The sequence below is a fragment of the Lolium rigidum genome, chromosome 2 (assembly GCF_022539505.1).
Source record: "Lolium rigidum isolate FL_2022 chromosome 2, APGP_CSIRO_Lrig_0.1, whole genome shotgun sequence".
NCBI lineage: Eukaryota > Viridiplantae > Streptophyta > Magnoliopsida > Poales > Poaceae > Lolium > Lolium rigidum.
Genome location: NC_061509.1, coordinates 27,272,098 through 27,344,186, shown reverse-complemented (window position 1 = coordinate 27,344,186; position 72,089 = coordinate 27,272,098). Strand labels below are relative to the sequence as shown.

At 43.2% G+C, this 72,089-nt stretch overlaps 3 non-coding genes across 3 annotated transcripts; 2 read left to right on the top strand and 1 right to left on the bottom strand.

Moving 5' to 3' along the window:
- Positions 1 to 36,191: 36,191 nt before the first annotated feature.
- On the top strand, positions 36,192 to 36,300 carry LOC124693800. Its single transcript, XR_007000258.1, has one exon. It is a non-coding gene; the product is annotated as a small nucleolar RNA Z118/Z121/Z120 (small nucleolar RNA).
- Positions 36,301 to 36,403: 103 nt separating this feature from the next.
- On the top strand, positions 36,404 to 36,511 carry LOC124693799. The gene has a single exon (XR_007000257.1). It is a non-coding gene; the product is annotated as a small nucleolar RNA Z118/Z121/Z120 (small nucleolar RNA).
- A 4,645-nt stretch (positions 36,512 to 41,156) lies between these two features.
- TRNAM-CAU lies at positions 41,157 to 41,228 on the bottom strand. Its single transcript has one exon. It is a non-coding gene; the product is annotated as a tRNA-Met (tRNA).
- Positions 41,229 to 72,089: the final 30,861 nt, after the last annotated feature.

Genomic DNA, 72,089 nt, shown 5'->3' with positions numbered 1-72,089 from the left:
AACGTTCGGTGGTCAGCAGTGGCGCGCGTACGCGTCGTGGGCACGTGGCGGACGTCGTCGTCCTCCTCGACGGCGACGGGCCGGGAGGCTCGTGGTGGTGTACGGCGGTGTCTGGGCGGCGAGTCGTCTGCGGCGGTGGTGGCGAGGACGGGCGGGTGACGGCGCGCGCTGCGCGTCCGGGCTGGCGTCATGCGCGTCTGGAGCGTGTGTGTGCACGCAGGCGTGTCGGCACGTCGCGCCGCGTGTGCACGCGTCGGGGTGACCATGGGAAGGCACGGGCAGGTTCGGGGAGTGCGGGGAGCGTCCGGGACATGGTGGTGCATCTCGAGGTGAGAGGTGAGAGATAGGGCATGGGATGGCCATGCCATGCCACGGCATGGTCATGCCCTTGTCACTTTGGGCAAGTGGAGGCGATGGCAAGTGGTGACAGCTGACGCTGGGATGTGTGATGAAGTTCCGGAGGCTGCAGAGAGGTCAAGGTTGGACCAAGTCCAAGTAGAAAATGAGGTATGGGCTCGGATATTTACCCCTGCCGCAATGTGTTCGACGAGAATGCCCGCAAGAAAATTATTTTCGAATTTTGAAATTCTTTTTGGTGGGTTGAAATCATATATTAAGTGGAGCATTTTGGTGTTGGTGGTGGTCAAAATGGATTTGATATGCAAAATCACATTTTGCATATGATCTTAAATCTGTGAGAAAGTTCCAACTTTGCTTGCTTGCCATTTGAAATTGGTGAAGATTTTGGGGTGATGGTTTTGGGCAAAGTTGTAGTGCTTGATGTTGTCTTGGATGAGGTGAAAAGAGTTGACAAAGTTTAGAAGTGGAAAGAGGAAAGCCAGGGGCTCAAAGTGGCCATCGGAGTTAAAAATGACACAAGTGACCATATTGCATGTATGTTGGAATTTGAATTTGATTTTGGTTTTGGTTGAGTTTCTTCACTTCCAAAAGTATTTAAAAGTGTTTAGTAACCATCTTCAACCAATGGGGCAAGCCAAAGTGGTCTAGGTTAAGATTTGCAAAAATGGCATAGGCCTTATGTGAGAGTAAAAAGGATTTTTGGAATTTTTTTATATTTCAGTTTTATTTGGCTAGGGGTGATCAAGAGATCATTGCTAGGGTTTTAGAATGAGAGTAACACACATAAACAAGCATCATGGCAAAAGCACACTCAAATAAATTAATAAGGTGATCTACATGCATAAACCTATATGATGAGAAAAAGTTTTTGTTGGCTTAAATTTTTGGGTTCTTGAATTCTCATTCTTGTTCATTTCATTGAAAGTTGGGATGTTACACACGTCCCCCTCTCTGGTTCCTGGCCGTTGTAATCGTGGTACAGGAGATGTGGTGCTGGTAGTGGTGTGATTGACAGCGTGGTCGTGCTGGTGGTGGTTGATGTACTGGTGGGCGGTGTGACGATGTGGTGACTACTTCCTCCTCGACGCCGGCTGGTCGGTGCCGCGGACACAACCCCGGCGTCGCCTACCTCGCTACCTCCTGTACGGCACTGTGAGCTATCTCCTTCCTTACTCCTCTGCCTATGGTCATAGTGCTATTTGTTGCAATATTGTTGAGTATACACTGCTCTCCGGTGATGTTGTACTGGAGCTAATTTAGCCTGTCCGATTCAATTGACTACTAGCTTGTGGTTGTACTCGGTTCATTCAATTGACTATTGAAAGACTGTGGTTATGAGGTGATATTGGTGATATATATGTGTGTAATGCTGCCAGATGTTCCAGTACCTTGTGCTTGATTCAATGCCTCAATATGACTCATCCCGACATGTGTTATAGCTTTCTGTGAGGTGTGGTTCGGGGCTGATCATGCTCTGATTTAATTGCTCACTGGCTTGTGCTATATGTGGCTTAATCTTTAACTTGAGATTGATGTGATAGTGTGGTACCCTATTTAACTCATATATGAGTGCGGACAATAAGATACAGATATTGTTGCTACAAAAGGACAATTTACTTGATGATTGGCCTGGTAGTTTGATTTTGAGCTCATATGCATGCTTACAGTGCTATGCTGCCATTATGGTACTACTTGGTTGGCCTGGGATTGTTTTCCTGGACAGAATTGTGCCAGTAGTGCACAAGTCATGCTTTATTATCTTCTTGGACAGATATGTCGCTTATAATGGGATACTTTATATGATGATTAGCTTGTGGCTTTGCTTGCTTTATCGGCTCTACTTAGTTGGCCTAGGAAGAATTCTTGGACCCTAAGTAGTTCCCTGTAACATGTGAATTATTACCGGTTGCTTATGGTGGTGATTAAAGCCTCGTGCATATATGATCTTGAACAGTAGTGTTGTGGGAAAACCCAAAGTGATCTTTGAGTTTCTAGTATATGATCTAGTTGCAAAGTAGCAACTAGAGATGATTTGTTTTACAAGGTTGGTTTTTATTGGTGGATTTGGCTGTCCCTTGTTTGATAGTTTCAACTGATAAGAACAGATATATGTTTGGTTTTCTTGGCCCTTCCAATGATGCAAAAAGGCTGAGGCTCAATATTGGATAAGAACAGATATTATGGCATAGCTCTTATTTCTCTGTGATGATCTTGAATAGCATTTCTATTCAAAACTGAGAGAAAAATCTATCTCAGAACTCAACCGATGATTTTATAGTTTATGATTGATTCCTTTTTATTTGGCTTGCATAAACACATGTGCCATCTCGCTAGATCGTAGTTTCTCTCGTGGTGCCTCATGCGAGTGTGCACAGAGTGACAACATGCATAGCATGATTTGGTTTCCCATGTGTTTGTGTGGTGATTTAAATAGGATCTGAACATAGCTATGGTCAGATGATGTTAAAAACTGCCGCAAACAAGCTCCTTTTGATGTTTTATTAAAGAGATTGCTGATTCAACTCGCTAGTGCGAGAAGCTTGACCTTCGGATTATTGAAATAAAGCATCTCCTTGTGGCTTGACTTGCTTCCCGATGGTGAATCTTGATCAGCTGTTACTTGTGGTTGTTGGCATGTTCCTCTTCCCACTTCTTGATCTATTCAAGTTGATCTTGCTTCCCTTCCGGAAGTCCTCCTCTTCCTTGCTGTTGTCTTGACCAGAACTATATCTATCTAAACATAATGGTTGTGTAATTTTTTGTGAGGAACTGTGGATGAACCGATGGTGTTCTTGGATGAACTGGGAATAGTCGATGGATTGATCTTGTGCTTGAACTAAGCAGCTGTGTGCTGCAAGGAAATCCTCTTTATATGGTCTCTCGAGTGTGTGCTTGGCCGATGCCTATGTGCATGCATGTGTCTTGTAAGCTGCCTCGCTCGTAGGGTGCAAGTTTCAACCTGGTACATCACCCCTTGTGGATGTGCTCGGGCTGGGAAAAGATCTTCTCATTCTTTCCATTTCTCTTTATTATTTTTAACATAGCCACTTGGCTTTACTTCTTTATGTTTTCTTTGTTTGTTTTGCGGTGTACAAGACAAAAGAAGAACATAAGATATTTAGATAGGATTGGCTTAGTTTTCCTTTACGTATTTTATTCTTGTAATATTTGTAAGTTGTATTAATATTGGATATTGTAATGACTTTGTAAATGTGTATTCAATTAATAAAATGTAATTTCCCTATTCTTAATTCAACATTGTTTGAATTATAATTGGAAAGTTATAATCTGAATTCAAATTTGAATTCAAATACTTATTTGAATTTATTTTTTATATTTTATTGTATATGATTGTTTGGAACCCAAATTCCAATTATTGTTGGCATAGTTGTCATTCATATTTGAGTCAAGTTTCACTTGCCTTTCTCACAACTTCTGAAATCAACAAAGGTCATGTCAAAGTTTATCGCACTCGTGTCGCCGACCTTAGTCAATTCCCATCAACACAAGCGAAACCTTGATCTCTTTGTGTTTTAAATAAAAGCGCGAAAATTCCCGGATTTTCTATGCATGAATGCAATGCACACATCTCGTTTCCTCTCTTTTGTAACCCCCAATCCTGGGATATTATAGTCTCTCCCCCTTAAACTAAACTTCGTCCTCGAAGTTTGAACTCTCTCACGTTTCCGGAGTGTGGATCTGACTTATGCAGACTACGACTTCTCTCGAACTCCGTGGTGATCTCACTAGATATAATTGAGTATATCCCTTGTCCAGATTCTTCCTGGAATCCATTAGGTTTTGTCTTACTTGAGCTTTCATACTTCTGAGTAAATATTACTCACTTTCTCAAGTTATAGTCCACTTCTTACTTCCTCGAGGTATAAACCTCGGCTTCTGGTCTGACATCCTTCTGAAAGTAGTATTCGATACTCTTATGAAAATAAGATCGAACTTTCTCTCAGTTCAGACCTTCATCAACTATCTTGCTCAAAGTATTGATTCATATTGGATCCAACTGATCCCTCGCTCTCCCCCTTAGGGTTGTCCTAATGGTTGTTAAGCTCATCTTCCCCAACCAACTAGCTCCTTGGTTAGGCTATATGTCTTTTCCTTGGCTTTCTATTGTACTTTTCTAGGGTATCCTATTTGGATTGGTTGTGTACCCACATGGCTGTGAATACCGATACGATATGTTAGTTGGTTATGCAACTATGGTTATTCCAACTTTACACAGGACAAGTGTGTTGCCCATGAAAGCTTGAGCAATTTAAAGATATTATTCCGCAACTAATATTGTGCTAAATGAAGAAGTTGTGTTCAACATACTGATTGGGTCAGAATAAGTATGGTCAAAGTCCTATGCATCCGTCCTTGTGCTCCATCCACTTCCTTGTTCGAACTTCTTAGATGATGAGCTCCCCCGGTGGTTTGAAAATTGGTTCATTGCTTCATTTGATCTTCGTACCGCATATGGATCCGGGCATTCTGATTTCATATGACCTAGTTGTCCACATCCAAAACAGGTAATATCCCGTTGCGTGCAATCCTTGGCATAGTGACCTTTTCTTGCACGGTTATGGCATCGAACTCGACTATAAAATGGTGTGATTGTCTCATCTCTAGTTTGAAAATTCATCTCCGATCGAGTTTGTTGTATCTGAATTGGTTGTGGTTCCAACCTGGCCTTCCGTTTTCTTTCATTCCGCACTTCTTCATAATCATTCTCCAAAGTAATTGCAGTATCCACTAGCTCGTGGAACCTTGTGCATTTGGTTAGATTCAACTCGCATTTTCAGGAATGGATTCATCCCTTTTAAGAACCTTTTTATCCTTTTCTCCTCTGTGTTCACATCCTCTCGCTGCATAACGTGATAAACGATCAAACTCTACTAGATATTTCCATACCGACAAGTCATTCTGCTTCAAGGTCTCGAACTCTCTTCTCTTTAGTTCCATGATACTTTCAGGAACCTGGGCTTCTCGGAACTTCTTCTTAAACTCGTCCCACGTGAAAACATGTCCCGAAGGTTGAATTAGAATCACGTTATCCCACCATGATGCTGCTAGTCCTGATAGTAGATAGGTGGCATATCTAACCTTCTCTTCATCATTACACCGAACTTGTCTTTAATTTCCGCTCAGTGTCCCTCAACCAATCATCCGCATCCATAGGTTCGGAGCGGTAGCAAAAGTCATTGGATTGGTTTGTAGGAATTCCATAAGACTCACTCCTTTTGGCCCTCCATTTCTGATACCTCCATTATTCTCACGTATCAAACGACTGAAAAATTCATTTTGTTGTGCTAAGTTTGCTGCTCTATCCTCAGCCATCCTTTCCATGTGCTCAAAGAATTCTTGCCCAAGCAGGACAGGGGTTGATGTTGACGATCTAGTGGCGGAGAATGCCTCTTCCATCCGCTTAGCTTCTCTTTCCTGACCTTCTTTTGCCTCCTCTCTTCATGAGTCGTTACTATTTCCTCAGTTGGTTGGTAACTCGTCTCTCCCTCACGCGATCCCATTTACCCTCTAGACCTGTAACATCAAGAAAGAACTCAATGATGCAACATGCATTTGCACACCAAGGTCAAACTTCATGCACAGATCTAGTCAATCAATGAAAATCCAATAAAATCCAAGAAGATTCAGCTTTGTGCTCATAATACACATCATTATATGCCTGAATGTAGTAGTTGGGTAAGACATCCCTAAACATCAGGATCCGATGTGTAGTATATAACACCACATAATATAGGTTTACATCGTGATACTTAGCACGTATATATGGGATTCTACTATTTGTCTCAACCCTTACCTTAATTGCACATTTGCAATGAGATAAACTTGAAACAAAGTAGTCTAGGATAGTTAAAGTTAACCTAATTTCCTTTGGAAGTATTAACTTAACTTCTATTTTATTGAGGACTACCTCACATGATGTATTTTGGTTCTAACCTGGCTACTCCAAACACATAGCTATTGGAATATAGCTCCTATACTTTCAAGTTTTTCTACCATAAACCTATGGTCATGATGTGCTTGGCACATGGTTTTGGAACACAACTCTTGCACTATTGGTGAACACCTGACTTCTTATTGTACTTCTCCTAAATATTTATGATGATCTAGTTCATCACATAATGACTCTCAGGTGAATCATATATGATTACTATCACTACTATGTCAGTAGACATATTTTATTTCTGTCACTCCTCCTTACATCCCATGATTGACTCACCATGGTCTATACTACCTTATATAACTTATGATTATCACTTACTATCCGTTGTTTCACAAGTCTGGATAGTTTTCTTACTCATTACTTGTATTGGTTTACACCTTCTAATAGGATATCTTTCTTTTACATGTATCTTCATTACTTGATATTACTCAATTATGAGTTTGAATAACTCTTACTTAATCATAACATGTGTTGGTACACATCTTCCAATAGGATATCTTCCTTATGGTTGTATCCTCTCTTTGGACTACCATGTATTGTATACCAACTGTGATCTACTCATCTATTGTTTTAAGAACTTAATTGTACACTACATGTTTGGGATTAGCTAACTTTACTTAGGAAAGATAGGTAGGAAATGTTGACTCAAGTGTGTCAGGATTATTCTCAAGTGAATATCCTTCTCAAGACATAAGAATATTTGGTTTACCTAGGACAACTTCCTATAGACACTACCAATCCTATAGGTCTCCTTTAAAGGGTTTTAATCCTAGGGTCAAAGCATTTGCTCTGATACCAACTGTGGTGACCCGGCATACCACTGCATGCATGGTGTAGTATGCAAGTCTGATATAACACCAATGAAACACCGTTCCACTCGTATTATATCGCTCGAGTGGTACAACAGAAACATATGCGGGTCCAAGGCATGTCTATAGAATTACAACACAGACTCTTTACAAAAGATCCACACAGCATCCTACTTTACAATGAGGTAAAACTGCAAATAAACTCCAGAAGAACGACTCGTGGTCTAATCTTATCACAGACTCTATTTATAGAGTATTTAACTAGCTAAAGAGGCTATGACTAGATTCTAGCTAAATAGGAGCTAAGTTTAGGAAGCTAGTTCCCTTCTACTACTTAATTTAGGTTTTCTCCATGGTAGTTGTGGTGTTTGACTCTTCCGGCAGGTTCCTGTCCCCTTGAAGTAGTTGTAGACTCCTCGGTCTTCGAGTTGCACGGTAGATCCTCCTTCGCTGCCTCCATATCTAAGAGGGGGATTTAAGAGTGGGATGAGTACGAGCGTACTCAACAAGTTCATTATAGGAAAGAGGTGTTTAATGCACTAGCTACGGCATTAGACCAGAAAGTCTAATACCAATGCAGGTTTTCATAACCATTTCTTCAAAAGGTTGCTTTTATTCGGAAGAACTATGTCCGTCGGCCTTCACCGGTTTATTAGAACTTCATGGAGTTCCTTTCCAAGCAGCGTTCGCAGTTCCAAAACCCGAACGAGGAGTGACAGGTCACGATTCATTACACTCTGCGAGAGGTGTGTTGCTTTACCCATAAGAGATCTTAACCTTGGTGCCAACCGAGTCATATAGTTCTCGTCCACACTTCCTTTGGTGTGAGGCCCGGTATAAGGTCATAGCCAATCATATTCCTCCGCTACCTCATACACCCACCCTTTGCTGCAAACTCCAACCCTGGGTCCTCGCCGGTGCTCTTATACCAATTAAGGACGGCCCCCGACCACGACAACAGTTCAGGTCTCTACCATGAACTCCTTCGCCGGCAGCTGCAACCCATCATAGACCGCAATAACCGTGGGGACTTCACTCGGGACCCCCGCTCCTACGCACTGTGTCACGTCTCTTGGACTCAAGGCGTACCACCGCTTGTCCTCTCTTGGAATACAAGGGTCTACGGTAAAGCGCATCCGTTGATGTACAAGAGGTGGAAATACAATTGACTATTCCGTCCCACTCCGGATCTTATGGTTAACACGGGTATTACGGCACAAGAATCACTGGACGACATTTGTTGTTTAATCCTAGATGGATATAAACCCTTGCAATGGAACCTCCACCATATCAACACAATCCATGGTTCCATTGCCCACCACATAGTCATATTCATAGTTATGAAAATAGTGGTTTTGGTTTTTATGCAATAGTGATAAACATAGTACTTTGCAAGTAATTTGGTAAAAATACTCAAATGACATGAGCAAGCGATGAACTTGCCTTTCTTGACTGCAAGATTATGCAGCCAAGGTCTTCGATACGCAATAACTCCGAATTCTGAAATAGCATCATCGTCCGGTAAGGATGATGTTTAAAAGATTGGCAATGATGCTATAATGCATAGGCATGAGATGCAGTCGCTCTAAGCGTGACCTAATCCCGATGATTTAGGATTAGTTAGTTGAAATGATTTGCTTAGGGTGTGTTGCACTTTTAGAGTGATTCCACAAACAAGGTTCTTATTAGGGTTTGGTTAACTTGATATTATATACAAGTGGTGGAATATATCACAATAATAATAGCACACAAGGAATAGTAGTAATCATATCTTTTGAATGTAATGAACAATGGTTAACCTTAAGTTCTATAAGACATGATTAATAATTACCTATTGTTTACTTGAAAATAATAACTTTTGAAGAAACAATTTTCTTAATGAAGAATAAGAATTTCAAATAAGATCTACTTTCTTATAGGATTTACTATAATTCTCAGTTGATTCCCTAATTAGGTAGTAGATGTATCTTATCTTTTTACATGACAGTATTAGTAGGGGTAATAACTTAGTTGAGTTGAACTAGGGATGATGGATAATGCTTAGTTGGTTAGGTATCATTCTTGTAATGGTACATCATTGCATGATGCAACTAATTAACAAGGTATGGCCAATTTTTAGTAAAAGGTCAAATTAGTAGTATAGGATGAATGTTTACCTAAGCAATATAAGTAACACATGGTCTAGTGTCGACCTCTTACTAAAGGTCTCATCATAAAGATCCTACTTGCAAGTGTCAAACATGGTCATGAAAAGTAAGTTAAACAGTTTAGTCTGATTTGAGCTTGTGCAAGTATATAACTTTAAGTGTTGTTGGAGTGTTTAGGAATTTAGATGTGATTGTAAACTCCTAATACTATTGATTTTAGAAAACAATGATATAACACTTTTATATCATATTTACATTTAAATAATTAAATTTAAGGGTTTTAAGAATTTCCTAAAAGATATTAACTACATTGAAATATTCATTAAAAATATAAGCAAGCAGTAGATATAAATAATATTGCATATCTATTAACTCTATATTTCTATTAATTAAAAATAAAATACTAAGTTTTATTTATTAAACCATGTTTAAACCATAAATATTTATTACATGATTAAGGTTGAAATTTTATTTCAAGCATTTTAAAATTCCATTTGACCCTTATTTCGTATAAAATACTATTCTACATATTTTAAAGTAACTAGAATTGGATTAAAATCCTGAATACCTTAATATAATGCTTAACTTGGTTTCAAAATGTGCCTAACATTTTTAGTATAGAAAACAACTTGTATTTATTGTTAAGTATTTTTATTTAATCTAAAAAAGAAAATAAGCAAATACTACAATAATAAATGTACTAATATAAGTGTGGTTTATGTTCTAATTCGATTAACTTATAGTTAGGAACACACATACGCATCCAGTGGATGGTTACTAGGCTAGTTGCTTGGGCCAATTTTGCACACATGTATCACGGTTCGGTCATACACGTATAAGGTATTAGTACAACGGCCCCGAGTACAACACAACCGAGCTTCTCACGTATCTCTTCGTCGCCCTCTCTGATTCCTTTTATTTTTCCCCTCTCGCACGCGTGCACTCCCAAGCGATTCCCCACTCGGCAGCTCGCGCTGCCGCTGCCGCGCCGCCGGCTGTCGTCTTGGCCGTCACCGGCCGCTCCCGGCGCCGCCGCACGCCGCTGAGGCTCCGCCGTCCTCTCCTCTACCGAACCCCCACCGATTGATTTGGTTTTCCCGGCCGAGGTTGCTCGCCCACGACCCCGAGAACCCTCGCGGTGACCGGTCGATTTGTCCGCCTCCGGTCGCTCCTGTCCTCGCCGTCGGTCGACACGAGTCCACCACGAACTCCTCCGCCAACACCCTCCGCCATGACGCCGTTCTGCGCCCGCACACAGTTCTGTGGCTAACCCTAGCTTCACCTCCGGCTGGCCCGGCCATCGCCGGCCATGCCTGTCGTCGCTGGCAGCGGCATAGCTCCGCCCTGATGTTCTCCGTCCTCCCTACTTTCTGCCTCCCCTACACTTTCTCCCACTGCCGCTCAACCACGTCCCCCTCTCTGGTTCCTGGCCGTTGTAATCGTGGTACAGGAGATGTGGTGCTGGTAGTGGTGTGATTGACAGCGTGGTCGTGCTGGTGGTGGTTGATGTACTGGTGGGCGGTGTGACGATGTGGTGACTACTTCCTCCTCGACGCCGGCTGGACGGTGCCGCGGACGCAACCCCGGCGTCGCCTACCTCGCTACCTCCTGTACGGCACTGTGAGCTATCTCCTTCCTTACTCCTCTGCCTATGGTCATAGTGCTATTTGTTGCAATATTGTTGAGTATACACTGCCTCTGGTGATGTTGTACTGGAGCTAATTTAGCCTGTCTGATTCAATTGACTACTAGCTTGTGGTTGTACTGGTTCATTCAATTGACTATTGAAAGACTGTGGTTATGAGGTGATATTGGTGATATATATGTGTGTAATGCTGCCAGATGTTCCAGTACCTTGTGCTTGATTCAATGCCTCAATATGACTCATCCCGGCATGTGTTGTAGCTTTCTGTGAGGTGTGGTTCGGGGCTGACCATGCTCTGATTTAATTGCTCACTACCTTGTGCTATATGTGGCTTAATCTTTAACTTGAGATTGTTGTGATAGTGTGGTACCCTATTTAACTCATATATGAATGCGGACAATAAGATACAGATATTGTTGCTACAAAAGGACAATTTACTTGATGATTGGCCTGGTAGTTTGATTTTTAGCTCATATGCATGCTTACAGTGCTATGCTGCCATTATGGTACTACTTGGTTGGCCTGGGATGGTTTTCCTGGACAGAATTGTGCTGTAGTGCACAAGTGATGCTTTATTATCTTCTTGGACAGATATGCTGCTTATAATGGGATACTTTATATGATGATTAGCTTGTGGCTTTGCTTGCTTTACTGGCTCTACTTAGTTGGCCTAGGAAGAATTCCTGGACCCTAAGTAGTTCCCTGTAACATGTGAATTATTACTGGTTGCTTATGGTGGTGATTAAAGCCTGTGCATATATGATCTTGAACAGTAGTGTTGTGGGAAAACCCAAAGTGATCTTTGAGTTTCTAGTATATGATCTAGTTGCAAAGTAGCAACTAGAGATGATTTGTTTTACAAGGTTGGTTTTTATTGGTGGATTTGGCTGTCCCTTGTTTGATAGTTTCAACTGATAAGAACAGATATATGTTTGGTTTTCTTGGCCCTGCCAGTGATGCAAAAAGGCTGAGGCTCAATATTGGATAAGAACAGATATTATGGCATAGCTCTTATTTCTCTGTGATGATCTTGAATAGCATTTCTATTCAAAACTGAGAGAAAAATCTATCTCAGAACTCAACTGATGATTTTATAGTTTATGATTGATTCCTTTTTATTTGGCTTGCATAAACACATGTGCCATCTGCTAGATCGTAGTTTCTCTGTGGTGCCTCATGCGAGTGTGCACAGAGTGACAACATGCATAGCATGATTTGGTTTCCCATGTGTTTGTGTGGTGATTTAAATAGGATCTGAACATAGCTATGGTCAGATGATGTTAAAAACTGCCGCAAACAAGCTCCTTTTGATGCTTTATTAAAGAGATTGCTGATTCAACCTGCTGTTGCAGAGAAGCTTGACCTTCTGGATTATTGAAATAAAGCATCTCCTTGTGGCTTGACTTGCTTCCTGATGGTGAATCTTGATCAGCTGTTACTTGTGGTTGTTGGCATGTTCCTCTTCCCACTTCTTGATCTATTCAAGTTGATCTTGCTTCCCTTCTGGAAGTCCTCCTCTTCCTTGCTGTTGTCTTGACCAGAACTATATCTATCTAAACATAATGGTTGTGTAATTTTTTGTGAGGAACTGTGGATGAACTGATGGTGTTCTTGGATGAACTGGGGAATAGTCGATGGATTGATCTTGTGCTGAACTAAGCAGCTGTGTGCTGCAAGGAAATCCTCTTTTATATGGTCTCCTGAGTGTGTGCTTGGCCGACAGCTATGTGCATGCATGTGTCTTGTAAGCTGCCTGCCTGTAGGGTGCAAGTTTCAACCTGGTACATCACCCCTTGTGGATGTGCTCGGGCTGGGAAAAGATCTTCTCATTCTTTCCATTTCTCTTTATTATTTTTAACATAGCCACTTGGCTTTACTTCTTTTATGTTTTCTTTGTTTGTTTTGCAGGTACAAGACAAAAGAAGAACAGAAGATATTTAGATAGGATTGGCTTAGTTTTCCTTTCTGTATTTTATTCTTGTAATATTTGTAAGTTGTATTAATATTGGATATTGTAATGACTTTGTAAATGTGTATTCAATTAATAAAATGTAATTTCCCTATTCTTAATTCAACATTGTTTGAATTATAATTGGAAAGTTATAATCTGAATTCAAATTTGAATTCAAATACTTATTTGAATTTATTTTTTATATTTTATTGTATATGATTGTTTGGAACCCAAATTCCAATTATTGTTGGCATAGTTGTCATTCATATTTGAGTCAAGTTTCACTTGCCTTTCTCACAACTTCTGAAATCAACAAAGGTCATGTCAAAGTTTATCGCACTCGTGTCGCTGACCTTAGTCAATTCCCATCAACACAAGCGAAACCTTGATCTCTTTGTGTTTTAAATAAAAGCGCGAAAATTCCCCGGATTTTCTATGCATGAATGCAATGCACACATCTGTTTCCTCTCTTTTTGTAACCCCCAATCCTGGGATATTACACTAGGCACTATGCCCTAACAATCTTATGCTATTACATGACCAATCTCATCCAACCCCTACCATCCCCTTCGGCCTACAGCGGGGGAATTACTGACACATGGATGGGGGAAACATGGCTGGTCGATGGAGAGGCGTCGGTGATGATGATGGCGATGATCTCCTCCAATTCCCCGTCCCGGCGGAGTGCCAAAACGGAGTTTCTGGTCCCGAGACGGAGTTTCGCGACGGTGGCGGCGTACTGGATGGTTTCTGGTGATTTCGACTAACTCCCATGCGTTTTTAGGTTGAAGGCGATAAGTAGTCCGAAGGAGGGCGTCGGGGGCCAGCCGAGGCCGCCACACACTAGGGCCGCGCGCCCCCCTCCTGGGCCGCGCCGACCTAGTGTGTGGGGCCCTCGGGCCCCCACCTGGCTTGCCCTTCTGGCCCCGTCGATGTCGGGAAAATAGGACCTTTCGCATAAATTCCGAGGATTTTCCTGAAAGTTGGATTTCTGCACAAAAACGAGACACCAGAGCAATTCTGCTGAAAACAGCGTTATTCCGTGTTAGTTGTATCCAAAATACACAAAATAGAGGCAAAACAATAGCAAAAGTGTTCGGGAAACTAGATACGTTTTGGACGTATCAACTCCCCCCAAGCTTAGCTTATTGCTTGTCCTCAAGCAATTCAGTTGACAACTCAGTGCGATAAAAGAACTTTCACGAACACCTTTGTTCATATGATGTAAATATTCTCATGATATGGCAAGTACTTAAGCAGTTCATAATAAGATACATGCAAATAAAATCATCTAATAGCTATGTCAATCATGGAAAAGGTACCAATAAATTTATAATGAGCATCATGAATCATGTCTATCAGTACAGCAAAACATAAATGCTTGGGCACCTTTGAGGTTCATGAAAAGACTGGAAGTAAAGGTTATCAAAGATTAAAGCATCAAAGTTATACCACAATTAATCACATTTTGGGACAAGCATATTATACTAAGAATGACAGTTGTGCTCTCAAGAAAGTGCTCAAAGAAAGGATGGAGACTCAATGTAAAAGTAAAAGATTGACCCTTCGCAGAGGGAAGCAGGGATTAACATGTGCTAGAGCTTTTCATTTGTAAAACAGGAGTAAAATTATTTTGAGAGGTGTTTGTTGTTGTCAACGAATGATAATGGGTACTCTAACTACCTCGTCAACCAGACTTTCAAGAGCGGCTCCCATGAAGGACGTTATCTCTACCAGCAAGGTAAATCATCCCTCTTCTCTTTTGTTTACACACGTACTTTAGTTTTATTATGGATGACACTCCCCCAACCTTTGCTTACACAAGCCATGGCTAACCGAATCCTCGGGTGCCTTCCATCAATCACATACCATGGAGGAGTGTCTATTTGCAATTTAAATTGCTTACTGATAAATCAGGGCAAAACATGTGAAGAGAATTATTAATGAAAGTTGATTAATTGGGGCTGGGAACCCCGTTGCCAGCTCTTTTTGTAAAATTATTGGATAAGCGGATGTGCCACTAGTCCATTGTGAAAGTCCGTCAAGAGTAAATGACAAGATTGAAAGATAAACACCACATACTTCCTCATGAGCTATAAAACATTGACACAAATTGAGAAGCTTTTTGAAGGTTTAAAGGTAGCACATGAGAATTTACTTGGAATGGTTTGAAATGCCATGCATAGGTATTTATGGTGGACACTCTGGAATAACTTGGTTTTCATGTGTTTGGAAGCACGAGCAGCGTTCCCGCTCAGTACAAGTGAAGGCTAGCAATAGGCTGGGAAGCGACAATCAAGAGAGCGATGACTTGTCATAATCATGCTTGCGAAAAAAATAAATTAACGGAGGCATAAAAGTGATACAAGAACTATGAGGTAAAGTAAATCATCGAGGCTTAATTGACATTTTGTTCAGTCATATGCATGCGTGAGCATGTGCCAAGTTGATTCAAGAGAATTATTCAGAGGAGGATACCACAATGTCATACCTATCTATGAATAAAGCAATGCAAGCAAATATTTATGACATGCTACTCATATTAATAAATTAGAGCTAATCATGAGAGAACATGAACTACTAGACTTTCTTAAATGACATATACCTCACATGTAGAGTATATGTACAAAAATGAAAACAAATAGAGTTCATACCAGCCTCTCACCACAATCAGATTGTCGTAGATCGTCATTATTGCCTTTTCACTTGTGTAGCTTGAATAATATGGAATGAAAACCACGCTCCAGCCACCGAAGACCATTGAACTCATAAATAACTTTACAAAACCAAAGAAGAACAGCAAATATTTTTGGTGTTTTCGAATTTGGAAACAAGAACAAAAAGAAAACAAGCAAACAAAGCAAAATCTTTTTGGATTTTCTTATAGCAAACCAACGATAGCAAATAAAGCAAGATAAAAGCAAGAAACCAAAATAAACAAGTGGTGAAGAGAAACAACAGAAATATTTTTGGTCTTTTTGTGTTTTAGGAAAGAATCAAAGCAAGAATAAAAAAATGAAAACTAAAAGAAACACAGAAAAGCAAGATGGCAGAAATCTGCCAAAACTTGACAGCAGTATAGTAATCGATTTTAAAGAAATTCTTACGCTGCTCAGCTCGAAAAGTGTTCAACTAATGAAAGTTACATAACAACCTGGGGAACATGCACAAAAATTGGCAGCTCAAAATAACGTTCTGGCTGTGCGCACGATTGTTTTTAGTAACAGTCCAGAATCTGTTTTCAGGCAGCACTTCCCCAAATATCATCTTCCTCTCATTAGAAAACCACTCAAAGAAACTAAACAAGTATATACAAGTATCCAGCAACCATAATATGCAAAGAATGAGTGATGCCGGTATACCTCCCCCAAGCTTAGGCTTTTGGCCTAAGTGGAGATCAACCCGACGAGGGTCCGGGTTCCACGCCGGTGGATCATACATGGCGTAGTCATAATAAGGTCCCGACGCGGAAGAAAAGCGTGGAGGCTCCCGATGCCCAACTTGTTGATGCGAAGAACTTGTCTGCATCGGATGACGAGTCGAGGTGTTCCTCGGCCTCCTCCGTGTTGTCTCTTGCACGATGGCCTCCTCCCTCTATGTATGCATTAAGTGCACCTTCCGTGACTGACCAATCCTCCCTGGAATCAAGGTTAAATAGAACAGGTGCAGGCAATCCTGCTAATTTTTCAGTTTTCTTAGTTGTTCTCCAAGTTTCTGTAAGACAAGTTGCTCAAATTAGACGAATCAGAAACAAATTCATGCTTAATCATGGAGACTATGTCAAGTTTCTCTATGGGGAGCTGAATATCAAGATGGTGAGGCTCTACACCATGCATAGCTAATAAGCGAGAGGCGATGAGACCTCCACAAATTCCTCCCTTCTCACGGTTAGTAGTAAGTCTATTGGCTACCAAAGCACCCAAGTTGTAAGTTCTATCACCTTGTAATGCAGCAGCTAGAAAGGCTAGATCCTGGATAGATAACTTACTTCCATTCTTTCTAGCAAGAACGCACTTGGTGATGAAATAAGCAAAGTAACGAATAGCTGGGAGTTGAATTCTACTGATTTTACCACCATCCTCTGAGAAGCTTCTTCCATGACAAATCATCTTGAAGAGGTCCAAGAACTCTTGCGGCGATCCCCTTATCTTCTCGCATGATCCCCATTGCGGCACTCTAATTGCTGCATGATACGTCTCCGACGTATCGATAATTTCTTATGTTCCATGCCACATTATTGATGATATCTACATGTTTTATGCACACTTTATGTCATATTCGTGCATTTTCTGGAACTAACCTATTAACAAGATGCCGAAGAGCCGGTTGCTGTTTTCTGCTGTTTTTGGTTTCAGAAATCCTAGTAACGAAATATTCTCGGAATTGGACGAAATCAACGCCCAGGGTCCTATTTTGCCACGAAGCTTTCAGAAGACCGAAGAGGAGTCGAAGTGGGGCCACGAGGCGCCGCCACCATAGGGCGGCGCGGCCCAGGCCCTGGCCGCGCCGACCTATGGCGTGGGGCCCTCGTGTGGCTCCCCACGTTGCCCTTCCGCCTACTTAAAGCCTCCGTCACGAAACCCCCAGTACCAGAGCCACGATACGGAAAACCTTCCAGAGACGCCGCCGCCGCCAATCCCATCTCGGGGGATTCTGGAGATCTCCTCCGGCACCCTGCCGGGAGGGGATTCATCTCCCGGAGGACTCTTCACCACCATGGTCGCTCTCGGAGTGATGAGTGAGTAGTTCACCCCTGGACTATGGGTCCATAGCAGTAGCTAGATGGTTGTCTTCTCCTCATTGTGCTTCATTGTTGGATCTTGTGAGCTGCCTAACATGATCAAGATCATCTATCCGTAATACTATATGTTGTGTTTGTCGGGATCCGATGGATAGAGAATACTATGTTATGTTAATTATCAAGTTATTACCTATGTGTTGTTTATGATCTTGCATGCTCTCCGTTATTAGTAGAGGCTCTGGCCAAGTTTTTGCTCTTAACTCCAAGAGGGAGTATTTATGCTCGATAGTGGGTTCATGCCTCCATTGATACCGGGACGATGGACAGAAAGTTCTAAGGTTGTGTTGTGCTGTTGCCACTAGGGATAAAACATTGATGCTATGTCCGAGGATGTAGTTGTTGATTACATTACGCACCATACTTAATGCAATTGTCTGTTGTTAGCAACTTAATACTGGAAGGGGTTCGGATGATAACCTGAAGGTGGACTTTTTAGGCATAGATGCAGGTTGGATGGCGGTCTATGTACTTTGTCGTAATGCCCAATTAAATCTCACTATACTTATCATGACATGTATGTGCATTGTTATGCCCTCTCTATTTGTCAATTGCCCGATCGTAATTTGTTCACCCAACATGCTTTTATCTTATGGGAGAGACACCTCTAGTGAGCTGTGGACCCCGGTCCATTCTTTTATACTTGAAATACAAATCTGTTGCAATACTTGTTCTTTATTGTTTTCTTGCAAACAATCATCTTCCACACAATATGGTTAATCCTTTGTTACAGCAAGCCGGTGAGATTGACAACCTCATCTGTTTCGTTGGGGCAAAGTACTTTGGTTGTGTTGTGCGGGTTCCACGTTGGCGTCGGAATCCCTGGTGTTGCGCCGCACTACATCCCGCCGCCATCAACCTTCAACGTGCTTCTTGGCTCCTCCTGGTTCGATAAACCTTGGTTTCTTTACGAGGGAAAACTTGCTGCTGTGCGCATCATACCTTCCTCTTGGGGTTCCCAACGAACGTGTGAGTTACACGCCATCAAGCTCTTTTTCGGCGCCGTTGCCGGGGAGATCAAGACACGCTGCAAGGGGAGTCTCCACTTCCCAATCTCTTTACTTTGTTTTTGTCTTGCTTTATTTTATTTACTACTTTGTTTGCTGCATTATATCAAAACACAAAAAAATTAGTTGCTAGTTTTACTTTATTTACTGTCTTGCACTCTATATCAAAAACACACAAAAAATAGTTACTTGCATTTGCTTTACTTATTCCAACATGTTTCCTCTTAATTTTACTGTAAAAGATATACCTGTGGGACAAGGGTCTATAATTGGAAGGGATAATATAGAAGAATTTTTCACCCATGTTAGTATGCATGAAGATCTTAAAGATATACCACTTGCAAAAGCTGTCCCTACTTATGAAGATGCCTCTGTTTGTTTGGTACGCATGATGGAAGCTAGATTTATTAGTCTCAACCCCATGATACAACACATGTTTCTTACACTTTCTGATATGGAGCGGGGAGAGAAGAGAGATTTTGTTCTAAAAGTCTTAGTGCGAGAATTTGAGGATATAGCTATAGAAGCTAGAAAAGTTTTTATTAAGCATAAGAGGCTTGGCTTTTATACCGACTTTAAAAGAACACTTGAAAAAATGGATATGTATAGAATAAAATACACTAATAATGCTAATGATGGTGGGGAGATTAAAGCACCAATACCATGTAAACTCCTAGCTATGAATGATGCACTAGAAAATAACTATGCTTGGCTTGTTCCTGAAAATTTGTTTGATGAGAGCAGCAGGCCCAAGACTAATGAAAAGGGAGCCGCTGAAACTTATGTATCCAACATACTATGCATGGTTGAGGAAACTCCCAACACCCAAGGTAATGCCGATGCTTCGTCCCTCGATAACACTTGATACACACTTTCTGCGCCTAGCTGAAAGGCGTTAAAGAAAGCGCTTATGGGAGACAAACCATGTTTTTACTACAGTATTTTTGTTTTATATTTGAGTCTTGGAAGTTGTTTACTACTTTAGCAACCTCTCCTTATCTTAGTTTTGAGTTTTGTTGTGCCAAGTAAAGTCTTTGATAGTAAAGTAAATACTAGATTTGGATTACTGCGCAGAAACAGATTTCTTTGCTGTCACGAATCTGAGTCTAATTCTCTGTAGGTAACTCAGAAAATTAAGCCAATTTACGTGAGTGATCCTCAGATATGTACGCAACTTTCATTCAATTTGGGCATTTTCATTTGAGCAAGTCTGGTGCCTCAATAAAATCCATCTTTACGGACTGTTCTGTTTTGACAGATTCTGCCTTTTATTTCGCATTGCCTCTTTTGCTATGTTGGATGAATTTCTTTGATCCATTAATGTCCAGTAGCTTTATGCAATGTCCAGAAGTGTTAAGAATGATTGTGTCACCTCTGAACATGTTAATTTTTATTGTCCACTAACCCTCTAATGAGTTGTTTCGAGTTTGGTGTGGAGGAAGTTTTCAAGGATCAAGAGAGGAGTATGATACAATATGATCAAGGAGAGTGAAAGCTCTAAGCTTGGGGATGCCCCGGTGGTTCACCCCTGCATATTTCAAGAAGACTCAAGCGTCTAAGCTTGGGGATGCCCAAGGCATCCCCTTCTTCATCGACAACATTATCAGGTTCCTCCCCTGAAACTATATTTTTATTCCGTCACATCTTATGTACTTTCCTTGGAGCGTTGGTTTGTTTTTTTTTTGTTTTGTTTGAATAAAATGGATCCTAGAATTCACTTTATGGGAGAGAGACACGCTCCGCTGTAGCATATGGACAAGTATGTCCTTAGGCTTTACTCATAGTATTCATGGCGAAGTTTCTTCTTCGTTAATTTGTTATATGGTTGGAATTGGAAAATGATACATGTAGTAAATTGCTATAATGTCTTGGATAATTTGATACTTGGCAATTGTTGTGCTCATGTTTAAGCTCTTGCATCATATACTTTGCACCCATTAATGAAGAAACACTTAGAGCTTGCTAATTTGGTTTGCATATTTGGTTTCTCTAAAGTCTAGATAATATCTAGTATTGAGTTTTGAACAACAAGGAAGACGGTGTAGAGTCTTATAATGTTTACAATATGTCTTTTATGTGAGTTTTGCTGCACCGTTCATCCTTGTGTTTGTTTCGAATAACCTTGCTAGCCTAAACCTTGTATCGAGAGGGAATACTTCTCATGCATCCAAAATCCTTGAGCCAACCACTATGCCATTTGTGTCCACCATACCTACCTACTACATGGTATTTATCCGCCATTCCAAAGTAAATTGCTTGAGTGATACCTTTAAAATTCCATCATTCACCTTTGCAATATATAGCTCATGGGACAAATAGCTTAAAAACTATTGTGGTATTGAATATGTACTTATGCACTTTATCTCTTATTAAGTTGCTTGTTGTGCGATAACCATGTTTTCTGGGGACGCCATCAACTACTCTTTGTTGAATATCATGTGAGTTTCTATGCATGTCCGTCTTGCTGAAGTAAGAGAGATCTACCACCTTAATGGTTGGAGCATACATATTGTTAGAGAAGAACATTGGGCCGCTAACTAAAGCCATGATTCATGGTGGAAGTTTCAGTTTTAGACATATATCCTCAATCTCGTATGAGAATAATAATTGTTGCCACATGCTTATGCATTAAAGAGGAGTCCATTATCTGTTGTCCATGTTGTCCCGGTATGGATGTCTAAGTTGAGAATAATCAAAAGCGAGAAATCCAAAATGCGAGCTTTCTCCTTAGACCTTTGTACAGGCGGCATGGAGGTACCCCATTGTGACACTTGGTTAAAACATGTGTATTGCGATGATCCGGTAGTCCAAGCTAATTAGGACAAGGTGCGGGCACTATTAGTATACTATGCATGAGGCTTGCAACTTGTAGGATATAATTTACATAACTCATATGCTTTATTACTACCGTTGACAAAATTGTTTCATGTTTTCAAAATAAAAACTCTAGCACAAATATAGCAATCGATGCTTTCCTCTTTGAAGGACCATTCTTTTTACTTTTATGTTGAGTCAGTTCACCTATCTCTCTCCATCTCAAGAAGCAAACACTTGTGTGAACTGTGCATTGATTCCTACATACTTGCATATTGCACTTGTTATATTACTCTATGTTGACAATTATCCATGAGATATACATGTTACAAGTTGAAAGCAACCGCTGAAACTTAATCTTCCTTTGTGTTGCTTCAATACCTTTACTTTGATTTATTGCTTTATGAGTTAACTCTTATGCAAGACTTATTGATGCTTGTCTTGAAGTACTATTCATGAAAAGTCTTTTCTTTATGATTCACTTGTTTACTCATGTCATTACCATTGTTTTGATCGCTGCATTCATTACATATGTTTACAAATAGTATGATCAAGATTATGATGGCATGTCACTTCAGAAATTATCTTTGTTATCGTTTTACTGCTCGGGACGAGCGAGAACTAAGCTTGGGGATGCTGATACGTCTCCGACGTATCGATAATTTCTTATGTTCCATGCCACATTATTGATGATATCTACATGTTTTATGCACACTTTATGTCATATTCGTGCATTTTCCGGAACTAACCTATTAACAAGATGCCGAAGAGCCGGTTGTTGTTTTACGCTGTTTTTGGTTTCAAAAATCCTAGTAACGAAATATTCTCGGAATTGGACGAAATCAACGCCCAGGGTCCTATTTTGCCACGAAGCTTCCGGAAGACCGAAGAGGAGTCGAAGTGGGGCCACGAGGCGCCGCCACCATAGGGCGGCGCGGCCCTGGCCCTGGCCGCGCCGACCTATGGCGTGGGGCCCTCGTGTGGCCCCCCACGTTGCCCTTCCGCCTACTTAAAGCCTCCATCGCGAAACCCCCAGTACCGAGAGCCACGATACGGAAAACCTTCCAGAGACGCCGCCGCCGCCCATCCCATCTCGGGGGATTCTGGAGATCTCCTCCGGCACCCTGCCGGAGAGGGGATTCATCTCCCGGAGGACTCTTCACCGCCATGGTCGCCTCCGGAGTGATGAGTGAGTAGTTCACCCCTGGACTATGGGTCCATAGCAGTAGCTAGATGGTTGTCTTCTCCTCATTGTGCTTCATTGTTGGATCTTGTGAGCTGCCTAACATGATCAAGATCATCTATCCGTAATACTATATGTTGTGTTTGTCGGGATCCGATGGATAGAGAATACTATGTTATGTTAATTATCAAGTTATTACCTATGTGTTGTTTATGATCTTGCATGCTCTCCGTTATTAGTAGAGGCTCTGGCCAAGTTTTTGCTCTTAACTCCAAGAGGGAGTATTTATGCTCGATAGTGGGTTCATGCCTCCATTGATACCTGGGACAGTGACAGAAAGTTCTAAGGTTGTGTTGTGCTATTGCCACTAGGGATAAAACATTGATGCTATGTCCGAGGATGTAGTTGTTGATTACATTACGCACCATACTTAATGCAATTGTCTGTTGTTAGCAACTTAATACTGGAAGGGGTTCGGATGATAACCTGAAGGTGGACTTTTTAGGCATAGATGCGAGTTTGGATGGCGGTCTATGTACTTTGTCGTAATGCCCAATTAAATCTCACTATACTTATCATGACATGTATGTGCATTGTTATGCCCTCTCTATTTGTCAATTGCCCGACTGTAATTTGTTCACCCAACATGCTTTTATCTTATGGGAGAGACACCTCTAGTGAACTGTGGACCCCGGTCCATTCTTTTATACTTGAAATACAAATCTGCTGCAATACTTGTTCTTTACTTGTTTTCTTGCAAACAATCATCTTCCACACAATACGGTTAATCCTTTGTTACAGCAAGCCGGTGAGATTGACAACCTCATCTGTTTCGTTGGGGCAAAGTACTTTGGTTGTGTTGTGCAGGTTCCACGTTGGCGCTGGAATCCCTGGTGTTGCGCCGCACTACATCCCGCCGCCATCAACCTTCAACGTGCTTCTTGGCTCCTCCTGGTTCGATAAACCTTGGTTTCTTTCTGAGGGAAAACTTGCTGCTGTGCGCATCATACCTTCCTCTTGGGGTTCCCAACGAACGTGTGAGTTACACGCCATCACTGCACAAAAATCATTAAATGGCAGGTTGACAATTTTATTATAAATTTTGTACCGAACCATGGGATTAGATCGCGACCAATTAAATTCAAAATCCTGCACTACAGACATAGTCAATTTTGCATATTGGCATGGTTCACCAACAACAAAATCATCCAACCCTGCACAAGAGATTAGACTTTGAACATCTTGCAAGATTCCTGCACTTCTCATAAAATCCACGCACGGGTAGTAAGCGGGGTATACTCCTTCTTCGCGGTGAACTCTCATGACCTGTTGCACCTCCAATTCTTGTTGGTTGAGTTGGTGCCTACTCCCTTCCATTTTCTGAAATTTTTCAACAAACAATATAAAATTTGATTTGGTGACATATGATTGAGGGAAACTACCATAGGAACTTGCTAGAGTACTAATCATGCATCAAAACTAGTTTCTACCACTTAGAACAAGCATGCAAGCTCACTAAACATGTTACCTACAGCAGCAAAATATTCAAGATATACTCCACCAAACAAAATTCTACTTGGATAATCGGAGGAGCCACATACCGGAGAGCAAATGTGCCAAATTTCAGACATAAATCTGGGCTGAGCAAAGAGATCGAGAAATCTGGAGCTCTTGAGCAAAAACGCGAGTGAGAGGAACCTGGTGTGAGTTTTTTCGGGAGAGAGAAGAGAGTGGGAGGAAGAGATGATGAAGTGGGGCAAGGAGGGGCCCACACGCCAGGGTGGCGCGCCCCTCTTGCTGGCCGCGCCGGCCTGTGGGGTGCCCCACTGGTCATCCCCAGGTGTTCCCAGGTGCCTCGTCGAAAAATAGGACCAATGATATAATTTTTGTGAATTTTTGAAAACTTTGAAAAATGCACATTTCTGGGTGTCAAAATTATTATTACTGGGCAGGAAATTTTTTGAAATCTCTAATTAACTAAAGAACTTTGCAAAACAAAAATGCTACAGCAAGTAGATCAAGTGGAGGAAGAAAGAGATGTTGTTTAGTTCCTCTATGCATATAAAATGAATTTGTTAACAAGGTTGATCAAGTCTTGCCACCAAATAAATTTTACATAGCATATGAAGAAATAAACCTCAAATCAATCATGTTACCTTGTATTGTATTGATATGGATCCAATCACAAGAGTTTGATATTCTTCTTTAGGCTCATATATTGGACAATCAATAGTTCCCACTTTGATAGTTCTCACATTAGAAATTGTATTAACTCCACATGCTTTCTCAATTCTCTTGGGAAAATAAATGGTATGCTCCTTGTCATCGACATTGAAAGTAACTTTTCCTTTATTGCAATCAATAACAGCTCCTGCGGTGTTAAGAAAAGGTCTCCCAAGAATAATAGACATATTATCATCTTCAGGCATTTCCAACACAACAAAATCAGTTAATATCAAGCAGTTATTAGTAACTTGAATAGGAACGTCCTCACATTTACCAACAGGAATAGCAGTAGATTTATCAGCCATTTGCAAAGATATATCAGTCGGTATCAACTTATCTAAATAAAGTCTCATATAAAGAGAGAAAGACATAACACTAACACCCGCTCCCAAATCACATAGAGCAGTTCTAACATAATTATTCTTAATAGAACAAGGAATAGTCGGAATACCTGGGTCGCCAAGCTTCTTTGGAACCTTACCATTAAAAGAGTAATTAGCAAGCATAGTGGAAATCTCCTCATTATGAATTTTCCTTTTGTTAGAGACAATATCTTTCATATACTTTGAATAAGGAGGCAATTTAATAGCATCAGTCAAAGGTATTTGCAGGAATAAAGGTTTCATCCAATCACAAAATTTATTATAGTGTTCTTCTTCCTTTGATTTTAGTTTCTTAGCAGGAAAAGGCATTTGCTTTTGAACCCAAGGTTCCCTTTCACTACCATGTTTCTTAGCAATAAAATCTTCTTTAGTATACTTTTTATTTTTAGCATGCTTTTCAGGTTCTTCTTCAACCTCTTCTTTATCAGAAGCATCATTCTTATCATTATCTTTATCATGTTCATTACCAATTTCAGTTTCAGCATCAGAAATAGAAATACTATTAGGATCATTAACAGGCTCAGAGGATTCTACAACAATTTTATGTTCCTTTTTCTTTTTCTTAGATGGGGCACTAGTTTCAGTTCGTTGAGAATCTTGTTCAACTCTTTTGGGATGCCCTTCAGGATATAGAGGATCCTGGGTAGAAACACCGCCTCTAGTTGTTACTTCATAAGCATGTTTTTCTTTAGAATTATCCTTTAACAAGTCATTTTGCACTTTAGTGAGTTGATCAATTTGAGTTTGAACCATTTGAAAATGTTTAACAAGCATCTTAACATCATTGGAGGTTCTCTCCACAATACCATGCAATTCACCAATAGCTCGAGAATTTTCCATTAAATGATTCTCTACTCTCATATTGAAATTACTTTGCTTAACAATATAATTATCAAACTCATCTAAGCATTGAGCAGGGGGTTTTGAATACGGAATATTTTCTCTAGTAAAGCGTTCAAGAGAGTGGACCTCAATCATGGATGAAGGGGGAGTGATCTTACATGAATCTTCTATGGGAGGTAAGTTCTTCACGTCTTCGGATTTAATACCCTTCTCTTTAAGAGATTTCTTGGCTTCCCTCATATCTTCATCATTTAATTTAATCATACCCCTCTTCTTCAATATCGGTGTCGGGGTTGGTTCAGGTGTAGACCAATCATCATGATTCCGGCCTATTCTCGCCAATAATTCTTCAGCGTCGTCTGGAGTTCTTTTCCTAAAAACACAACCAGCACAACTATCCCGGTATGCCCTAGACTCAATGGTTAGTACATTACAAAATATATCAAGTAAATCATGCTTTTCCAAATCATGGTCAGGCCGAGCTCTAATAAGAGAGCAAAATCTAGCCCAAGCCTCAGGCAATTTCTCTCCATCTTCCTGATCAAAATTATAAATTCTCTGCAAAGCAATATGTTGAGCACTAGCAGGAAAGTATTTACGGAAGAAAACATCAAGCAATTCTTTTGGACTATTAATAGAATCAGGTGGCAAATTATTATACCAAGTTTTAGCATCATCCTTTAATGAGAAAGGGAAAATTTTAGCAACGAAATAAGTACGCTTCTTAACATCATCAGAAAACAAGCTACTAAGAGTAGATAGCTCGATCATGTGTTCTACAGCACTTTCTTTTTCAGTACCACAAAAAGGTGTTTTCTCCACAATAGATATATGAGACAAATCAAGAGAAAAATCATAATCCCTATCCTTAATGTTTATAGGAGATGTGGCAAATTTAGGATCAGGAGACAATTTATATCTAACAGTATGTTGTGCAAGCAACTTTTTAACTTTTCTTGCATCAGTAGTAGCATTGCATTTATCAATAAAATCATCATCAAGTTCTACATAATCCTCATCAAGATTATCACTAGAGTATTCAACAGACTCAGGTGAATTAACAGGTGTAGCAGCATTTTCATTAGGAGTTTCAGCATTTTCAATTTGTCTAGACCTAGCAATTGTAGCATCTAGAAAAGATCCCAATGAACCACTATCATCAAGCACAGCAGAAGCATCATCAATATTATAAGAATTTTCAGATCTAGCAGAAGTACCAGCATGTGAAGCATGTGGTGGTGAAACAAGTTTATCAATCACAAATGGTGAATCAAGAGCAGCAGAGGTACTCAGAGTTGTACCTTTTCTTGTAGTGGATGGTAATATGGCGACTTTAGGATCGCGAGGTTTACCCATGATGGAGAATTTGCAGCGAACAATATCAATCCAAGTGAACTTCCAAATAAAGCTATGCTCCCCGGCAACGGCGCCAGAAAATAGTCTTGATGACCCACAAGTATAGGGGATCGCAACAGTCTTCGAGGAAAGTAAAACTCAATTTATTGATTCGACACAAGGGGAGACAAAGAATACTTGAAAGCCTTCACAGCGGAGTTGTCAATTCAGCTGCACCTGGAAACAGACTTGCTCGCAAGAGTTTATCAGTAGTAACAGTTTTATAGCGATAGCGGTGATGAAATAACGACGGCGAGTAACAAAGACAGCAGTAGTGATTATAGTAAACAGCGAGGATTAAAATACCGTATGCACAGGGATGGATGAACGGGCGTTTCATGGATGAGAGAAACTCATGTAACAATCAAAGCGGGGCATTTGCGAGATAATAATAAAACGGTATCCAAGTACTAATCAATCAATAGGCATGTGTTCCATATATAGTCGTACGTGCTCGCAATGAGAAACTTGCACAACATCTTTTGTCCTACCGGACCGGTGGCAGCCGGGCCTCTAGGGAATCTACTGGAAATTAAGGGACTCCTTTTAATAGAGCACCGGAGCAAAGCATTAACACTCCGTGAACACATGTGATCCTCATATCACCGCCATCCCCTTCGGTTGTCCCAATTTCTGTCACTTTGGGGCCTCGGGTTCCGGACAGCAATATGTGTATACAACTTGCAGGTAAGATCATAAAGCAATGAATATCATAATGAATTGATAACATGTTCAGATCTGAGATCATGGCACTCGGGCCCTAGTGACAAGCATTAAGCATAACAAGTTGCAACAATATCATAAAAGTACCAATTACGGACACTAGGCACTATGCCCTAACAATCTTATGCTATTACATGACCAATCTCATCCAATCCCTACCATCCCCTTCGGCCTACAGCGGGGGAATTACTCACACATGGATGGGGGAAACATGGTTGGTCGATGGAGAGGCGTCGGTGATGATGATGGTGATGATCTCCTCCAATTCCCCGTCCCGGCGGAGTGCCAGAACGGAGTTTCTGGTCCCGAGACGGAGTTTCGCGACGGTGGCGGCGTACTGGATGGTTTCTGCTGATTTCGACTAACTCCCGTGCGTTTTTAGGTCGAAGGCGATAAGTAGTCCGAAGGAGGGCGTCGGGGGCCAGCCGAGGCCGCCACACACTAGGGCCGCGCGCCCCCCTCCTGGGCCGCGCCGGCCTAGTGTGTGGGGCCCTCGGGCCCCCACCGGCTTGCCCTTCCGGCTCCGTCGGTATTCCGGGAAAATAGGACCTTTCGCATAAATTCCGAGGATTTTCCTGAAAGTTGGATTTCTGCACAAAAACGAGACACCGGAGCAATTCTGCCGAAAACAGCGTTAGTCCGTGTTAGTTGTATCCAAAATACACAAATTAGAGGCAAAACAATAGCAAAAGTGTTCGGGAAAGTAGATACGTTTTGGACGTATCAGACCTCCGGGAGATGATTCCCCTCTCCGGCAGGGTGCCGGAGGCGATCTCCTGAATCCCCCGAGATGGGATTGGCGGCGGCGGCGTCTCTGGAAGGTTTTCCGTATCGTGACTCTCGATACTGGGGTATTCGCGACGAAGGCTTTAAGTAGGCGGAAGGGCAGGTCTGGAGGCGTCACGGGGGACCCACACGCTAGGGCCGCGCGGGCCCCCTCTAGGCCGCACCGCCCTAGTGTGGCGGCGCCCCGTGGCCCCACTTCGTATCTCATCTGGTCTTCTGGAAGCTTCGTGGAAAAATAAGCCCCTGGGCGTTGATTTCGTCCAATTCCGAGAATATTTCCTTACTAGGATTTCTGAAACCAAAAACAGCAGAAAACGAGCAAGCGGCTCTTCGGCATCTCGTCAATAGGTTAGTGACGGAAAATGCATAATAATGACATATAATGTGTATAAAACATGTGAGTATCATCATAAAAGTAGCATGGAACATAAGAAATTATAGATACGTTTGGGACGTATCACCTCTCATCCCGTCTTCGCCACGGCCTCGCCTAGCGGGCGGTGATGGGGGCGGCGGCGCGGCTCTGGACATGGCGGCGCGGTCTCTCCGTCGTTCCTCACCGCGGCCTCGCCGGGCGGGCGATGATGGAGACGGCGGCGCGGCCCCGGATCCTGGCGATGTTGGGGGCGATGCGGTCCTCTCCTCCTTCCTCGCCTCGGCATCGCCGGGCAGGTGGGGATGGGGGCGGATCTCGTGCTCTCCTCCTCAAGGTCTGGGACCACGACACCAAGGGCGGCGGCCCTGGATGGCGATGCAGGTGACGGCGTCGACCTGGTTGCAGGTGGCGGGCGTCAGGTGCCGCTGACCGTGGAACCGCGGTGGTGGTCTTCTCTCTCACCGGGGAGATCGGCTAGTTGTGTGGCTAGCAGTGGCGGATCTTGCGATCCGTCGCCTAGCTCCCGATGGCGAGGCGCAGCTGCCGGTGAAAGCCAACCCGGACTTCAGTCATGGCGGATGATGGCGACGCGTTTCGTCGCTACCTTGTTGAAGGCATTGTCTCTGCAGTATGTGTTCTTCGCCTGGGTTGCTCCAGGGGAAACCCTGGACCCGGGTCTCCCAGATCGGACGATGGCGGCGCACAACGCCGTTCTCCCTGTTGGGGGCATCGTTTTTTGGAGCAGACAACGGATGGCGGTGGTGCTGAGGTGGAGCGGTGTGCTTTTGCTGTGTAGGCGTCGTCGAGTCGCCGCGGCATGGTGCAGTGGTGTCTCGGGACGGATGAAGTGTGATGGACACGCGCAAGATGGTGGAGTCATCTTGCGCCGTGGCGGCATCGATGGCAGGCCTGGCATGGTCAATGTGATGATCTCTCTTGAAGATGAAGTCGAGGAAGACGGCGGTAGCAACTTCTATGGCGTGTGCGTTGGCATATGCTGAGAGTCTGCTTAACTAGATGTGCTTCTCATCTGCTATTGGGCGGCCAGAAAAGGCATTTGATTTTTGGATGATATGAGTTGGTGAATTGTCACCCCCTTCATCCCTCTGTAGGTTTAGCGAGGTGGCTTCGAGTTTGATTTTTTGTATTGCTATTGTAAAGTATTGTGAATAATCTAATAAAAAAAGCCATGTGCATCCTTTGGATGCAGAAGCTGGGGCGATATTTCCCCCATTTCAAAAAAAAAAAGCTATCCTGCCATGTGCCTTGTCCATCCTTCAAGATATTTACTCATTAGGCACATTTTATTATTTCACCTTTAGATAGGATTATGCTCGGCTTAACCGTTTCAAGCTCATGCCCAAAAATCCCTTTGCAACCATCCAAGTTCAAGCTTGAATTGGTGCTTACAAGGTGGTCTGGGTGTTCCCGTGGTTAGCAGAATATGAGCATGATTCAACAACACCTCCATTCACGCTAAGGCCTGTGACCAATGGAAATTTAGATTCTCAATCTATGTCCATTACAATATGTCAGGTAGGCTATTCGTCCTAGTAAATTGACTTCAAATCATTGAAATCTCTCTTAAGTTTAGACTATAAATTAAAAAGGTCAATGGTTACCAAATCTACCTTTGCTTTTCTCATGCGGAAATCTTAGCAAATTAAAATCCTTAAGAATATAGTGTGGATTGTTTTTCGCCAAGTTAACCAATTCACGAAGGATGCAGCTTTATATTCTTCCTGAGCTGGTCCGTGCATGGCGACAAGACTTCATGTGAAATTGTCAGCTTTGTTGCGGATATGAAGTTTCATACCCCCTTCGTCCCATTAATTTGTCCGAGATTCGTCAGAATTTAGATGTATGTAGATGCTATTTTGCGTCTAGATATATCTGAATTTTGCCAAATCTCAGACAACTTTTATGTGAGGGTGGGAGTATGATAAGGATACTGCTGAGGATCCTCCGGAGGTTAGAATCGTTCCAGCCTCCTGCTTCCCTAGCGCCACGTGTCCACTTTCAGCCAAAAATCCTGATGTTGCTTCGTCGCAGCAAAAAATACCCCGTTTTTGCTTCATTGAAGCAAAAAACGGTTCGATTAAAAATAGAAGGAGAGTTGCTGGAGACTCATTTGGACTTTGCTTCGTCGCAGCAAAAAAACCTCCCGCTTTTGCTTCATTGAAGCAAAAAACGGTTCGATTAAAAACAGAAGGAGAGTTGCTGGAGACTCATTTAGACTTTGCTTCGTCGCAACAAAAAATACCTCCCGCTTTTGCTTCATTGAAGCAAAAAATGGTTCGACTGAAAATAAAAAAAAGACTCGTCGGAGCACCATACTTCACCGAAGACCTCGCTGGTACTTCGGAGCAAAAACTTTCTACTATTGATGCTAAACCGACCTCGCCGGAAACCTCACCGGAGACATTGAAGCAAAAAATTTATACTAAAAGTACTAAAATAACATAACATTTGTTGCAAAAAAGTTATACTACAGTAGCATCATCCACTACTTGCTAGAGACATTGCCGGAGACCTCGCCGGAGACATTGTAGCACAAAATTGATACTAAAGTAGCAAAACCATAGAACATTTGTAGCAAATGATTTATACTGTTGTAGCATCGTCAACTACTCGCTGGCGCAACGCGACGACATCTTAGCTCCGGCTAGCATCACCATCACTCGCTTCTTGCGCATCGTTGAGGGTTTGCAGCACAATCGCTGACGTTTTGGAGCAATGCTGCTGACAAATTGTAGCACCGTCGTTGTCAGTTTGTAGCACCGTTGTTGGCAATTTGAAGCACCCCTACCGACCATTTGCAGCATAGCCGGGCAGCCGTTGACCGTTTGCAGCACACACACAACGGGCGAGCACCATCATCCTCAACGCCATCCTGCAGCAGCGCCGTCCTCCGACCAGATCGGAGCAGCGATGTTGTCCTTCCTTTGTAGTACCTCCGCAGTCGCCGCTGGTTGTATTTTCGTCGCCCTTGGCAATAGGGTTGACATTTACTCGCAGCACTAGTCCTCACATGTGGTAGCACCACCCAACGCCCCAGGAAGCATTGCTCGACACCGCTCGCAGCATTGTCGTCGTCCGCCGCTAGTAGCACAGCTGCTCACAGGCGGGCCTCGAGCACCACCGCCCAGTGCTCTAACATATCCATGGCGGCGGCCAACAATAGTGCGCGGCGGGTGCTGCAGAGGCCGCTTATCAGGCGGATGACGAGAAAGGCATGGCTGTGCGGCGCGACACACTACCGGCGCAACAGCGACACGAGGCTGGGCGCGGCGCGACACACTACTGGCGCAGCAGCGACACGAGGCTGGGACGCTGCAGGTCGTCGGGCACTGGCTCGCAGCGGATGTGGATGCTATCCTCTGCGTCGTCTTCCTCTCCGTTGACGTGGGCGGTGAAGACGCGGGCAGCTCGGAGCGCCTTGATGGCCGCCCCGGTCGGCGCATCATCGCCACGCTCCCGCACACGTCGTCGAGGGCTCCCGGGAAGCGCGGGATCCGGCGGCGGGTTCGACGTAGCGCCGGCAAGTGACGAGATCGACAGCGTCTAGCCGAAGGGAGGTACAGCGGCGGCGCACGCGGGTGGAAAGGATGGAGATAAGATGGGGGCGAGCGGATACGGTTGACGCTAACGTGGGTGGGTCCCAGCCAATCACTTCCTCACGTGGAGATGGACTCGTGGCACCAGCAGAGCAGGACGTGCGGGACGATCCAACGGCGCACGGCCCGGAGGTTGCGAGCCACGCAGCCTCCGGAGGAAACCAAGCATTTTCCGTATGATAATCTCCACCCGAACTAGCCAATACTGTCCATTCATTGAAAAAATATTGGGTAAATAACTAATTCTCCCATTCTAATGTGTGAGCCCCACACCAACCTCATTCTCGCAGAAGGTTAAACTCAGTAATTGGTTTACCATTCAGAACGTGTTAACGGAGTAATCGCGTGGTACACGTGATAATCTACTCTTAAACAAACAAACAAAAAATGTTAACGGAGCACATGGAGCGTGTGTTGCGTGGCAGTTATGGAAGCGAACGAGAGAGGGGGTTGGTTTTAAAGCGGCACGTCAACGTTTGGCGTTAGGGCAACTCCAGCGGCGCGACGCAAACGGACGCTGAGTGACCGTTTATGTCCGGTGTGACCGGAAATGCGTCTGGGGCTTGTTCCAGCGGGGCGACGCAAAGTGACCGGGCCGTCCGCGGAGACGCAAACGTAGCCCAAATATGCGCCAGGTTTGCGTCTCCGCGGACGCGCAAAATGTCCGCTCGGTCCTCGCGCGGGTCCGCCTGGCAGCGGCACAACTACTTCGTCTTCCGCGGTATTACTTCTGGGCGGCGCGCTGCAGCCTTTGCAGGGGCCGCGTTAATGGCGTGCCTCGGCTTCCGCGAGTGTGCGCAGCTAGTAGGCGTTGCACTGGCAGGCCATTGAAGGCGAGATGGCGTCGGAGCCTTAAAGGGACGCTGCCGGCGCCCATTTCCCCGACCAAAACCATTGGCAAAATCCCACAGTAGCCACCACGCGGACGCCATGGGAAGAAATGCTGGCCATTCCGGAAGACGAAGAACGACCAGGAGGCTAGCGGCTCGCGTTCCGGCAAGAAAGCACGGGTCGGCCGGTACGTCCGCGTTGACCTCGCTCGGCAGCTATGGGAGGAAAACCGGCCGGTACCATGGCCGGACGCGAACTTGCCGGGAGGGGCTGGTACACGAACTCGCGGCGCGTGCCGGTCCCCGTGCCGCGCTCGGGCCGAGAGCGGCGGGACGAGGTGCGGCGCCGCCGCGCGGTGTTGCCGCCGGATCTGCGGGAGGATCCGGCGTACGCGCTAAACTCCTACAAGCTGGATTTCCTTCGGGGCGTGGGAGTTCGACGCGCGGCGCCGCACCTGCCTACCTCGCCGACGTAGACTACTTCGAGCGCGAGATCGCCGCCGAAGAAGAAGAACGACCACGAGGACGCGGACGAGGACGGCGACGAGGACGAGGACGGCGACGTGACCATGCCGCAGTACGACCACGACGACGGCGGACCGGCGTGGGATCCGGAGAACCAGCCGCCGACCAGGAGGAGGCCATTGCCATGGCACTCGCCAATAGCGAGCAGGACGAGCTCAACGAGCTCGCTTTGTGGGACGGGCTCGCAATCCAGCTCCGCGAGTCAGCGCTCGCGCAGGGGGAGGCCGGCGACTCCTCCGGCCACGCCGACGCGTTCCAACGTCCGCGCTCCGCCTGCTGCTCCGGCGTGGGATCCCCGGCCACGGCCTCTCCGCCCGTGCGGCGGTACCTCCTCCACCGTCGGCGTACGAGCTTCCATGGCCGACGCCGCAGCTGATTGACCTCGTCAGCGACGACGACCAGTAGACAGCGCCTATTTTAGCACTCCTTTCTGGTTTTTTTATGTCCTTTTTATTATCATGTAAATTATGGCGTATGAATGAAAAAAAATTTATGCGTCGTGCCGCTGGAGCCACCCCCGACGCAAACGGACACCCGGACAGTTTCGACCATTTGGCCCGACGCAAACGGACACGACGCGTCCGTTTCGATGTCCGAAATGCGTCGCGCCGCTGGAGATGCCCTTAGTACTTAAAGTGTGAGGCGGCACCATGGGCATTATAAGCAAGCGCTTGGGCCTTGTCGTGAGACTGAGAGCCACTGCCTTCCCCGCCCCGCGGCTGATCCCCGCCTTCCCAGTTCAACCACCCTATCGCCACCACTCCTACTCCCTCCCCGTTCCACAGACCACAGTCGAATCCCCTAAGATTCGATGATGGGCACGCATATTCACAATCTGCGATTGTTTTTCAATCCGATGCTACTGTATTGCGCCCTTATGACCTCGTTGATCCGGTTAGAATGTGTTACTCAAGCTCGTTTCGGTAGCTTGGACCGCACTGGACGCGGATTTGGGGGTGGGAGGTCTCAGGTAATGTAGCGTCCTTTGCTTAGAGGGAATCATTAGATGTTTGCAAAAAGCTAGTACGCAGTCATTTTGCTACGGAATAGCCGCCTCTATGTGTCCGGAGTTCTTTCGTTGATGTTTAGTCGATTTGGCCGCTGAGCTTTGGGATTGATGTTTATAGCATGCCTTGATGATTATTGCAAGTATGGTATCTCAACGATAGGTCTACACCTTGCGTGATTATACATGCCAATCTGAGACTAATATCTGGCCGAACACATTTTTTTATAATGTGTAAACCGAACTGTGTTCATTTTTTATGTGATGTGTGTTCCACACATTGCAAGGATTGCTTTTGTTTTGGTTGGTTTGCTGTGATGAATTACAAGGACGGTATCTCCTCGAAATAGGCTTTCGCCCGCTATATTAATATAGCAACATCCTCGAAATAGGCTTTCGCCCCGCTATATGAGAAAGGTCTATTTCCTTGATTATGCATGCTAATCTGATCATACATTCTGACATTACAAGAATGGCTCGCTAGGCCGACGACCGGAAACTCTCGACGTAGTCATATTGGGCCGTCGGCGTAGGCTACTCCGAGGGCAGCCCTCGGCATAGCTCCTCGGGAAAGATCCACCTCGGTAGAGCTACTTGTGTCATCGGCGTAGACCTGGCCCTCGGTGTAGCTGTGATACGGCCGAGGGTCATCCTAATCTGATCATACAATCTGAGCAAACATGAACATCTTAATCTGACAGCAATCTACGTGTTGTTTGCGCTTTTTTACTACAAGTCTTTTGCTTCTTTGGGCCGCATCATTCACTTGGTTCATGGGTTAATTAAGGTACCCCTGTCTGCTGGTTGTTTGCTTTGACGAATCACAAAGACAGTTTCCGAGTAAGGTAGCTCTTGAAAAAGGTCCTCCCTCCTTGATTACACATCAAAAACGGATCATATATTTTGAACAAACACATGATTAAAATGAATTCACTAATTTTTTTGGTTCTTTTAGAGCAGACTTCTGTCTTTCTTTTTTTACATGTTACCTAACTTAAAATAGCGAGCACAAGTACCTGCTTTCTGTGATGAATCATAAGGACGGTATCTGTGAAAGGCTGCTCTTGAAGAAGTCCTCATTCATTGATTACACATCCTTAACTGATCATATACTCTGAGCAAACACATGCTTTTTTCTGAAATGAAAAATCAAATCACATGCTCTTCATGCTTTAGAGTAGGCTGCCATCTTTTTCTACCATGTTATCTTTCTTGAAATTATACATCTCGAGTAAGGTAGCTTGAAATTAAGAGTGCAACCACCTTGGTTACTCCGATGAATTAACAAGGACAGTATCCGAGTAAGGTTAGCTACTGAAAAGGCATTCCCTCATTGATTATACATCCTCAATTATCATATTTCTTGAGCAAATAAGTACGATTTGGAACGAACAGCTTCTGGGCTCTTGTCATGCTCCTGCTATTTATAAAACTATTGAATAATGATAAACTCGTTGCCCTCACTAGGTTGTTTTTCTCTGGGGCAATCGATTTGTCTAGGTCGAATGATGATCACAAGTGCATAGTTTAGATGATCAAACCGTGCTTACTTGAACAAAATAGTCTTTTGCTCGGCGGAGATCGGAAGCCGGGGCGGCGGCCCCGGGCTGGTGGTGGTGGTGTCGCTCGCCGGTGCGGCTGCTTGGGCGGCGCAGCGCAGCGCAAGGGCGGCTGGGAGCGGTGGACTGCGGCGGCGCGGGTCTGGCGCGGCTGCAGTTGGCACCAGGCGGGGCGGCCCATCCGGGCACGATCTGGGCCGAGATGGGCGGCGTGGTGGGGCGCGTGTGTGTGGCGTTGGGGTGCTGTACACAGCCACGGTGGTGGCCTCACCTTGGATGATGCTTACCGTCCCGGGCCGATCTCCAGAGCTGTACTGCCTGGTCGCAGCTACGCCTTCTATGGCCTGCTGCGAGGACGGCCTTGGCTGATTTGTTCGGGCGACCATGGGCAGCGCCGCCGGTTCTTCTCTAAGGTCACCATGGGCTTTGCGGCGTCGGCTTAGCGAGGCGATTGTATTCGGGTTGTCGAGCTCGAACACAGCGATGGCCCGACGGTGGCGCCTATCGGACCTGCGCTGTGCCCTGAGGTTAGCGAAGAACGCGTCGGTGTTGTCGACGTCGCTGGGGAACTGCGCCCTCCACTGGCGCATCAACTGCTCGTCGTGCTCGGCGATGGCGATCCGGCGCTGCACCTGGAGGCGGCGGCGACGGTCCTCGTCGTCGACGAGGCACGGCGCTGGCGCGAGGAACTCCGCCTCCTCGAGCGATTCGACGTCCGGGAAGTTCATGTCGCGCCGTGGCCGCCAAAATCGCCACGCGGCCGCGTCGTAAGCGCGCGCCGCCAGCTCCGGCGTGTTGTACGTGCCGAGGGTGAGGCGGAAGCCACCGGCACGCATATCGGTGTAGAACCTACCGTTCGGACGCGCTCGGATGCCACATAAACCGGACGACCCGCGGCGGCGCGGCGGCATCCCGAAGACGAATGAGCGGAGGCGGTGGCGACGCGTGGCTTGAGGAAGCGGGAGGTGAAGTTTCTGTGGCGGTTGGTTGCAAAATCTTTGAACTCTCTGTCGATCTTTCTCCATTGCGTTTCATCAGCGGGGTGTCTCAACTCCCCGTCCGACTTACGGTCCTCTTTATGCCATCGCAACAACTTGGCATGCTCTTTGTTCCTGAACATATGTTTCAACCGTGGTATTATAGGAGTATACCACATCACCTTGGCGGGAACCCTCTTCCTAGGTTTCTCGCCCTCAACATCGTCACCAGGGTCATCGCCTCTGATCTTATAACGCAATGCAGTGCATACCGGGCATTTATTCAAATTCTCATATTCACCGCGGTAGAGGATGCAGTCGTTAATGCATGCATGTATCTTCTGAACCTTTAAACATAGAGGGCAAACAACCTTCTTTGCTTCGTACGTACTGGCGGGCAACTCGTTATTCTTTGGAAACATATTCTTCAACATTTTCAGCAAATTATCAAATCCTGAGTCAGCTACACCTTCGTGTGTCTTCCATTTCAGCAAATCCAGTGTGCAGCCCAGCTTTTCCAGACCATTATCGCATCCTGGGTACAGCGACTTTTTGTGATCCTCTAACATGCGATCCAAATTCTCCCTCTCCTTTTCAGTTTCGCAGCATCTCCGTGCATCAGCAATGGTCCGACCAAGATCATCAGCGGGCTCATCACGTGCCTCTTCTTCACCTTCACCTTCCCCTTCACCTTCCCCACCTTCAACATCCTCCATGAAAGTATCACCGAAATGATCATGATAGTTGTTATCGATATCATCCCCTTCTTCATCTTATTCCATTCTAACCCCTCTTTCTCCATGCTTGGTCCAACAATTATAGCTTGGTATGAAATCGTGCCGAAGCAGGTGCACGTGAACGTCTCTTGAGGAAGAGTAACCCTTCTGATTCTTACAGGCAGCACATGGACAGATAACAAACCCCCTGCTTGTTCGTATTAGCCACTACGAGGAAATCTTTCAAACCCGTAATGAACTCGCCGGAGAGTCGGTTACCGTACATCCATTGCCGATTCATCTGCATTATTATTATATAAAGTATATAATTAGCCATCATGCATTTGTTAAACTAACTAGCTAGAAATAATAGAAATTAAACAATGAACTACACACGTGCATATTTTATCAATGACACATGAAAGGTTCAAGTTGCTAACCGCGATCAAGGAGGAAAAATAAATGAGAAAGCTCAAGTGTGGCTCAGACACTTCATATCATGTTTGTTTCATGCTCTCGGGCATTTCATCGAACACCTTGTGTGCATAAGAGGATCCAAAGGCAAACCCACCATCTCTTGTGAATGGAAGTGGCACACCAAGTTGCTAAGTGAAGTGTGTTGAAGTGCATTTATAGGGATGGGCCTTTAGTCCCGGTTGATCTGGCCAACCGCGACTAAAGGCCTTCGGGCCAGGCCTGAGGACCTTTAGTCACGGTTAGCCAGGCCAACCGGGACTAAAGGCCCTCCCATCCACCAGCTGTCGACCGACCCCGCTGGGTCCAGACCTTCAGTCACGGTTCGCCTCCCGAACCACAACTAAAGACCCCATTAGTCGCGGTTCGGACATTTTGGGGACTAAAGGGGCGTATGGAAGCCTCTTTTTCTACTAGTGCGGCCTCTTCTCTCTTGAGTTACAACGGGTTACAACGTACGCGAACACATCATTGTATACAAACCGTATACAACAAACTACTCTATCAGAGCGAGCGAGAGGAATTACCTAGGGTTTTAAAAAACATAAAACCCCACATCAAATATTGCTCAATGCTTTATTTAATCAAAAAAAGCATTGCACATCACTACTTATATCATGTACGAGGAGGCGGCCACATGCATTTGCGGATTCTGAGCAATTAGGAATTTCTTGCCATGCGACACAGGACCTCGCGTTGCAGTGCTTCTCACCCCGCCGCCACTAGCTATCACCGCTCTACTGATCGAAGCCGGATCTAAGGTTCCCGGCCAGCTGCCCATGATTACACCCTAGTCCCTTCGTGCTTCCAGATCTAGAGTGTCACACCTACCCCATCTTCCACGAACCCTTAAGCTCTTCCTGCTGCCCAGCTCAAACCTCCTCAGGTCCGATGGGCACACAACTTCACCATGTGCAACAAATTTTCCCTCCAATTGTACTGTATTGCGCGCTTGTGATCTCGGTTATCCTATCCGGTTAGAATGTGCTGTCCGAGCTAGGTTCGGGGATCCGCCTGCAGTGGACATGGGTTTACGTAGGAATGGGAGGTCTCGGGTGTTGTAGTGTGCTGTGCTTGGTAGGAACCGCTAGTCTCTGGGAAACAACACGTATCATGCAGTCTGTTTAGAGTCATCCAGAAGCAACGGGATGTACTATGCTACCTTGTCTAGCTGGATCTGATTCATGCAGAATAGCGGCCCTTCTACTTGGGAGAGCTATAGCGTCGATGGTTAGTCAATGCAGCCGATGTCATCTAGTACCTTAGTTTCTGATGCACGTGGATGCGGTTTGTACGAGTATTGATTGTTCTGCATTATCGTGTTGTATTTTCAGATGATGTGAGGTTTGTTGTTACTACTGGAGTACTGGTACTTCAAAATGCTCGGTGATTATCATTTTTACTGTATATTTTTTGTCTGTGAAACTTCTGAATTAATAGGAAAGCCCGGACGTTGGACAAACTTTGTATTTGTTAACTCTTACTACACGATTTCTGTAGCCATACTTAGAACTGAAATCATTTTTATCCCAGCAGGCTGACTCATTTTTGCTCGTCTGGTACATGTAGGAGAGTCTATTTGTTAACTTGGTTGATGTCCCGATAATTATTCTTCACAATAACAGTGTCACTAGCTAGCACTCTTGCTAATTCCAGCAAGGCATGTGTGCACATATTCCATTTCTAGCATGCGCAGCTATACAGAGTATACCATGTAAGAGTTACAGCCTACAGTTAGCAACCTTTCGTGTTGCTGTTTGCAGCACTGTGGTGTTGCATCTGCCCCGAAGCCATCGCTTCTTGGTGACGAGCAATACATTCTGTACCGTCTCAAAATCTGAAGAGCACACACATCACTTAACATAAGCCTCCTCTCTTGCCATGGTTGCTGCGTGGGTAATATGGAGCGAGATGGTTGCTTGGGCTTTTAGTGCTACCTAACATTGGCAGCGCTACCTAACATCCAGTCCGAGAAGCAAAGTATCAGATCATCTGGAATAAATGTTGAAATTGCAAGAAAGGAAAAGGAAAAAAACGCAAAAATTATCAGAGCCAGGTTTCGATCCTGGGACCTGTGGGTTATGGGCCCACCACGCTTCCGCTGCGCCACTCTGATCTTGATGTAAATTCTAAGACAAAATCAATTATATACATGAAAACATAGGCACTTGTAGCCGAGTAGCATCGCTGCCTGCCTAACCTCGACCGCCACCAATGGCTTGTTATCAGAGTGGCGCGTCTGTTAAAACCTTGGACAACTCAGGTCAGCATCAAGTAGCGCGAACACCATGAAAAAAGGCCCTTGAACACTTCTTAAGTAAGGCCAGGGGATCAGTGTAGTTCTCACAGCCATCGCAAGCTTGCAACGTGCATCCAGAGATCTTTGGGAGATCCCAAGTTCTGAACTAGGGCCAAGTTGAGTTAGCTTCGCTGCTGCTAGCGATGAAGGATATACCTAGGGAAGAGAGGTGAAGATGAGGATAGACCTCGATGTGAATCATACGAGGATGATCATGCAACACAATATACTGGCTTTAGCTGCATCTCCTTGATTTGGCGGTTTGGGTTTACACACGCTTCCTCTTCACCTTTCTGGCATCGCGCCATTCCTTCCACCTCCAACGTTCTTGGAGATATTTTACGGAGGCTGTTTGTCTTACAATGGGTACGGTTTCCTCCCGAGACCTGCCACTCCCAGTATCCTCTAGAGAAATATTTGTGTTTCTATCTTGGTGACAGAAAACGCTACCGAATTCGACGGAAGAGAACCATGGTCTATCAAGTATGGAGCTATAAACTTATCTCATGTACTGTATGCACTAAATTCTATACCTACCTCATAGATATTCACATTGATCAATAAGGAATCATCTTCCCTTCATCCTATTGTTAATCTACATAGAGAGCCTGGCAGCACCCTTTTTGGATAAAGAAAATATATGAATATTGCGAAGATACCAATTATACCCAACATCTGCAATAACGTAGTGCCCTAATGCCAACACGAATGCACACAGTGCACAAGTGCTATCATCGTCCGGATCAAAGATCATAGGTTTTCACCCCGAAGTAAGTCCGTACTCACAAAACAATGTTTTCAACAAGGTCATTGCCAGACACAACCAATTAAGATCAGACCTTGGGTTTTCACCCTGGGATTTCCTCATGTGTTGTTGCCTCCACTTGCCAATTCTGCCACTCTAAGTCACAAATCACCAAGCTAAAAGCCCTACACCCACAAAACTCAAATTTCCATTGGACTTCTTAAGTTCCCGGTTTACATGCCATTCTCTGCGTCCGACTTCACCGTGGAGCTAAGGTATGTCCCATGATGGCAACAGACCGCAGAGTGTCACAACACCCCCCTCTGAAACCAAACGGTCACCAAAACATGGTTGCACGCGACCGAAACACCATCCTCTCCGGCAAACTCCAAGCATGTCGTCCATTTGGGTTTTGTCGGCGGAGTCTTCCGAAACTCGGTAGTCCGCCCAAGATCTCACGAAAACAAGGGACATATCCATATTTTGTTTTGGACTGGTCTATCCTCCCACCAAATCACATATAACGCACCACGACTCGGTTTAGACTTTTCTCTCCCGAGAACCCAGGAATAGGTCTTCTTCCCCAATCCACCTGACCTTTCTCTCTCGAGAACCCAGCACCACCGCACTCCATCCGTACCTCGCACTGCAGCTTCAGGATTACCCACGACTCACGAGTAAGGTCTGTGACCACGAGACAGAGCGTGTTGGCCGGTTGCCACGAGTGAGAGACGAGGGAAGAGCTGCCACTGCTGAGTGATGGAAGCGGCCCTAGGTATCAAGGATGTGCGGGAGAGAGAGAGGTGGGCCAAACAGGCCGCCGACTTTTGAGTTGACGGCGACCAAGACAAGCGATGTGGGCAACAAATAATAGTGATGGAAGCCGATAGAAGAGAGGGAGATGCAGGGCTAGCGTGTCTGCTTGGCCGGAGCTGGGTGGAAGAGGGACTCAACAATGTTTGGTATTTCGCGGCAACGCGCGGGCATTGTCCTAGTCCTAACTAAAGCAGAAAAGAGGAGCACAATCTTGGGGAGCCAAACTGTCTCTCAACACAGAGTGCAATAAAATCCTTCTACAAAGTGAAAAAAAATAGAGAGCAACAGCAAAAACCCTAAACTGCAACAGACGACCATGTAATTTTGGCACAATATGGACTACTACCTCCGTCCCAAGGAATAAGGCGCACGCGTATTCCAAGACGAACTTTGACCATAAAAATTGAGCAATAAAATCTTGGTTATATTACATGTAATTAGTATCGTTAGATTCTTATTGAAAAGCACTTTCTAATGATGTTAATTTTATACAAACAATCTTTATATATTTGAAGTAATACTTAGTCAAACGAAAAACACGTAAAACGAGGACGCCTTATTTCTTGAATCGGAGGTAGTATGATCGAAGCTACAGGCCTGCAATGCAATGATATACATGCATATATACAGCAAGATCAGTCAATTTAGTCTTGTGGAAATCCAAACTGCTTCCTAAACTGAAAGTGTTCACTTGGTTACTTGTTCATGACCGACTGAACACCCAAGATTTGTTGAACCGTAAACAGTGGCAATTAGAATCAGGCGATGAGTGTGTTCTTTGCATGTCACATCACCTAGAAACCAGAGATCATTTGTTTTGTGAGTGTTCTTTTGCAAGTCACTGCTGGGAGGTCATTAATCAAATATTGCTGGCTAAGCAAATGTTTGCTGACCCTTGCTTCCTGAAGGTAGTGGCTTGTGCGGGTTGGAATATTTGGAGGGTTCGAAATGATTTCATATTTCAAGAGAAGGTTCCTTCTTTTGGTCGATGGAGAGTTGGCTTCTCATGTGATCTGATGCTTTATACCAATTTTAAAGTAAAAGCAGCTTTAGTTTAACCACTTATTGACTGGTCGCTTCATATCTTTGTATAAGTTTTAATGTATCTTCTTTTTAACTACTTCCCACGTTGATGTAACCCCTCACCGTAGGGGCTGCTCCTACGGTAAAGTTGTGGAAAAAAAAGATCGGCCACTTTGACTTCGTACACAAATTAAAATAACTACTCTACTGCCTGTGCAAAGACTAAACACGGTTGTAGAGCTCTTGCCATGGTATCAGGCAAACGCTGGCCAACTCTCAACAATTCAGCAGTACCGTCGCCAATCCTATGTACATCAGCCTCCAGCAAGATCAGTCACTTTGACTATCACTCAACTCGCAGGGATGCCTAGTCCGAGCGTCACCTTCTCACCACTTTCCCGAGTACCTGTTTGATGCAAATGTAAAAATTATTCAGCATAGCTGAGATAACATACTAGGCGTAGAACAAATGGCACACGATACATGTCAAATTCACCTCCGGGACTCTTTATATCCATGGACAAATAGGTAACATTGACCTTAATTCCTCAAACACTCTAAATTTTAGACCCTGTTGAGGGACTAATAAGATTTCACCACTTTACTTTTGCTTATCACACGGTAGCAATGCCTCAGATCTTCATGTGCAATCAGAACATAAATGCAGCCTTGCATCTATCTAAAATCAACATCATGAGATAAATTTTTAGATGTGAATATGTGATGATAACCAAATAAGACCTTTCTGCCTCCTAATATCTACCAAGATAAAGCCTGCTGAACTGGATTAAATATTTCCAAGGTGAGACAATCTGAAGCTGAACAACTAGTAGTTGTGTTCTGATTTAAATTTTAATTCCTTTTCAATTAGCCAGACCATAAAAATATTTATAAAAATAAATTTGTTGCGACCTTGTGGTTTTTAGAATCGTGAACAATGTTTTAATTGTATTACCTTGAAATTGGAGCATGCAAAAAAAGAGTTACCAATCATGATAATAAACTAATCAGCATCACAGAAGCTGGGCAATAACAATGGCAAAAAGGACATAACATGGATGCAAGGAAAGTTTACCGCTTGTTACTGTCGGTGCCGACAACAGTGATGACGGGAAGTTGCTATATATGTGTGTATTAGAGATCCCGGGTACTGAGGGCTTTGAAGCACACACCCTCTCAAGCTGGAATGTCTTGACGTCTAGGGAGAAACAGCCTGCATCAAGGGGTTCAACCGTTCCGTACTTATATAAGAGTACGGACCTCTTCATTGAACCTACGAAGAAGTATGGAGAATCGAGTGACGACATTGTCTTCACCATAGCCCATTGGCTATAGCTCCCATCACTTTTTCTCCTAACGGTATATTTTTCGTAAGATGTGTCACTTGTACGCATAAACATTGCAGATGTGTCTTCCCCTTCCTCCACGATGGCCATATCTCCCCAATCAAACCCTTGGGTTCCAGGCGGGGTGTCAACACTAGAGAACTCCATCCTCTGGGTGTCAAGCACAAGAAGCTCTTCTCTCCAATCCATCAGCCAGTAGAAGCAACCATTAGCATAGTAGAGGCGGGAGAAGAAGGACTTCCCGACAGACATGAACAAGCAGCCAGGAAATAGATCGCTACAACACCGGGATGGGCCGGCTCGCCATTGTCGTCGCTGGAAGAGAAGACAAAGGCCACCATCTTAGAGTTGCACATTTCCACCCAGATAACTCTAAACCAAGTGTTCTCCTCGTCATCATCGCTGCTGGCCCGCGGCAAGAGGAAGGCCCCGTAGGCACGCCTCCTCTTTGTAAAGGCTAGGTCGTCCACCAAATTAGCAACTAGGTCGTCGGGGATCGGAGGAAGCATGAGGTACCTCCGGTGCAAGGGGTCGCACACCACAATATCGTCGGAGAAGTGTCCGTCGCCGTGGGTGCTGCTGCTGCCGAGGAGGAGGACCCGGCCGTCACGGATGTCGTGTACGGCCCAGTCGCCGGCTGGGAGGAAACCGAAGGAGAAGTCGGCGGCCAGGGCGATGTTGTTGCCTGCCAACGTGGTGGGGTGGAATTGCCGGAGTTTTTCGAGTCGTTGTTCGGTGAGGAAGCCGAGGAGCGGCGGCGCGTGGAGCTTGCGGAAGCGCCGGAGGAAGGATCGATCGGCGACGACGCGGCGGAACGAGACGCATACGCGGGAGGCGCTGATGACGTCGCATGGGGTCGGGAGACGAAGGAAGATCTCCGCCAGGACGTCTTCGGGGATAGTTGGCAACACCATTGCCTGGCCGCGAGCGCTCGCAGTCGTGGAGGAGGAGAGGTATATACTATATACGCGTTGGTGGCGGCGCGGCGGCCGATGTGTACTCCGACTCCAAGAAGAGATAGAACGCGATTCTGCAGCACAGTTTGTACGTAAATGGGCCACCATCACAAGCGGGCCTAACATACAAGGTAGGCCTATTGAAAAATATATTGACTCTATATAGCTCTTCGTTCTTTTTTCTCTGCAATGTTGCATTCTTCAACTCCAAGCGATGATAAATGTGTGGGTTCCGGAAACAATTTCACGGTTTTTTTTGTTTTTCCAGGATTACTTACACAAATATAGTTAGTATTTTTTTGACATAACACAAATATAGTTAGTATATTTGTACCCGCAAAAAAATATACTACCTCCGATTCAAGGAATAAGACGCCATCGTTTTACGTGTTTTTCGTTTGACTAAGTATTACTTCAAATATGTAAAAAAATTGTATAAAATTAACATCATTGGAAAGTGTTTTTCAATACGAATCCAACGATACTAATTACATATAATATAACCAAGATTTTGTTGCTCAATTTTTATGGTCAAAAATTTATCTTAGAATACGTGTGCGCCTTATTCCTTGGAATGGAGGTAGTAGTTAGCATTTTTTTTGACAACCAAATATAGTTAGTATACTACACTTAGGGTTGTAGGAATTTTTCTTTTGTGGCAAGGGTTCTAGGAGTTTGGGCCATGGTCAAAGTCGATCGGTATTTGAACCTGCATCGTGCATATATAGTGCATGACTCCGACCCGCCCCATGTAAAAAAGCAAGGAAAAGCAAATTAGGACAATCGGGCTAGGATGACGAGTGCATACCGTTCATTCCATTAAATTTCCATGGTCAACCAACTGACCAAACAAATGGCGGAGCAAAATTTTGAAGTTTGTATTGTCACTTCAAATATTTATTATCAATATAAAATGCATGTGTTTTTATCTATATTTTCTAACTAATTAAATTTTACGTGATTTATAATAGCAAACAAAGGATTTGCCAAAAACCCATGTGGTCAAATGTGACCACACTAGTCTCAATGTGGCTTGGCCACCCCAAACTTGCTTTTGTTGCAACTTGGTAACGCAGTGGAGTAACAAGAGCTGCTAACGCCGTGGAGCTAGTAATCCGTGTGGAGGAATGCATATGGAGCGTCCCGATGACTCTGACCTTTTTTGAGTTTTGACTTAATACGATTATATATACTTATTGTCTCGCATTGAGCAAGACTCCATCCTATGCAAAAAGATGACTCCAATTAATCCAAGACGAAGACCATGAGACGTTGACGTGTCGGGCAGCGTGGACCATGCGGGTGCATTTGCAAAGCACTCCTGATATTTCCATATGTGGCATGGCCATGCACACGAGTGCCCGTATGTGACCACACTTAATTAGGTGACAAGTTGCCTGAAAGCTCCAGCCAATTTAAACGTGCATATATGATATATCCGATGGAGCTCGACCCAAAGTGCAAGGATGCTGATGACGTTGTGAGACGGCAAAGACAGAAATAGGCTAGTACCACTATGGGAAAACTTGTTGTTGCCGTGCGACAGATCGCACGGTAAAGGCCCTTTTTTGCTCGGCAAAGGCTTTGCCGTGCATGGACGGACGGCATCGTCTGCACGGCAAAGGTTCCCACGACAACGCAAATATTGCCGTGCGCATGGCTCTAGCTGCGGGTATATGTGCCAAAGGGTCACAATCTTGATTCTCCATGTGTATATGTCCTAAACAAACTTAAAAGAATGTAAAAGTACATTGGTGCACCCTCGCGCGGAGAAATCTAGGGGGTAGACCCGCCGGGGAACACATTCCGCTGTTTTGGCGGGGGGGAGAACGACCGCCGGAGCACCGGAACCCCACCAAATATTGCATGTGGACCTATGATATGTGTGAAACTGTGGTGCAAGGTGTAATGGTGCAAAAGTAGCTCCCCTAAACCCTAAACCCTAAACTGGGGAGGCTTCGAGCCCTAAACCCCTCTAGACCCCTAAACCATTAACAACATGTGCTGACACCGGAGCTGCAAAACCATGCATCATAAATCCTAACCCTAAACCCTAAACCTATACCTAACCATAAATACTTGTCTTGAACCTAAACCCTAGCCCTAACCCTACACCTAACCAGTAGATCAGACACACCCTCGATCGTGTGATAATGGCTCTAGCTGCGGGTATATATGCCAAAAGGTCCCAATCTTGGTTCTCCATGTGTATATGTCCTAAACAAACCTAAAAAATGAAAAAGTGCATTGGTGCACCCTCGCGCGGAGAAATCTAGGTGGTAGACCCGCCGGGGCACACATTCCGCTGTTTTGGGGGGGGGGGGGAGAACGACCGCCGGAGCACCGGAACCCCACCAAATATTGCATGTGGACCTATGATATGTGTGAAAGTGTGGTGCAAGGTGTAATGGTGCAAAAGTAGCTCCCCGTTGTGACCTTCCTCACATTTGGGCTATAACACTTAGGAAATTTTCCGAAGAGCGGATTGCTCCGAAACCCTGATATATGTGGGGGGTGAACATGGAGAGTAATTTTGTATTGCACATTGTCTAATAAATAGTCATTAAAAAGAAAAACTAATTAACAAAATAAATATAAGTATTAGATGAAATAAAATAGAAAGAAAAATAAATAAATAAAATGTTTTTGGAGCACGGCAAAGATGGGAATGCACGGCAAAGGGGCCTTTGCCGTGCAACAAGGATGCCCTCACGGCAAAGCTAGTGGCACGGCACCGTCCAGAGCCATTGCCGTGCAGCCAATCTTTGCCGTGCGGCTTGTAGGATCTTTGTCGTCGTAGTTATTTTGCCGTGCGCTGATGACCCACAAGTATCATAGTATTTTCGATAAATAAGAGTGTCGAACCCAACGAGGAGCAGAAGGTGTTGACAAGCAGTTTCCATGAAGGATTCACTGTAAATGCTCACAGACAAGTATTCAGGGGGTTTTGATATAGCAGATAAATAAAGTACGAGTAAGTAAAATGCGAGAGAAATAATTGCAGCGAGTGGCCCAATCCTTTTTGGCACAAAGGACAAGCCGGTTTGTTTACTTATAATGATCAAACGTTCTTGAGGACACACGGGAATTTATTCTAGTGCTTTCGCTTCATATAGCTGATTAATCTTCATTGTTTTGATAAGTGTTGTGTGGGTGAACCTATGCTAATGCACCGCCCTTCCTAGGACTAATACATACTTGTGATTATACCCCTTACAAGCATCCGCAACTACAAGAAAATAATTAAGATAAATCTAACCGCAGCCTTAAACTCGGAGATCCTGCTATCCCTCCTGCATCGATATACCAACGGGGGTTCAGGTTTCTGTCACTCCGGCAACCCCGCAATTAGCAAACGAATACAAGATGTATTCCCCTAGGCCCATAAAGGTGAAGTATCATGTAGTCGACGTTCACATGAAACCACTAGAAGAATAACACCACAACTTAAATATCAAACCATTGAATATTACCCAACATAATTCACTACTAACATTTAGACTTCACCCATGTCCTCAAGAACTAAATGAACTACTCACGAGACATCATATGGAACATGATAAGAGGTGATATGATGATGAATAACAATCTGAACATAAACCTTGGTTCGATGGTTTCACTCAATAGCATCAATAACAAGTAGAAATCAATATCGGGAGAGTTTCCCCTATCAAACAATCAAGATCCAACCCTAATTGTTACAGCGGTGACGAGGTGCAGCGGTGGAGATGGCGTTGATGATGATGGAGATGATGGTGATGATGATCCCAATGATGTCCAGCTCAATGACGATGACGATGGCGTCAATTTCCCCCTCCGGGAGGGAATTTCTCCGGCAGATTTCAGCCTGCCGGAGAGCTCTTTTCTCTCTGGTGTTTTCCGCCCCGCAAGGCCGGCTGTGACTCTTCGCGACTATCCTCTGGAGCTTAGGTTTTCGGGACGAAGAAGTACGCGAAGGAGAGGAGGCAGAGGGGGGCTGTGGGGCCCCTCCCCACAAGGCGGCGCGGCCAGGCCTGGGCCCGCGCCGGCCTATGGGGGGCCATGACGGCCCTCCTCGGCTCCTCCTTTTGGCTAGCTTCGTCTTCTGGAAAAATAGGATTTTCCATGTAATTTCCGTCAATTATTGATCTTCCGAAATATTGCATGCTGACGGTGCTTTTTCCAGCAGAATCCTGACTCCGGTGCGCGATTCTCCAATAATCATGAAACATGCAAAATAGATGAAATAACATAAGTATCATCTCCAAATATGAAATATACCAATGAATAACAGTAAAGTATGATATAAAATAGTGATGTAAAATGGACATATCAACTCCCCCCAAGCTTAGACTTCGCTTGTCCCCAAGCGAAACTGAACTCGGTAAACAAGACCACGTGTTTATGGAGTGAAGAGTCGATATACCAAATACGGACAAGAAGCATCATATTAATTCACACAAGACATTCTAGTGAACAACTTCCTCATATAATTCAACTTGAAACAAGTAGAAGGTAATCACAAATAAAGGCGCATAAGAAATCATAATTGGTGATGGAAAACTTCGTTCTTGGTCAGAGAACAGTTAACAGATTGTACTTATCTATCGAGCAGTGCTCTTATGTTAAAGCTTATATGGCACAACTTGCATACTCAATCATAATAATCTCCTCATAATCATTGATAACTTTCAAAGCTATATTCGTTCAGATAAAACTTGTACTAAACAAGGAAGAGTAAAAGGCATGATTAAGTAGATCACAATATAAATGGTTTGATCACAACAACTCAATTGCTTGCTTAAGATGGAGGGAAATAGGTTTACTGACTCAACATAAAGTAAAAGATAGGCCCTTCGCAGAGGGAAACAGGGATTAAATCATGTGCTAGAGCTTTTTCAGTTCTGAAATCATATAGAGAGCATAAAAGTAAAATTTTGAGAGGTGTTTGTTGTTGTCAATGAATGGTAGTGGGTACTCTAACCCCCTTGCCAGACAGACTTTCAAAGAGCGGCTCCCATGAAATTTTTATTTTTGGGTGACACTCCTTCCAACCTTTTCTTTCACAAGCCATGGCTAACCGAATCCGCGGGTGCCTTCCAACAATCACATACCATGAAGGAGTGTCTATTTATTTTAGTTTTATTTAGAGATGACACTCCTCCCAACCTTTGCTTTCTCAAAACATGGCTAACCGAATCCTCGGGTACCTTCCAACAATCTCATACCATGGAGGAGTGTCTATTTGAAAAATTATGAAGGTTAATTAATTGGGGCTGGGAACCCCGTTGCCAGCTCTTTTTGCAAAATTATTGGATAAGAGGATGAAGCCACTAGTCCATTGGTGAAAGTTGCCCAACAAGATTGAAAGATAAAACACCACATACTTCCTCATGAGCTATAAAACATTGGCACAAATAAGGGATGATAAATTTTGAATTGTTTAAAGGTAGCACGTGAAGTATTTACTTGGAATGGCAGGGAAATACCACATAGTAGGTAGTTATGGTGGACACTGATGGCATAGGTTTGGGTTAAGGTTTGGATGCACGAGAAGCATTCCCTCTCAGTACAGGTCTTTGGCTAGCAAGGTTGACTAGCAAGCATAAGAGTTGAGGGAAACAAACAAATATACATGTGATAGAAACAATCATGCATCTTCCTTGTAAGCATAAACAATTTTAACTTCAGAATAATAAGCTAAGAGCTAACAAGAAAGAAAGACAATGAAATAACATATCTACATGTATTTCTCTTTTTTACTTAAACCTCAAAGTGTTGTTGCTATTGACCAATGCTAAGTTTGCCAAAACCAAATAGATTTACTCAATGCTCCCAAAGTGATACCAATACTAACAACAAGATCAATCATATAATAGAGATTGCAAACTAAAATAAGATGTGCAATATGTAAATGATAAGACTTATCATTAATATTCCATAACGATAACTCACACCAAGGGATACATAGACAACCAACCAAAGAGAGATACTTCCACACTGCAACCCATCTTATATGATAACTTCCCTACTCATGATATGACACTACTTGACAGTAAAAAGTAAAAGATAATGATGATGTGATACCGCGGCACTCCCCCAAGCTTGGAACAAACCAAGGGGATGCCAATACCGATGATGAATTACTCCTTCGGTGGTGGTGGTGATGATGGGACAACCTCGATGGGAGTGAGGAACCGCTCTAGCATTCTTCGAAGTCGGTGATTCTCCTCCTGAAGTATCTCCACTTCCCTTCTCAGAGCACGGTATTGATCACAAAACTCATCGGTGACCCGTAAAGCTTCTTCCAAAACAGGGAAAGAGTCGAGGCTAGGAGCAGGTGGTAAGGATCCCTGCAAGTTATGAGAAAAAGAACGTCGAGTATTGATGGCGTGTATTTCACACGTTCGTTGGGCAACCCCAAGAGGAAGGTATGATGCGCACAGCAGCAAGTTTTCCCTCAGAAAGAAACCAAGGTTTATCGAACCAGGAGGAGCCAAGAAGCACGTTGAAGGTTGATGGCGGCGGGATGTAGTGCGGCGCAACACCAGGGATTCCGGCGCAAACGTGGAACCTGCACAACACAACCAAAGTACTTTGCCCCAACGAAACGGTGAGGTTGTCAATCTCACCGGCTTGTCAGTAACAAAGGATTAACCGTATTGTGTGGAAGATGATTGTTTGCGAGAAAACGAGTAGAACAAGTATTGCGATAGATTGTATTTCAGTAAAGAGAATTGGACCGGGGTCCACAGTTCACTAGAGGTGTCTCTCCCATAAGACGAACAGAGCATGTTGGGTGAACAAATTACGGTTGGGCAATTGACAAATAAAGAGAGCATGACAATGCACATACATATCATGATGAGTATAGTGAGATTTAATTGGGCATTACGACAAAGTACATAGACCGCCATCCAGCATGCATCTATGCCTAAAAAGTCCACCTTCAGGTTATCATCCGAACCCCCTCCAGTATTAAGTTGCTAACAACAGACAATTACATTAAGTATTGCGCGTAATGTAACTAGTGACTACATCCTTGAACATAGCACTAATGTTTTATCCCTAGTGGCAACAAGCACATCCATAACCTTAGTGGTTCTTGTCACTCCTCCGCATTCACGGAGGCATGAACCCACTATCGAGCATAAATACTCCCTCTTGGAGTTACTAGCATCAACTTGGCCAAAGCATCTACTAATAACGGAGAGCATGCAAGATCATAAACAACACATAGACATAGTCTTGATAATCAACATAACAAGTATTCTCTATTCATCGGATCCCAACAAACGCAACATATAGAATTACGGATAGATGATCTTGATCATGTTAGGCAGCTCACAAGATCCGACAATGATAGCACAATGGGGAGAAGACAACCATCTAGCTACTCGCTATGGACCCATAGTCCAGGGGTAGACTACTCACACATCACACCGGAGGCGACCATGGCGGCGTAGAGTCCTCCGGGAGATGATTCCCCTCTCCGGCAGGGTGCCGGAGGCGATCTCCTGGATCCCCCGAGATGGGATCGGCGGCGGCGGCGTCTCAGTAAGGTTTTCCGTATCGTGGCTCTCCGTACTGGGGGTTTCGTCACGGAGACTTTTTATAGGCGGAAGGGCAGGTCAAGAGGCGGCACGGGGGCCCCACACCACAGGGCCGCGCGGCCAAGGGGGGCCGCGCCGCCCTATAGTGTGGCCCCTCCGTGGCCCCTCTTCGTCTCTCCTTCGGACTTACGGAAGCTTCGTGAGAAAATAGGCCCCCGGGCTTTAATTTCGTCCAATTCCGAGAATATTTCCTTACTAGGATTTCTGAAACCAAAAACAGCAGAAAACAAGAATCGGCACTTCGGCATCTTGTTAATAGGTTAGTTCCGGAAAATGCACGAATATGACATAAAGTGTGCATAAAACATGTAGATAACATCAATAATGTGGCATGGAACATAAGAAATTATCGATACGTCGGAGACGTATCAGCATCCCCAAGCTTAGTTCCGCTCGTCCCGAGCAGGTAAAACGATAACACGGATAATTTCTGGAGTGACATGCCATCATAATCTTGATCATACTATTTGTAAAGCATATGTAGTGAATGCAGCGATCAAAACAATGTATATGACATGAGTAAACAAGTGAATCATATAGCAAAGACTTTTCATGAATAGCACTTCAAGACAAGCATCAATAAGTCTTGCATAAGAGTTAACTCATAAAGCAATAATTCAAAGTAAAGGTATTGAAGCAACACAAAAGAAGATTAAGTTTCAGCGGTTGCTTTCAACTTGTAACATGTATATCTCATGGATATTGTCAACATAGAGTAATATAATAAGTGCAATAAGCAAATATGTAGGAATCAATGCACAGTTCACACAAGTGTTTGCTTCTTGAGGTGGAGAGAAATAGGTGAACTGACTCAACATTGAAAGTAAAAGAATGGTCCTCAGAGAGGAAAAGCATCGATTGCTATATTTGTGCTAGAGCTTTGATTTTGAAAACATGAAACAATTTTGTCAACGGTAGTAATAAAGCATATGCATCATGTAAATTATATCTTATAAGTTGCAAGCCTCATGCATAGTGTACCAATAGTGCCCGCACCTTGTCCTAATTAGCTTGGACTACCTGGATTATCACCGCAATACATATGCTTTAACCAAGTATCACAAAGGGGTACCTCTATGCCGCCTCGTACAAAGGTCTAAGGAGAAAGCTCGCATTTGGATTTCTCGCTTTTGATTATTCTCAACTTAGACATCCATACCGGGACAACATAGACAACAGATAATGGACTCCTCTTTTAATGCTTTAGCATTCAACAACAATTAATTCTTTTCTCATTAGAGATTTGAGGATATTTGTCCAAAACTGAAACTTCCACCATGAATCATGGCTTTAGTTAGCGGCCCAATGTTCTTCTCTCACAATATGCATGCTCAAACCATTCAACTCGGTGTAGATCGCCCTTACTTCAGACAAGACGAACATGCATAGCAACTCACATGAAATTCAACAACGAGTTGATGGCGTTCCCAGTAAACATGGTTATCGCACAACAAGCAACTTAATAAGAGATAAAGTGCATAATTACATATTCAATACCACAATAGTTTTTAAGCTATTTGTCCCATGAGCTATATATTGCAAAGGTGAATGATGGAATTTTAAAGGTAGCACTCAAGCAATTTACTTTGGAATGGCGGAAAATACCATGTAGTATAGGTAGGTATGGTGGACACAAATGGCATAGTGGTTGGCTCAAGTATTTTGGATGCATGAGAAGTATTCCCTCTCGATACAAGGTTTAGGCTAGCAAGGCTTATTTGAAACAAACACAAGGATGAACCGGTGCAGCAAAACTCACATAAAAGACATATTGAAAACATTATAAGACTCTACACCGTCTTCCTTGTTGTTCAAACTCAATACTAGAAATTATCTAGACCTTAGAGAAACCAAATATGCAAACCAAATTTTAGCATGCTCTATGTATTTCTTCATTAATGGGTGCAAAGCATATGATGCAAGAGCTTAAACATGAGCACAACAATTGCCAAGTATCACATTACCCAAGACATTTATAGCAATTACTACATGTATCATTTTCCAATTCCAACCATATAACAATTTAACGAAGGAGAAACTTCGCCATGAATACTATGAGTAGAAACCAAGGACATACTTGTCCATATGCTACAGCGGAGCGTGTCTCTCTCCCATAAAGTGAATGCTAGGATCCATTTTATTCAAACAAAACAAAAAATAAAAACAAACCGACGCTCCAAGAAAAAGCACATAAGATGTGATGGAATAAAAATATAGTTTCAGGGGAGGAACCTGATAATGTTGTCGATGAAGAAGGGGATGCCTTGGGCATCCCCAAGCTTAGACGCTTGAGTCTTCTTGATATATGCAGGGGTGAACCACCGGGTGCATCCCCAAGCTTAGAGCTTTCACTCTCCTTGATCATGTTGCATCATACTCCTCTCTTGATCCTTGAAAACTTCCTCCACACCAAACTCGAAACAACTCATTAGAGGGTTAGTGCACAATATAAATTGACATATTCAGAGGTGACACAATCATTCTTAACACTTCTGGACATTGCATAATGCTACTGGACATTAGTGGATCAAAGAAATTCATCCAACATAGCGAAAGAGGCAATGCGAAATAAAAGGCAGAATCTGTCAAAACAGAACAGTTCGTATTGACGAATTTTAAAATGGCACCAGACTTGCTCAAATGAAAATGCTCAAATTGAATGAAAGTTGCGTACATATCTGTGGATCATGCACGTAAATTGGCATAATTTTATGAGTTACCTACAGGGAGGTGGACCCAGATTCGTGACAGCAAAGAAATCTGGAACTGCGCAGTAATCCAAATCTAGTACTTACTTTCCTATCAACGGCTTAATCTTGGCACAACAAAACACAAAACTAAGATAAGGAGAGGTTGCTACAGTAGTAAACAACTTCCAAGACACAAAATAAAAACAAAGTACTGTAGGTAAAAACATGGGTTGTCTCCCATAAGCGCTTTTCTTTAACGCCTTTCAGCTAGGCGCAGAAAGTATGTATCAAGTATTATCGAAGGGTGGTATTTCCACAGCGGGGTGTGGGCTTTTCTCAACCAGGCATATTATATTAGATACATAAGTTTTAGCATCTCCCTTTTCGTTAGTCTTAGGCGTGCTACTCTCATCAAACAAATTTTCAGGAACAAGCCAAGCATAGTTATTTTCTAGCGCATCATTCATAGCTAGGAGCTTACATGGTATTGGTGTTTTGGTCTCCCCTCCATCATCAATATTATTAGTGTATCTTATTCTATCCATATCCATCTTTTCAAGGAGACTAACAAAATTAGTAGGAGAACTAAGCATATTAAATTTAGCAAACACCTTTCTAGCTTCTCTTGCTAGACCACCAAATTCTCTAAGAAGGGTTCCTAATACAAAATCTTTCTTTTCCCCTTCTTCCATATCACCGAGTGTGAGAAACATGTGTTGGATTATAGGATTGAGATTAACAAATTTAGTTTCCAACAGGCGAACTAAATGCGCAGCAGCAATTTCATAAGTAGGCGCAAGGTCTACCAAGTGTCTATCTTCAAAATTTTCAACAGTACTAACATGATTGAAAAATTCTTCTATATTATTTCTCCCAACTATAGACCCACGTCCTACCGGTATGTTTTTTGTGGTAAAATTAAAAGGAAACATGATGAATCTAGTAAAGTAAATGCAAGTAACTAATTTTTTTGTGTTTTTGATATAGCGAACAAGATAGCAAATAAAGTAAAACTAGCAACTAATTTTTTTGTATTTTGATTTAGTGCAGCAAACAAAGTAGTAAATAAAACTAAGCAAGACAAAAACAAAGTAAAGAGATTGAGAAGTGGAGACTCCCCTTGCAGCGTGTCTTGATCTCCCCGGCAACGGCGCCAGAAAATGGGCTTGATGGCGTGTATTTCACACGTTCGTTGGGCAACCCCAAGAGGAAGGTATGATGCGCACAGCAGCAAGTTTTCCCTCAGAAAGAAACCAAGGTTTATCGAACCAGGAGGAGCCAAGAAGCACGTTGAAGGTTGATGGCGGCGGGATGTAGTGCGGCGCAACACCGGGGATTCCGGCGCCAACGTGGAACCTGCACAACACAACCAAAGTACTTTGCCCCAACGAAACAGGTGAGGTTGTCAATCTCACCGGCTTGCTGTAACAAAGGATTAACCGTATTGTGTGGAAGATGATTGTTTGCGTAAAACAGTAGAACAAGTATTGCAAGTAGATTGTATTTCAGTAAAGAGAATTGGACCGGGGTCCACAGTTCACTAGAGGTGTCTCTCCCATAAGACGAACGAGCATGTTGGGTGAACAAATTACAGCTTGGGCAATTGACAAATAAAGAGAGCATGACAATGCACATACATATCATGATGAGTATAGTGAGATTTAATTGGGCATTACGACAAAGTACATAGACCGCCATCCAAGCATGCATCTATGCCTAAAAAGTCCACCTTCGAGGTTATCATCCGAACCCCTCCAGTATTAAGTTGCTAACAACGGACAATTGCATTAAGTATTGCGCGTAATGTAACTAGTGACTACATCCTTGAACATAGCACTAATGTTTTATCCCTAGTGGCAACAAGCACATCCATAACCTTAGTGGTTCTTGTCACTCCTCCGGATTCACGGAGGCATGAACCCACTATCGAGCATAAATACTCCCTCTTGGAGTTACTAGCATCAACTTGGCCAAAGCATCTACTAATAACGGAGAGCATGCAAGATCATAAACAACACATAGACATAGTCTTGATAATCAACATAACAAGTATTCTCTATTCATCGGATCCCAACAAACGCAACATATAGAATTACGGATAGATGATCTTGATCATGTTAGGCAGCTCACAAGATCCGACAATGATAGCACAATGGGGAGAAGACAACCATCTAGCTACTGCTATGGACCCATAGTCCAGGGGTAGACTACTCACACATCACACCGGAGGCGACCATGGCGGCGTAGAGTCCTCCGGGAGATGATTCCCCTCTCCGGCAGGGTGCCGGAGGCGATCTCTCGGATCCCCCGAGATGGGATCGGCGGCGGCGGCGTCTCCGGAAGGTTTTCCGTATCGTGGCTCTCGGTGCTGGGGGTTTCGTCACGGAGACTTTTTATAGGCGGAAGGGCAGGTCAAGAGGCGGCACGGGGCCCCACACCACAGGCCGGCGCGGCCAAGGGGGGCCGCGCCACCCTATAGTGTGGCCCCTCCGTGGCCCCTCTTCGTCTCTCCTTCGGACTTCGGAAGCTTCGTGAGAAAATAGGCCCCGGGCTTTGATTTCGTCCAATTCCGAGAATATTTCCTTACTAGGATTTCTGAAACCAAAAACAGCGAGAAAACAAGAATCGGCACTTCGGCATCTTGTTAATAGGTTAGTTCCAGAAAATGCACGAATATGACATAAAGTGTGCATAAAACATGTAGATAACATCAATAATGTGGCATGGAACATAAGAAATTATCGATACGTCGGAGACGTATCAAGTATCAACAGATCCCACCAAGATTTGCTTACTCCCAACAGCTTGTTGCTCTCGTTTTGACGACATCTTCTTCACTTCTTCCTCCGAAAGCCCTTTGCCCTTGTTGTTGGAGACCATGGTGCTTCTAGATCAAAGACAGATCCTGGCAGAATACAGCTCGAAACAAAACACGTCGAGAAAATGATATACGGACCTCCAAGGGTCCGGGGGATTATATAGAAGAAATTTTTACAACAGAAGGAAAGTACCAGGTCGAACCAGAGTCGGAGAGGAGCAACGAGGGGCCCTCCTCATAGGGCGGCGCGGCCAGGCTGGGGCCCGTGCCGGCCTATGGGGGCACGCCCTCGTGCGTCTCCTCCACTCCGTTTCGATCTCGTAATTTTTCATATTTTCCAAAAATAGTAAAAACATTGTTCGGAAAGTTAAACGCGGACTTTTTATTACCAGTACTGTTACCTATTCAAAGTCAAACTCTGCAGAACTATCAATTTGACGTTTGATGAAAGCTTCCGGAGTTACCACTCGAATAACATCAACATCTTCATTATAAGAATCACCCGAAATATAATGCTTGAGTCTTTGTCCATTCACCACTTGTGTGGCATCGCCTTGCAGAGAACTAATTTTAATTGCCCCTGAACGATACACCTCCACAATGACATATGGTCCTTCCCATTTTGAGAGTAATTTCCTCGCAAAAAATCTGAGACGAGACCGATACAATAGGACTTTATCCCCAACATTAAATTCTCTTTTAATGATTCTTCTATCATGCCATTTCTTAACTTTCTCTTTAAAGAGTTTAGCATTTTCATAAGGTTCACTTCTCCATTCATCTAGAGAACTGAATTGTAGCGATCTCTTCTTACCGGCTAGTTTAGGATCTTTATTTAATTCTCTTACAGCCCAATAAGCTTTGTGCTCTAGTTCTAAAGGTAAATGACAAGCTTTTCCATATACCATTTTATAAGGTGACATACCCATGGGATTTTTGTAAGCAGTTCTATAAGCCCATAGTGTTTCCTTCAATTTACTAGCCCAATTCTTTCTAGATTTATTAACAGTCTTTTGCAAGATAGATTTAATCTCTCTATTTGATAATTCTACTTGCCCACTAGTTTGAGGATGATAAGCGGAAACAATTCTATGATTAATACCATATTTAGCAAGAGTTTTTCTAAAACCACCATGAATAAAATGAGAACCTCCATCAGTCATAAGATATCTAGGAACTCCAAATCTAGGAAAAATAATATCTAAAAGCATTCTTAAAGAGGTCTCACCATCAACACTTTTTGTGGGTATGGCTGATACGTCTCCGACGTATCGATAATTTCTTATGTTCCATGCCACATTATTGATGTTATCTACATGTTTTATGCACACTTTATGTCATATTCGTGCATTTTCTGGAACTAACCTATTAACAAGATGCCGAAGTGCCGATTGTCGTTTTCTCGCTGTTTTTGGTTTCGTAAATCCTAGTAACGAAATATTCTCGGAATTGGACGAAATCAACGCCCGGGGTCCTATTTTGCCACGAATCTTCCGAAGTCCGAAGAGGAGACGAAGTGGGGCCACGAGGTGGCCGGACTACAGGCGGCGCGGCCCAAGCCCCGGCCGCGCCGGCCTGTAGTGTGGGCCCCTCGTGCCGCCTCTTGACCTGCCCTTCTGCCAACTTAAAGCCTCCGTCGCGAAACCCCCAAGCACCGAGAGCCACGATACGGAAAACCTTACTGAGACGCCGCCGCCACCGATCCCATCTCGGGGATCCGGAGATCGCCTCCGGCACCCTGCCGGAGAGGGGATTCATCTCCCGGAGGACTCTACACCGCCATGGTCGCCTCCGGAGTGATGAGTGAGTAGTCTACCCCTGGACTATGGGTCCATAGCAGTAGCTAGATGGTTGTCTTCTCCCCATTGTGCTTCATTGTCGGATCTTGTGAGCTGCCTAACATGATCAAGATCATCTATCCGTAATTCTATATGTTGCGTTTGTTGGGATCCGATGAATAGAGAATACTTGTTATGTTGATTATCAAAGTTATGTCTATGTGTTGTTTATGATCTTGCATGCTCTCCGTTACTAGTAGATGCTCTGGCCAAGTAGATGCTTGTAACTCCAAGAGGGAGTATTTATGCTCGATAGTGGGTTCATGCCTACATTGATACCGGGACAGATGGATGAAAGTTCTAAGGTTGTGTTGTGCTTGTTGCCACTAGGGATAAAACATTGATGCTATGTCTAAGGATGTAGTTGTTGATTACATTACGCACCATACTTAATGCAATTGTCTCGTTGCTTTGCAACTTAATACTGGAGGGGTTCGGATGATAACCTCGAAGGTGGATTTTTAGGCATAGATGCATGCTGGATGGCGGTCTATGTACTTTGTCGTAATGCCCAATTAAATCTCACTATACTCATCATAATATGTATGTGCATGGTCATGCCCTCTTTATTTGTCAATTGCCCAACTGTAATTTGTTCACCCAACATGCTGTTTATCTTATGGGAGAGACACCTCTAGTGAACTGTGGACCCCGGTCCAATTCTTTATACTGAAATACAATCTACTGCAATACTTGTTCTACTGTTTTCTGCAAACAATCATCTTCCACACAATACGGTTAATCCTTTGTTACAGCAAGCCGGTGAGATTGACAACCTCACTGTTTCGTTGGGGCAAAGTACTTTGGTTGTGTTGTGCAGGTTCCACGTTGGCGCCGGAATCTCTGGTGTTGTGCCGCACTACATCCCGCCGCCATCAACCTTCAACGTGCTTCTTGACTCCTACTCGGTTCGATTAAACCTTGGTTTCTTATCGAGGGAAACTTGCCGCTGTGCGCATCACACCTTCCTCTTGGGGTTCCCAACGGACGTGTCAACCACACGCATCAAGCAAATTTCTGGCGTCGTTGCCGGGGAACTGAAGAAAAGCTACACCACAGAGATCTCTAACTCCCACGTCAACTTTGCGCCAGAAGCAAATTTTCGGCGCCGTTGCCGGGGAGATCAAGACACGCTGCAAGGGGAGTCTCCACTTCTCAATCTCTTTACTTTGTTTTTGTCTTGCTTAGTTTTATTTACTACTTTGTTTGCTGCACTAAATCAAAATACAAAAAAAAATTAGTTGCTAGTTTTACTTTATTTGCTATCTTGTTTGCTATATCAAAAACACAAAAAAAAATTAGTTACTTGCATTTACTTTACTTGATTCATCATGTTTCCTCCTAAGTTTGTTCTTAAAGATGTACCGGTAGGCCGAGGGTCTATCCTTGGGAAAGACAATATAGAAGATTTTTTCACTCATATTAGTACGGTCGAAGATTTTGAAGATAGACACTTGGTAGAACTTGCCCCCACTTATGAAATTGCTGTTGCTTCTTTAGTACACGCGTTAGAAGTTAGATTTGTTAATCTTAATCCTGTGATTCAACATATGTTTCTTACACTCAGTGATATGGAAGAAGGAGAAAAGAAAGATTTTGTATTAGAAACCCTTCTTAAAGAATTTGGGGGAATAGCGAGAGAAGCTAGAAAAGTCTTCACTAAATATAATATGCTAGGCTCTTATACCAACTTTGCCAGTACCCTTGAGAAGATGGAAAAGGATAGACAAAAGTACACTAATGAAGTTAATTATGAGGGGGATATTAAAACATCAATACCTTGCAAGCTCTTGGGAATGTGTGAGGCACTAGAAAAGAATTTTGATTGGATTGTTCCTGAAGATTTGTTTGATGAGAGTAGCAAGCCCAAGACTAATGAAAAGGGAGCCTCTGAAACTCACATAGAAAAGATAGTATGCATAGTTGAGAAAACTCCGCACCCTGCTGAGAATGCACCACCCTTCGATAATACTTGACACACACTTTCTGCGCCTAGCTGAAAGGCGTTAAAGAAAAGCGCTTATGGGAGACAACCCATGTTTTTACCTACAGTACTTTGTTTTTATTTTGTGTCTTGGAAGTTGTTTACTACTGTAGCAACCTCTCCTTATCTTAGTTTTGTGTTTTATTGTGCCAAGTAAAGTCGTTGATAGAAAAGTTCATACTAGATTTGGATTACTGCGCAGAAACAGATTTCTTTGCTGTAACGAATCTGGGCTGTTTTCCCTGTAGGTAACTCAGAAAATTATGCCAATTTACGTGAGTGATCCTCAGATATGTACGCAACTTTCATTCAATTTGAGCATTTTCATTTGAGCAAGTCTGGTGCCTCGATAAAATTCGTCAATACGAACTGTTCTGTTTTGACAGATTCTGCCTTTTATTTCGCATTGCCTCTTTTGCTATGTTGGATGAATTTCTTTGATCCATTAATGTCCAGTAGCTTTATGCAATGTCCAGAAGTGTTAAGAATGATTGTGTCACCTCTGAACATGTTAATTTTTATTGTCGCTAACCCTCTAATGAGTTGTTCTAAGTTTGGTGTGGAGGAAGTTTTCAAGGATCAAGAGAGGAGTATGATGCAATATGATCAAGGAGAGTGAAAGCTCTAAGCTTGGGGATGCCCCGGTGGTTCACCCCTGCATATATCAAGAAGACTCAAGCGTCTAAGCTTGGGGATGCCCAAGGCATCCCCTTCTTCATCGACAACATTATCGGGTTCCTCCCCTGAAACTATATTTTTATTCCATCACATCTTATGTGCTTTGCTTGGAGCGTCGGTTTGTTTTTGTTTTTGTTTTGTTTGAATAAAATGGATCCTAGCATTCACATTGTATGGGAGAGAGACACGCTCCGCTGTAGCATATGGACAAGTATGTCCTTAGTTTCTACTCATAGTATTCATGGCGAAGTTTCTTCTTCGTTAAATTGTTATATGGTTGGAATTGGAAAATGATACATGTAGTAATTTGCTAAAAAGTCTTGGGTAATGTGATACTTGGCAATTGTTGTGCTCATGATTAAGCTCTTGCATCATATACTTTGCACCCATTAATGAAGAAATACATAGAGCATGCTAAAAATTGGTTTGCATATTTGGTTTCTCTAAGGTCTAGATAATATCTAGTATTGAGTTTGAACAACAAGGAAGACGGTGTAGAGTCTTATAATGTTTTCAATATATCTTTTATGTGAGTTTTGCTGCACCGGTTCATCCTTGTGTTTGTTTCAAATAAGCCTTGCTAGCCTAAACCTTGTATCGAGAGGGAATACTTCTCATGCATCCAAAATACTTGAGCCAACCACTATGCCATTCGTGTCCACCATACCTACCTACTACATGGTATTTTTCCGCCATTCCAAAGTAAATTGCTTGAGTGCTACCTTTAAAATTTCATCATTCACCTTTGCAACATATAGCTCATGGGACAAATAGCTTAAAAACTATTGTGGTATTGAATATGTAATTATGCACTTTATCTCTTATTAAGTTGCTTGTTGTGCGATAACCATGTTCACTGGGGACGCCATCAACTACTCTTTGTTGAATTTCATGTGAGTTGCTATGCATGTTCGTCTTGTCTGAAGTAAGAGCGATCTACCACCTTATGGTTAAGCATGCATATTGTTAGAGAAGAACATGGGGCCGCTAACTAAAGCCATGATCCATGGTGGAAGTTTCAGTTTTGGACATATATCCTCAATCTCAAATGAGAAAATTATTAATTGTTGTTACATGCTTATGCATAAAAGAGGAGTCCATTATCTGTTGTCTATGTTGTCCCGGTATGGATGTCTAAGTTGAGAATAATCAATAGCGAGAAATCCAATGCGAGCTTTCTCCTTAGACCTTTGTACGAGCGGCATAGAGGTACCCCTTTGTGACACTTGGTTAAAACATGTGCATTGTGATGATCCGGTAGTCCAAGCTAATTAGGACAAGGTGCGAGCACTATTAGTATACTATGCATGAGGCTTGCAACTTGTAAGATATAATTTACATGATACATATGCTTTATTACTACCGTTGACAAAATTGTTTCATGTTTTCAAAATCAAAGCTCTAGCACAAATATAGCAATCGATGCTTTTCCTCTATGGAGGACAATTCTTTTACTTTCAATGTTGAGTCAGTTCACCTATTTCTCTCCACCTCAAGAAACAAACACTTGTGTGAACTGTGCATTGATTCCTACATACTTGCTTATTGCACTTATTACATTACTCTATGTTGACAATATCCATGAGATATACATGTTATAAGTTGAAAGCAACCGCTGAAACTTAATCTTCCTTTATGTTGCTTCAATGCCTTTACTTTGAATTATTGCTTTATGAGTCAACTCTTATGCAAGACTTATTGATGCTTGTCTTGAAGTGCTATTCATGAAAAGTCTTTGCTTTATGATTCACTTGTTTACTCATGTCATATACATTGTTTTGATCGCTGCATTCACTACATATGCTTTACAAATAGTATGATCAAGGTTATGATGGCATGTCACTCCAAAAATTATCCGTGTTATCGTTTTACCTGCTCGGGACGAGCAGTAACTAAGCTTGGGGATGCTGATACGTCTCCGACGTATCGATAATTTCTTATGTTCCATGCCACATTATTGATGTTATCTACATGTTTTATGCACACTTTATGTCATATTCGTGCATTTTCCGGAACTAACCTATTAACAAGATGCCGAAGTGTCGACTTGTCGTTTCTCGCTGTTTTTGGTTTCGAAATCCTAGTAACGAAATATTCTCGGAATTGGACGAAATCAACGCCCGGGGTCCTATTTTGCCACGAAGCTTCCGAAGTCCGAAGAGGAGACGAAGTGGGGCCACGAGGTGGCCGGACTACAGGCGGCGTGGCCCAAGCCCTGGCCGCGCCGGCCTGTAGTGTGGGCCCCTCGTGCCGCCTCTTGACCTGCCCTTCCGCCAACTTAAAGCCTCCGTCGCGAAACCCCCAGTACCGAGAGCCACGATACGAAAAACCTTACTGAGACGCCGCCGCCACCGATCCCATCTCGGGGGATCCAGGAGATCGCCTCCGGCACCCTGCCGGAGAGGGGATTCATCTCCCGGAGGACTCTACACCGCCATGGTCGCCTCCGGAGTGATGAGTGAGTAGTCTACCCCTGGACTATGGGTCCATAGCAGTAGCTAGATGGTTGTCTTCTCCCCATTGTGCTTCATTGTCGGATCTTGTGAGCTGCCTAACATGATCAAGATCATTTATCTATAATTCTATATGTTGCGTTTGTTGGGATCCGATGAATAGAGAATACTTGTTATGTTGATTATCAAAGTTATGTCTATGTGTTGTTTATGATCTTGCATGCTCTCCGTTACTAGTAGATGCTCCGGCCAAGTAGATGCTTGTAACTCCAAGAGGGAGTATTTATGCTCGATAGTGGGTTCATGCCTACATTGATACCGGGACGAGTGACGAAAGTTCTAAGGTTGTGTTGTGCTGTTGCCACTAGGGATAAAACATTGATGCTATGTCTAAGGATGTAGTTGTTGATTACATTACGCACCATACTTAATGCAATTGTCTCGTTGCTTTGCAACTTAATACCGGAGGGGGTTCGGATGATAACCCGAAGGTGGACTTTTTAGGCATAGATGCATGCTGGATGGCGGTCTATGTACTTTGTCGTAATGCCCAATTAAATCTCACTATACTCATCATAATATGTATGTGCATGGTCATGCCCTCTTTATTTGTCAATTGCCCAACCGTAATTTGTTCACCCAACATGCCGTTTATCTTATGGGAGAGACACCTCTAGTGAACTGTGGACCCCGGTCCAATTCTTTATACTCGAAATACAATCTACTCGCAATACTTGTTCTACTCGTTTTCTCGCAAACAATCATCTTCCACACAATACGGTTAATCCTTTGTTACAGCAAGCCGGTGAGATTGACAACCTCACTCGTTTCGTTGGGGCAAAGTACTTTGGTTGTGTTGTGCAGGTTCCACGTTGGCGCCGGAATCTTCGGTGTTGCGCCGCACTACATCCCGCCGCCATCAACCTTCAACGTGCTTCTTGACTCCTACTGGTTCGATTAAACCTTGGTTTCTTACTGAGGGAAACTTGCCGCTGTGCGCATCACACCTTCCTCTTGGGGTTCCCAACGGACGTGTCAACCACACGCATCAATGGCTTCCACCCATTTAGTAACATAATCAACAGCAACAAGTATATGAGTGTTAGCTTCTGAAGAGGGGAAAGGTCCCATGAAGTCAAATCCCCAACAATCGAATGGTTCAATAACAAGAGTATAATTCATAGGCATTTCATTGCGTCTGGAAATATTACCAACCCTTTGACATTCATCACAAGATAAAATAAACCTTTTTGCATCTTTGAAGAGAGTTGGCCAATAAAAACCTGATTGCAGAACCTTTTGCGCGGTTCTATCTCCGGCGCGATGTCCTCCATAAGCACTACCATGAAATTTACTCAATATCTCTTGTTGTTCATATTCGGGAACACATCTTTGAAGAATACCATCCACTCCTTCTTTATATAAGTGTGGGTCATCCCAAAAATAATGCCTCAAGTCATAAAAGAATTTCCTCCTTTGCTGAGCTGAAAAGGTTGGAGGCAAGTACTTGGAAATAATAAAGTTAGCATAATCAGCATACCAAGGACTATCTCGCGAGCTCACCTTTATTACAGCCAATGGTTCATTTGGAAAACTATCATTAACAGGAACAAGATCATAAGCAATATTTTCCAATCTAGACAAATTATCAGCAACAGGATTATCAGCACCTTTCCTATCTATAATATGCAAATAAAATTCTTGCAACAAAAGAACCCATCTAATAAGCCTCGGCTTAGCATCTTTCTTTTGCATTAAGTATCTAATTGCAGCATGATCAGTATGAATTGTAACTTTTGAATCAACAATATAGGATCTAAACTTTTCACAAGCAAAGACTACAGCTAACAATTCTTTTTCAGTTGTAGCATAATTTCTTTGAGCAGCATCAAGAGTTTTACTAGCATAATAAATAACATTCATTTTTTTATCTACTCGCTGTCCAAGAACAGCGCCTACAGCAAAATCACTAGCATCACACATAATTTCAAAAGGTAAGTTCCAATCAGGAGGTTCAACTATAGGAGCAGTTGTTAAGGCTTTCTTTAGAGTTTCGAAAGCTTCCTTACAATCATCATCAAAAACAAAAGGTACGTCTTTTTGAAGAAGATTAGTAAGAGGCTTTGAAATCTTAGAAAAGTCTTTAATGAATCTCCTATAAAACTCAGCATGACCAAGAACACTACGAATACCTTTAACATCCCTAGGATAGGGCATCTTCTCAATTGCTTCAACTTTAGCTCTATCAACTTCAATACCTCTCTCGGAAATTTTATGTCCCAATACAATTCCTTCACTAACCATAAAGTGGCATTTCTCCCAATTAAGAACAAGGTTAGTTTCTTCACATCTCTGCAAAACTTTATCAAGGTTTCGCAAGCAATTATCAAAAGAATTCCCATAGACAGAAAAATCACCCATGAATACCTCTACAATATTCTCGCAAAAGCCATGAAAAATAGCAGACATGCATCTTTGAAAAGTAGCGGGAGCATTACATAAACCAAAAGGCATGCGTCTATAATCATAAGTTCCATAGGGACAAGTGAAAGTGGTTTTCTCTTGATCTTTAGTTTTAACAGCAATTTGTGAAAACCCGGAATAACCATCAAGAAAGCAAAAATGAGTATTTTTAGACAACCTTTCTAACATTTGATCAATAAAAGGCAAAGGGTAATGATCTTTCTTAGTAACTTTATTAACTTTTCGATAATCAATGCACATTTTATACCCTACAACTACTCTTTGAGGGATGAGCTCATCATTATCATTAGGTACAACAGTCATTCCTCCTTTCTTAGGAACACAATGCACATGACTAACCCATCTACTATCAGCAATAGAATATATAATACCAGCTTCAAGAAGTTTTAATACCTCATTTCTTACCACATCCTTCATCTTAGGAATTAGACGACACTGATGTTCAACAACAGGCTTTGCATCATCTTCATATTAATGGCATGTTGGCAAATAGAGGGAGAAATCCCCTTCAAGTCATCAAGAGTGTAGTCAATAGCTCCTCGGTGTTTCTTCAATATTTCCAATAACCTTTCTTCCTCAAACTCTGAAAGCTTAGAACTAATAATAACATGATATATTTTCTTATCATCAATATGAGCATATTTAAGATTATCAGGCAATGGGTTTAAATCAAAAACAAGATCTTCCTTTGGTGGTGGTGTTGTACCTAGATCTTCAACCGGTAAATCATGTTTGAGAATAGGTTGACGAAGGAAAATTTCATCAAGCTCATTTCTTTCTTCCCTAAAGACTTCACTCTCACTATCCTCCAAATGTTGCTGCAAAGGATTATTAGGAGCAAGAGCAATAGATGCACATTGTTCAACTCTAAAATCATTATTAGGCAAATCAGCCCTATAAGGAGTTTTGGCAAATTTAGAGAAATTAAACTCATAAGATTCACCAGCTAATTTAGTCACAATTTTCTCTTTCTTGCAATCTATAACAGCTCCACAAGTATTTAGAAAAGGTCTACCAAAAATGATAGGACAAGACTTACTAGCAGCAGAACCAAGTACCAAAAAGTCAGCAGGATGTTTAATCTTACCACATAGAACTTCCACATCTTGAACAATACCAATTGGAGAGATAGTTTCTCTATTAGCTAGCCGAATAACCACATCAATATCTTCAAGTTCACAAGAACCAATTTCATGCATGATCTCCGTGTAAAGCTCATAAGGAATAGCACTAATACTTGCACCAATATCGCATAAACCATAATAGCAATGATCACCAATGCTAACAGAGAGCATAGGAAAACTAGTTTTCCTAGACTTATTAGGATGTGAAACAATATTAGAAGCATCCTCACAAAAAATAATATGACTGTCTTCCACATTTTCAGTCACAAGATCTTTAACTATTGCAATAGAAGGTTCAACCTTTATTTGCTCTTCAGGTTCTATAGGTTTCTTTGCACTTTTATTAACCGCACTATTTATAACAGAATACTCCTTCATTTTAGCAGGGAAAGGAGTTTTTTCAATATAAGCTTCAGGAAGGATATGATCAACAGTTTCAATTACAACACATTTATTTATAGATGAATCAATTTTATCTTTATACGGTTCATGATATCAAAATTCTTCCTAGGCAATTCAAAATGAGAGGCAAAAGCTTTATAAAGATTTGCAACGACTTGAGAATCAAGACCATAAGTAGCACTCATATTACAAAATTTATCAGTATCCATAAAAGTTTCAATGCATTTATAATCATAGTTTATACCTGACTCTCTATCTTTGTCGTTCTCCCATCCTTCAGTATTCTCCTGAATCCGATCAAGAAGGTCCCTTTTAAACTCTTCTTTGTTGCGTGTAAATGATCCAGAACAAGAAGTATCCAGCAAGGTCTTATCTTGAAAACAAAGTCTTGCATAGAAATTATCAATGATAATATTACCACGAAGCTCATGAATGGGGCATTTGAGCATTAAAGACTTCAATCTCCCCATGCTTGGGCAATACTCTCTCCATCATGAGGCCAGAAATTATATATGCGGTTCCGGTCTTTGTGAATTTCACTTGGAGGATAGAATTTAAAATAAAATAGAGGCACAATATCATTTCAATCAAGAGAATCCCCATTCTTCTGTAATTTATACCAATGCGCCGCTTTACCAGACAGCGATATAGAGAATAGTTTCTTCCTAACTTCATCCATAGCAATACCTGCACACTTGAATAAACCGCATAATTCATGTAAGAACAGTAAATGATCTCCAGGATGGACAGTTCCATCCCTTTCATAGCGGTTATCCACAACACGTTCAATAATTTTCATAGGTATTTTGTATGGAACCTCTTTCTCACCTGGCGCCTCATCCACTACCTTTGCAGTAGTAGTAGATTTACCAAATAAAAATTCAAGAGAAGATCTCTCCATAATGAATTATAGCAGCAAGCAGAAATAAAATCAGCACAAACAGTAAAAGTTTCCCTTACCAATTCCACTTACCAATAGCGCTTCACTCCCCGGCAACGGCGCCAGAAAATAGTCTTGATGACCCACAAGTATAGGGGGTGTATCGTAGTATTTTCGATAAATAAGAGTGTCGAACCCAACGAGGAGCAGAAGGTGTTGACAAGAAGTTTCGATGAAGGATTCACTGTAAATGCTCACAGACAAGTATTCAGGGGGTTTTGATATAGCAGATAAATAAAGTACGGGTAAGTAAAATGCGAGAGAAATAATTGCAGCGAGTGGCCCAATCCTTTTTAGCACAAAGGACAAGCCGGTTTGTTTACTTATAATGACCAAACGTTCTTGAGGACACACGGGAATTTAGTCTAGTGCTTTCGCTTAATATAGCTGATTAATCTTCATTGTTTTGATAAGTGTTGTGTGGGTGAACCTATGCTAATGCACTGCCCTTCCTAGGACTAATACATACTTGTGATTATACCCCTTGCAAGCATCCGCAACTACAAGAAAGTAATTAAGATAAATCTAATTACAGCCTTAAACTACGAGATCCTCGCTATCCCTCCCGCATCGATATACCAACGGGGTTCGAGTTTCGTCACTCCGGCAACCCCGCAATTAGCAAACGAATACAAGATGTATTCCCCTAGGCCCATAAAGGTGAAGTATCATGTAGTCGACGTTCACATGATACCACTAGAAGAATAACACCACAACTTAAATATCAAACACTACTGCAGAAATGCTTATAGCCTCCGAGTGATTAGTGACGGGCAAATTTATGTCTGT